The 72,089-nt window shown below is 43.4% G+C and overlaps 3 protein-coding genes across 3 annotated transcripts; 1 reads left to right on the forward strand and 2 right to left on the reverse strand.

Annotated features, from left to right (window-relative positions):
• Positions 1-18,597: 18,597 nt before the first annotated feature.
• Positions 18,598-23,313, forward strand: LOC123440868 (nicotinamide adenine dinucleotide transporter 1, chloroplastic). The gene is made up of 9 exons (XM_045117415.1): positions 18,598-19,071; positions 19,158-19,253; positions 21,193-21,299; positions 21,431-21,479; positions 21,583-21,692; positions 22,040-22,137; positions 22,241-22,329; positions 22,457-22,551; positions 22,674-23,313. The coding sequence occupies exons 1-9, from the start codon at positions 18,936-18,938 to the stop codon at positions 22,923-22,925; spliced, it is 1,032 nt and encodes a 343-aa protein (XP_044973350.1). The 5' UTR covers positions 18,598-18,935; the 3' UTR covers positions 22,926-23,313.
• Positions 22,896-24,817, reverse strand: LOC123440879. Its single transcript, XM_045117422.1, has 3 exons — positions 24,655-24,817; positions 24,485-24,540; positions 22,896-24,395 (listed from the first exon to the last, which is right to left on the reverse strand). Exons 1-3 carry the CDS (start codon positions 24,740-24,742, stop codon positions 23,934-23,936), a joined length of 606 nt encoding a protein of 201 aa, XP_044973357.1. The 5' UTR covers positions 24,743-24,817; the 3' UTR covers positions 22,896-23,933.
• A 974-nt stretch (positions 24,818-25,791) lies between these two features.
• Positions 25,792-29,454, reverse strand: LOC123440886 (pentatricopeptide repeat-containing protein At1g80880, mitochondrial-like). Its single transcript, XM_045117433.1, has 3 exons — positions 28,867-29,454; positions 26,605-27,701; positions 25,792-26,401 (listed from the first exon to the last, which is right to left on the reverse strand). Exons 1-2 carry the CDS (start codon positions 29,391-29,393, stop codon positions 26,672-26,674), a joined length of 1,557 nt encoding a protein of 518 aa, XP_044973368.1. The 5' UTR covers positions 29,394-29,454; the 3' UTR covers positions 25,792-26,401; positions 26,605-26,671.
• Between the last annotated feature and the right edge of the window lie 42,635 nt (positions 29,455-72,089).

The raw sequence follows: 72,089 nt of genomic DNA on the forward strand, positions 1-72,089 counted from the left end.
TTTTTTTCTCTTTGATTTTTTCTATCTCCTGTGCATAGGGCCTCTTGGGCAGTCCCACCAGCCCACTAAGGGCTGGTGCGGCACCCCTAAGGCCTATGGGCTTCCCCCGGGTGGGCTGCCCCCCCCGGTGAACATCCGGAACCCATTCGTCACTCCCGGTACATTCCCGGTAATGCCAAAAACTTTCCGGTAATCAAATGAGGTCATCCTATATATCAATCTTTGTCTCCGGACCATTCCGAAAACCCTCGTGATGTCCGTGATCTCATCCGGGACTCCGAACAACATTCGGTAACCAACCATATAACTCAAATAGGCATAAAACATCGCCGAACCTTAGGTGTGCAGACCCTGCGGGTTCGAGAACTATGTAGACATGACCCGAGGGACTCCTCGGTCAATATCCAACAGCGGGACCTCGATGCCCATATTGGATCCTACATATTCTACGAAGATCTTATCAATTGAACCTCAGTACTAAGGATTCAGATAATCCCGTATGTCATTCCCTTTGTCCTTCGGTATGTGCTACTTCTCAAACAACAGCGCCAGAAATTGACACGTTGACGGAGATTGGGCTTGCGTTGGTTTTTCACTTGAAGAGGAAAGGGTGATGCAGCACAGGAGCAGTAAGTATTTCCCTCAGTTTGAGAACCAAGGTATCGATCCAGAAGGAGGGTCTTGTCAAGTCCAGAGTACCTGCACAAACACAAACAAGCTTGCACCCAACGCTTCAAAGGGGTTGTCAATCCCTTCAAGATTGTTTGCAGAGTGAGATCTGAAGGCGGAAAGTGCAACGAAGTAAAAAGGTGTAAGGCTAAAAATATGGTGTGGAGTAGACCCTGGGGGCCATAATGTTCACTAGAGGCTTCTCTCAAAATAGCAAGTATTACGGTGGGTGAACAAATTACTGTCGAGCAATTGATAGAACCGCGCAAAGTCATGACGATATCTAAGGCAATGATCTAGCATATAGGCATCACGTCCGAGACAAGTAGACCGATACTTTCTGCATCTACTACTATTACTCCACACATCGATCGCTATCCAGCATGCATCTAGTGTATTGAGTTCATGACGAACAGAGTAACGCTTTAAGCAAGATGACATGATGTAGAGGGATAATCTCAAACCAATGATGAAAACCCCATCTTTTTACCCTTGATGGCAACAACATGATACGTGCCTCGCTACCCCTTCTGTCACTGGGTGAGGTCACCGAACGGTATGAACCCAAAACCAAGCACTTCTCTCATTGCAAGAATCATAGATCTAGTTGGCCAAACAAAACCCACAACTCGAAGAAAATTACAAGGATATGAAATCATGCATAAGAGAGATCAGAAGAAACTCAAATAAGATTCATAGATAATCTGATCATAAATCCACAATTCATCGGATCTCGACAAACACACCGCAAAAGAAGATTACATCGGATAGATCTCCATGAAGATCATGGAGAACTTTGTATTGAAGATCCAAGAGAGAGAAGAAGCCATCTAGTTACTAGCTATGGACTCGTAGGTCTATGGTGAACTACTCACGCATCATCGGAGAGGTCATGGTGTTGATGGAGAAGCCTTCCATGTCCGAATCCCCCCTCCGGCAGGGCACCAGGACGTGCCCCAGATGGGATCTTGCGGAGACAGAAGCTTGCGGCGGCGGAAAAGTGATTACGATGCTCCCCTGTTTTTTTTGGGAATATTTGCGAATTTATAGGCGCAAGATCTAGGTCAGGGGACCTCCAGGGGGCCCACAAGCCTGCATGGCGCGGCCCCCTGGGGCTCTTCTGGCTTGGCCCCCAAGCTCTCCGATCTTCTTCCGTTCCAGAAAACATCTTTTCGGGGATTTTCTTCCGTTTGAACTCCGTTTCAAAATCTCCTCTGAAAGGGGTCAAAAACATGGAAAAAACAGGAACTGGCACTTGGCACTGAGTTAATAAGTTAGTCCCAGAAAATAAATAAAAGGCATGCAAAACATCCAAAGTTTGACAAGATAATAGCATGAAACCATCAAAAATTATAGATACGTTGGAGACGTATCACTATGTTACTTGCCCGAGATTCGATCGTCAGTATCCGCATACCTATTTCAATCTCGTTCACCGGCAAGTCTCTTTATTCGTTCCGTAATACAAGATCTCGTGACTTACACTAAGTCACATTGCTTGCAAGGCTTGTGTGTGATGTTGTATTACCGAGTGGGCCCCGAGATACCCCTCCGTCACACGGAGTGACAAATCCCAGTCTTGATCCATACTAACTCAACGGGCACCTTCAGAGATACCTGTAGAGCATCTTTATAGTCACCCAGTTATGTTGTGATGTTTGATACACACAAGGCATTCCTCCGGTGCTAGTGCGTTATATGATCTCATGGTCATAGGAATAAATACTTGACACGCAGAAAAACAGTAGCAACAAAATGACACAATCAACATGCTACATTCATTAGTCTGGGTCTATTCCATCACATGATTCTCCTAATGATGTCATCTCGTTATCAAGTGACAACACTTGCCTATGGTCAGGAAACCTTGACCATATTTGATCAACGAGCTAGTCAACTAGAGGCTTACTAGGGACAGTGTTTTGTCTATGTATCCACACAAGTATTGTGTTTCCAATCAATACAATTATAGCATGGATAATAAACGATTATCATGAACAAAGAAGTATAATAATAACTAATTTATTATTGCCTCTAGGGAATATTTCCAACAGTCTCCCACTTGCACTAGAGTCAATAATCTTGTTCACATCACCATGTGATTTCAACGAATCCAACACCCATATAGTTCTAGGGTGTGATCACGTCTTGCTCGTGAGAGAGGTTTTAGTCAACGGTTCTGAAACTTTCAGATCCGTGTGTTCCTTACAAATCTTTATGTCATCTTATAGATGATGTTACTACGTGCTATTCGGAAATACTCCAAATATCTACTCTACTATACGAATCCGTTATACTACTCATAGGTATTCGGATTAGTGTCAAAGCTTGCATCGACGTAACCCTTTACGGCGAACTCTTTAACCACCTCCATAATCGAGAAAAATTCCTTAGTACATTTAGTTACTAAGGGTAACTTTGACCGCTGATCAGTGATTCAATCCTAGATCACTCTCTGTACCTCTTAACAGACTTGCTGCAAGGCACACATCAGGTGCGGTACTCAGCATGGCATACTTTAGAGTCTACGGCTAAGGCATGGAAGATGACCTTCGTCTATTCTCTTTATTCTGCCATGGTCGGGTTTTGAGTCTTACTCAAATTCACACCTTACAACACAGTTAAGAACTCCTTCTTTGCTGATCTATTTTGAACTCCTTCAAAAACTTGTCAAGGCATGCATCTTGTTGAAACTTCTATTAAGCGTTTCGATCTATCTCCATACATATTGATGCTCAATGTTCGAGTAGCCCAATCCAGGTATTCCTTTGAAAAACTCCTTTCAAACAACCCTTTTATGCTTCACAGAAATTCTACATTACTTAAGATTAACAATATGTCAACCACATATACTTATCAGAAATTCTATAGTGCTCCCACTCACTTCTTTGGAAATACATGTTTCTCATAAACCTTGTATAAACCCAAAAGCTTTGATCAACTCATCAAAGCATATATTCCAACTCCGAGATGCTTGCACCAGTCCATAGAAGGACCGCTGGAGCTTGCATACTTGTTAGTATCCTTAGCATCGACAAAACATTCTGATTGTATCACATACAATCTTTCCTCAAGGAAACCGTTGAGGAAACAATGTTTTGACTTCCTATGTGCAATATTACACAAATAATACAGCAACTACTAACATAATTCCAACAGACTTTTAGCATCGCTACGAGTGAGAAAGTCACATCATAGTCAACTCTTTGATCTTGTCAAAAACATCTTTGTGACAAGTCGAGCTTTTCTTAATAGTGACTTATCACGATCATTGTCTGCATTCCTTTTAAAGATCCATCTTTACTTGATAGTCTTACTACCATAAAGTAGTTCTTCCAAAGTCTATACTTTGTTCTCACATATGGATTCTCTCTCGGATTTCATGGCCTCGAGCCATTTGTCGGAATCCGGGCCCACCATTGCTTCTCCATAACTCGTAGGTTCATTGTTGTTCAACAACATGACCTCAAAGATAGGGTTACCATACCACTCTGTAGTAGTACGCGACCTTTGTCGAACTACGAGGTTTGTAGTAACTTGATCCGAAGCTCTAATGATCACCATCATCAGCTTCCACTTCAATTGGTGTAGGCGCCACAGGAACATCTTCCTGCGCCTGCTACACACTGGTTGAAGTGACGGTTCACTAACCTCATCAAGTTCCACCACCCTCCTACTCAATTCTTTCGAGAGAAACCTTTCCTCAAGAAAGGACCCGTTTATAGAAACGAACACTTTGCTTCCGGATCTGAGATAGGAGATGTATCCAACTGTTTTGGATATCCTATGAAGATGCATTTATCCGCTTTGGGTTTGAGCTTATCAGACTGAAACTTTTTCACATAAGCATCGCAGCCCCAAACTTTCAAGAAACGACAACTTAGGCTTCTCCAAACCGTAGTCTATACTGTGTCATCTCAACAGAAATACGCGGTGCCCTATTTAAAGTGAATGCGGTTGTCTCTAATGTATAACCCATAAACGATAGTGGTAATTCGATAAGAGACATCATAGTATGCACGATATCAAATAGGGCATGGCTATGACGTTCAGACACATCATCACCCTATGGTGTTCCAGGTGGCATGAATTGCGAAACAATTTTCACTTTGTCTTAACTGCGTACCAAAAATTCGTAACTCAGACATTCATCTCTATGATCATATCGTAGATAGTTTATCTTCTTGTCACGACGATCTTCACTCTGAAATTGCCTTGAACTTTTCAATATTTCAGACTTGTGATTCATCAAGTAAATACTCCTGTATCTACTCAAATCGTCAGTGAAGTAAGAACATAACGATATCCACTGCGTGCCTTAGCACTCATTGGACTACACATATCAAAAATGCATTACTCCCAACAAGTTACTCTCTTGTTTCATGTGGCATGTTTTGCGTGTCTCAAGTGATTCAAAATCAAGTGAGTCCAAACGATCCATCTCTATGGAGTTCCTTCATGCATTTTATACCAACATGTATGGTTTGCATGTCCCAAACATTTCAAAAATGAGTGAGTACAAAGATCCACCGGCATGGAGCTTCTTCATGCATTTTATACCAACATGACTCAACTATTGTGCCACAACTAAGTGGTAATATAATTATTACTTTGTATCTTTTGGCACCAACATTATGAACATGTGTAACACTACGATCGAGATTCAATAAACCATTGAAGGTGATTATTCAAGCAAATAGAGTAACCATTATTCTCTTTAAATGAATAATCGTATTGCAATAAACACGATCCAATCATGTTCATGCTTAACGCAAGCACCAAATAACAATTATTTAGGTTTTACACCAATCCCGATGATAGAGGGAGCGTGCGACGTTTGATCATATCAACCTTGGAAACACTTCCAACACGTATCGTCACCTCGCCTTTAGCTAGTCTCCGTTTATTCCGTAGATTTTATTTCGTGTTACTAATCACTTAGCAACTGAACCGGTATCCAATACCCTCGCGCTACTAAGAGTACTAGTAAATTACACATCAACATCATGTATATCAAATACACTTCTTTTGACTTTGCCAGCCTCCTTATCTACCAAGCATCTAGGGTAGCTCCGCCTCAGTAACCGTTCCCCTCATAACAAAAGCACTTAGTCTCGGGTTTGGGTTTAATCTTGGGTCTCTTCATTAGTGAAGCAACTGTTTTGCCATTTCACGAAGTATCCCTTCTAGCCCTTGCCTTTCTTGAAACTTAGTGGTTTTACTAACCATCAACTATTGATGATCCTTCTTGATTTCTACTTTCGCACTGTCTAACATCGCGAATCGCTCAAGGATCATTGTATCTATCCTTGATATGTTATAGTTCATCACGAAGCTCTCACGGCTTGGTGGCAGTGACTTTGGAGAACCATCACTGTCTCATCTAGAAGATTAACTCCCACTTGATTCAAGCGATTGTCGTACTCACACAATCTGAGCACACGCTCAACGATTGAGCTTTTCTCCTTTACTTCGTGGACAAAGAATCTTGTCGGAGGTCTCATACCTCTTAACAAGGGCACAATCATGAAATCACAATTTCATCTCTTTAGAACATCTCTGATGTTCTGTGACGTTTCAAAACGTCTTCGGCGCCTTGCTTCTAAGCCATTAAGTATTTTGCACCGAACTATCGCGTAGTCATCAGAAACGTGTATGTCGAATGTTCACAACATCCACAGACGACGCTTGAGGTGCAGCACACCGAGTGGTGCATTAAGGACATAAGCCTTCTGCGCAGCAACGAGGACAATCCTCAGTTTTACAGACTCAGTCCGCAAAGTTTGCTACTATCAATTTTTAACTGAATTTTCTCTAGGAACATATAAGAACAGTAGAGCTATAGCGCAAGCTACATCGTAACTCGCAAAGACTATCAGACTATGTTCATGATAATTAGTTCAATTAATCATATTACTTAAGAACTCCCGCTCAAAAAGTACATCTCTCTAGTCATTTGAGTGGTACATGATCCAAATCCACTATCTCAAGTCCGATCATCACGTGAGTCGAGAATAGTTTCAATGGTAAGAATCTCTATGCTAATCATATCAACTATACGATTCATGCTCGACCTTTCGGTCTCATGTGTTCCGAGGCCATGTCTGCACATGCTAGGCTCGTCAAGTTTAACCCGAGTGTTCCGCGCGTGCAACTGTTTTGCACCCGTTGTATGTGAACGTTGAGTCTATCACACCCGATCATCACGTGGTGTCTCGAAACGAGGAACTGTCGCAACGGTGCACAGTCGGGGAGAACACAATTTGAGCTTGAAATTTTAGTGAGAGATCACCTCATAATGCTACCATCGTTCTAAGAACAATAAGGTGCATAAAGGATTAACATCACATGCAATTCATAAGTGACATGATATGGCCATCATCAAGTGCTCCTTGATCTCCATCACCAAAGCACCGGTATGATCTTCTTGTCACCGGCGCCACACCATGATCCCCATCATCATGATCTCCATCATCGTGCCGCCATCGAGGTTGTCGTGTATGCTATGCTATTACTACTAAAGCTACGTCCTAGCAATATAGTAAACGCATCTGCAAACACAAACGTTAGTTTAAAGACAACCCTATGGCTCCTGTCGGTTGCCGTAGCATCAACGTGCAAGTCGATATTAACTATTACAACATGATCATCTCATACATCCAATATATCACATCACGTCGTTGGCCATATCACATCACAAGCATACCCTACAAAAACAAGTTAGACGTCCTCTAATTGTTGTTGCATGTTTTACGTGGTTGCCATGGGTATCTAGTAGGGTCGCATCTTACTTACGCAAACACCACAACGGAGATGTATGAATTGCTATTTAACCTCTCTCCAAGGACCTCCTCGGTCAAATCCGATTCAACTAAAGTTGGAGAAATTGACACTCGCCAGTCATCTTTGAGCAACGGGGTTGCTCGTAGCGATGAAACCAGTCTCTCGTAAGCGTACGAGTAATGTCGGTCCGAGCCGCTTCGATCCAACAATACCGCGGAATCAAGAAAATACTAAGGAGGGCAGCAAATCGCACATCACCGCCCACAAAAAATTTTGTGTTCTACTTGAGATAACATCTACGCATGAACCTAGCTCATGATGCCACTGTTGGGGAACGTCGCATGGGAAACAAAAAAATTCCTACGCGCACGAAGACCTATCATGGTGATGTCCATCTACGAGAGGGGATTTCCGATCTACGTACCCTTGTAGATCACACAGTAGGAAGCGTTAAGAAACGCGATTGATGTAGTGGAACATCCTCACGTCCCTTGATCCGCCTCGTGAACCGTCCCGCGATCCGTCCCACGATCCGCTCCGATCTAGTGCTAATACCTGAAATCCTAGTCCTAATACCTGAGTATATATAGGATGGAGGGGGAGGGACCTGCCTTGATGCTCAAGAGAACCCCAAGGGGTCAGCCGAAGCAAGGGGGAGAGTCCTCCCCCTCCAATCCTAGTCCAACTAGGATTGGAAGGTGGAGTCCTTCTCCACTTTCCCACTTCCCCTTTTTTTCTCTTTGATTTTTTCTATCTCCTGCGCATAGGGCCTTTTGGGCTGTCCCACCAGCCCACTAAGGGCTGGTGCGGCACCCCTAAGGCCTACGAGCTTCCCCCGGGTGGGCTGCCCCCCCCCCCCGCCCCGGTGAACATCTGGAACCCATTCGTCACTCCCGGTACATTCCCGGTAATGCCGAAAACTTTCCGGCAATCAAATGAGGTCATCCTATATATCAATCTTCGTCTCCGGGCCATTTCGGAAACCCTCGTGACGTCCGTGATCTCATACGGGACTCCGAACAACATTCGGTAACCAACCATATAACTCAAATACGCATAAAACATCGCCGAACCTTAAGCGTGCAGACCGTGCGGGTTCAAGAACTATGTAGACATGACCCGAGGGACTCGTCTGTCAATATCCAACAGTGGGACCTGGATGCCCATATTGGATCCTACATATTCTATGAAGATCTTATCGATTGAACCTCAGTGCCAAGGATTCATATAATCCCGTATGTCATTCCCTTTGCCCTTCGGTATGTTACTTGCCCGAGATTCGATCGTCAGTATCCGCATACCTATTTCAATCTCGTTCACCGGAAAGTCTCTTTATTCGTTCCGTAATACAAGATCCCGTGACTTACACTAAGTCACATTGCTTGCAAGGCTTGCGTGTGATGTTGTATTACCGAGTGGGCCCCGAGATACCTCTCCGTCACACGGAGTGACAAATCCCAGTCTTGATCCATACTAACTCTACGGGCACCTTCGGAGATACCTATAGAGCATCTTTATAGTCACCCAGGTACGTTGTGACGTTTGATACACACAAGGCATTCTCCAGTGCTAGTGAGTTATATGATCTCATGGTCATAGGAATAAATACTTGACACGCAGAAAAACAGTAGCAACAAAATGACACGATCGACATGCTACGTTCATTAGTCTGGGTCTAGTCCATCACATGATTCTCCTAATGATGTTATCCCGTTATCAAGTGACAACACATGCCTATGGTCAGGAAGCCTTGACCATCTTTGATCAATGAGCTAGCCAACTAGAGGCTTACTAGGGACAGTGTTTTGTCTATGTATCCACACAAGTATTGTGTTTCCAATCAATACAATTATAGCATGGATAATAAACGATTATCATGAACAAAGAAATATAATAATAACTAATTTATTATTGCCTCTAGGGCATATTTCCAACAAAAGTTTCTCTCGAAAGAATTGAGTGGGAGGGTGGTGGAACTTGATGAGGTTATTGAGTCGTCACTTCAACAAGTGTGTAGTAGGGCACACGAAGTTGTTCCTGTGGCGCCTACGCCAATTGAAGTGGAAACTGATGATAGTGATCATTAAGCTTCAGATCAAGTTACTACAAACCTCGTAGGTCGACAAGGTCGCGTACTGCTACAAAGTGGTACGGTAACCCTGTCTTGGAGGTCATGTTGTTGAACAACAATGAACCTACGAGCTATGGAGAAGTGTTGGTGGGTCCGGATTCCGGAAAATGGCTGGAGGCCATGAAATCCGAGAGAGAATCCATGTATAAAAACAAAGTGTAGACTTTAGAAGAACTACTTGATGGTCGTAAGACTATTAAGTACATATGGATCTTTAAAAGGAAGACAGACGATGATGGTGAAAAGTCACCATTAAGAAAAGCTCGACTTGTCGCAAAGATGTTTTCGACAAGTTCAAAGAGTTGACTATGATGAGACTTTCTCACTCATAGCGTTGCTAAAAGTGTGTTGGAATTATGTTAGCAGTTGCTCATTATTTATGAAAAATTGCACATAGGATGTCAAAACATTGTTTCTTCGATGGTTTCCTTGAGGAAAGGTTGTATGTGATACAACCAGAAGGTTTTGTTGATCCTAAGGATGCTAACAAGTATGCAAGCTCCAGCGATCCTTCTATGGATTGGTGGAAGCATCTCGGAGTTGGAATATACGCTTTGATGAGATGATCAAAGCTTTTGGGTTTATACAAGGTTTATGAGAAACTTGTATTTCCAAAGAAGTGAGTGGGAGCACTATAGAATTTATGATAAGTATATGTGGTTGACATATTATTGTTCGGAACTAATGTAGAATTTCTCGAAAGCATAAAGGGTTGTTTGAAAGGAGTTTTTCAAAGGAAAACCTGGATAGAGCTACTTGAACATTGAGCATCAAGATCTATAAAGATAGATCAAAACACTAAATAGAACTTTCAGTGAAATGCATGCCTTGACAAGTTTTTGAAGGAGTTCAAAATAGATCAACAAAGAAGGAGTTCTTGGCTGTGTTGTAAGGTGTAAATTTGAGTAAGACTTAAAGCCCGACCACGGCATAAGAAATAGAAAGGACAAAGGTAGTCCGCTATGCTTTAGTGTAGGCTCTAAAGTATGCCATGTTGTGTACCGCACCTGATGTGTGCCTTGCCATGAGTCTGTCAAGGGGTACAAAGAGTGATCCAAGATTGAATCACTGAACAACAGCCAAAGTTATCCTTAGAAACTAGTGGACTAAGGAATTTTTCTCGATTATGGAGGTGATTAAAGAGTTCGTCGTAAAGGGTTACGTCGATGCAAGCTTTGACACTAATCCGAATAACTCTAAGTAGTACACCGGATTTGTATAGTGGAGCAGTCATTTGGAATAATTCCAAATGGCACGTAGTAGCAGCATCTATAAGATGACATAGAGATTTGTAAAGCACACACAGATCTGAAAGGTTCAGATCCGTTGACTAAAAACCTCTCTCACAAGCAAGACATGATCGAACCCCAGAACTATATGGGTGTTATATTCATTACAATCACACAGTGATGTGAACTAGATTATTGACTCTAGTGCAAGTGGGAGACTATTGGAAATATGCCCTAGAGGCAATAATGAATTGGTTATTATTATATTTCCTTGTTCATGATAATCATTTATTATTCATGCTAGAATTGTATTGATTGGAAACTCAAATACATGTGTGTATACATAGACAACACACTGTCCCTAGTGAGCCTCTAGTTGACTAGCTCGTTGATCAAAGATGGTCAAGGCTTCCTCGCCATAGGCAAGTGTTGTCACTTGATAACGGGATCACATCATTAGGAGAATGATGTGATGGATAAGACCCAAATTATAAACGTAGCATATGATCGTGTCAGTTTATTGCTACTGTTTTTCTGCATGTCAATGTATCTGTTCCTATGACCATGAGATCATGCAACTCCCGGACACCGGAGGAATACCTTGTGTGTATCAAATGTCGCAACGTTACTGGTGGCTATAAAGGTGCTCTACAGGTATCTCCAAAGGTGTGTGTTGGGTTGGCATGGATCAAGACTAGGATTTGTCACTCCATGTGACGGAGAGGTATCTCGGGGCCCACTCGGTAATACAACATCAAAAAATCCTTGCAAGCAGTGTGACTAAGGAGTTAGTTATGGTATCTTGTATTACGAAATGAGTAAAGAGACTTGTCGGTAACGAGATTGAACTAGGTACGGAGATACCTACGACCGAATCCCGGGCAAGTAACATACCGAAGGACAAAGGGAACAACATACAAGATTAACTGAATCCTTGACATAGAGGTTCAACCGATAGAGATCTTCGTAGAATATATAGGAGCCAATATGAACATCCAGGTCCCGATATTGGTTATTGACCAGAGAATGTCTCAAGTCATGTCTGCATAGTTCTCGAACCCGCAGGGCCTGCACACTTAAGGTTCGGTGACGTTTTGGTATATTTGAGTTATAGGTGTTGGTAACCGAAAGTTGTTCGGAGTCCTGGATGAGATCACAGACGTTACGAGGAGCTCCGGAATGATCCGGAGGTAAAAATTGATATATAGGAAGTCCGTGTAAGTGTGTTGAACGCGGAGGTGCCGTCCGTTCGGCACTAGATCGGGATGGATTGTGATGGGATCGCGGGACGCATCGTGATGAGATCGCGGGACGGGCTGCGATTTGAATCGTGAAAATGTTCGACTACATCAACCGCATTATATACGCTTTCGCTTAGCGATCTACAAGGGTATTTAGTTTCAATCTCCCCTCTCGTAGATGATCATCACCATGGATAGGTATTGCATGTGCGTAGGAAATTTTTTATTTCCCATTCTACGTTCCCCAATAGTTCTTTGTCGTCTGCCCCCCGCCCCCCAGGGCAAAGGTTCTTTGCCGTCTGCAAGCCCAAGGTAGACGACAAAGAACCCCTTCACCGAATAATTCTTTACCATCTGCTGACGGACGACAAAGGCTTGCCGTCCGGGGTGCCCCCCTTTGCCGTCTACCATGGCTGACAGCAAAATGTATGATTCCTATAGTGCCCCTTTTAAGAGTATTAACTTTTCTATGGACTCGAATGTGATTTATCACAAAATGCAAAATGTAGAGTCTTGAAGCTTGTTGCCAATTGATGTTCCAAGCATATAGGAGATCTCCTCACAATCCTTTGCCAATCCATTCGTTGAACTTTTCCTAAAATATACTTGATAGAATCATTAGTCCAATGAAATATATGTTGTTATTAACTACTAAAACCACCTAGGGAGAAGTTGTGCTTTCACGCCGCCCCGGGTGTTTGTCGTCCCTAATGACCGCTTCCTAGCCACCACCCCGGATTAGCCGCATCGACGCTGCCACTGGGCGGCCTCCGCCCTGAATTCACGAGTCGCCGCCGCCCCCGGCCCGCCTTCGGTTAGTATTTTTGTGCCCTTTTCTAGTTCGATGTAGTGGTTGATTTGGAGAAGAAAGTTCGTTCATGCGAGCTCGGGTGTGCCATTTTGTAGATGGATTTGAGCCCTTATGAGGAGTTTCTGCTTGAGGATTCGTCCTCGTGAGACGACTCGGACATAGAGTCGCTGCTCGAGAGACATCGACAACAAATGGTGGTGGTGGTGCTCAACGTGAAGGAGCATTAGGACCGGGCGAGGATCGATCGTTGGACGCCTTTGCATCCCTCGCAACCGCCATCTTGGAAATAAGATGCTCGTGCAAGACTAATTAAAAGATATTTATTTGATCTTATGTTTTATTCATAATTTTGTGTTTTGTATGACATATGGGTCAAATTCAGCAAATATCATTTGTTTTGTGGGCTGGCGCGACCGCGGCAAAACAAACCCCGCAGCACGGAACTATAAAAGAGAATATTCTGCAAAACACGTTTTCCGTGAACTGTAAATGCGCGATACGGATGCGTGATATAAGGGGTCTGCTAGAGTTGTTCTTAGAACAACAACAACCGCATCCTCAAATCTTCCTCAAACGTATATGGACGCTATCAATTAGTAACCGAACAAAAGAGAGAAGAAAAAATATGACCTAGTCGAACCGGTCATAGCATTCCTATACATCCGTGCTGCCCACAAACCCTAATATGAAATCCATATGTAAGAAGGATACGAGGGCTCGCGGACGTGTTCAGACAGTCTGCCACGTAGGACACGGCCCACCATACACTTTTTCTTTCTGTATCTTTCGACCGGATGCGTCCACAGAATTTTAAGGGATCATATTTGATATGTGTGGTTGTAGATGACATGTGAAGATCATAGACGGCATCCTCGCTCCACCCCACACATGTCAAGGTACATTATTACTACAACTGACTGATGATGTGTCTCCATGTTGTCACCTCTAAAAGAAAATCACTAAATCCACATAGGATCATGTTTTTTCCTCAGGAAAACATCCGATCTATTCGTCTTCAATTATGACAATAAAACAAATACTAAAAATAATAAAAATGATATCTAGATCCGTAGACCATCTAGCGACAATTAAAAACACTAAAGCAAGCTGAAGGCGCGTCACCATCGTCGTCCTTCCTCACCGAAGTCGGATAAATTTTGTTGTAGTAGACAGTCGAGAAGTCGTCGTGCTAAGGCCCCATGAAACAAGGCACCAGGATATCAACGTTTCCGATGAAGAGTAGCGTAGATCGGAAGGATCCAATCCGAAAACACACTCACATAGACGAATAATGAACAGATTTAAGCAAATCCACAAGAGACAAATCTATCGGAGACATACCGCCACATGCCCATCGAAATGAGGGCCAGGCGGAAAAAGTCTTATTTCGTCTTTAAATAGTTGCCACCGTCTTACTTACTTAAACATGACACGAACACTAACAATTTTTTAAGACACATCTAAAATAAAATCTTTCCATCAGCAAGGATCGGGATTCAACGCGCCTGCATGACCTAAGGCCATCGAAGACGAGACGAACCGATGACGACACCAATGAAAGGCACAGAATCCTAAATTTCGAGGGAAGGAGGCGAATGCGTGTAGGCAAAAGGGACAAGCACCTACAAAATCAAGAAAGATCATGTTAGAGAAAGCTGCGTGATTTATCAGCGGGGAGGTCTCTTTGATATAATAATCTGTAACTGTGTGTCATTTTTTTTTGCTAAACTAGCTGCTAAAAAAATGTCGCTTGTGTGAGTTATGTTTTCGTTTGATTTTATCTTCTGAATGAGAGGCATGAATTTGCTTTGTTTGTTTGGCGGGATGAAATGTGCCGATGATACCAATATACTTCCATTTTGTCTGCTGGAGTTGACGAAAATCATGAAACGTACCTACCATATGGACTTTCTTGGATAAATTATCTATATCTATACCTAATAAAGCGGCTATTGCTTCCGTCGGAAAACCCATCACGGTATTTTTATAAAAAAATCCCTGTAATTTTTGTTATTCAACTCGCGCTCCATCATTTATCTACAACGCAAAGTTAAGAAATTTGAACGGACTAGATTAACACAGCTAGCCGTAGAAAAAAAAGGATCGTACAAAAAAAGAAAACCTTGGCAACGCAGCATATGATTCGTAATTATACCCAAAGCACAAGTCCAATCGAACATGTAATTCGTAATTATGTCCAAAGCACAAGTCCAATCAGACATGTAATCGCAGCATGTCACGTGACACAATTGCACAAGGTCTATTTTTCCGCATGAGCTTAATAAGATGGGTCACATATATGCACGGTGAAAATACAAAATTGTAGTGCATGTTTTTTTAGGATCACAACTTTGGTGCAGACTGGTATTTTCAAGGTCACAACTTCGGTGCAGAGTACCAAACCGTAATGATACAATGATGCAGTTTTTTTAGAAAAATGGTGTAATGGTGCAAATAGCTGGCCTGTGCCCAGGCCGCCGCCGCACCACTCGACGTCGCGGCCGACCTCAACCGCCACCGCTGCCGATCTCAACCCACCAGCCTCCGCGACCGTACCTCTCCCCGCTCACTGCTTCCGTTACGGCGCTCGAGCACATCGCGTCGACCCTGATCCATCTTGGCCTGTGCCCACGCCGCTGCCACACCACTCGCCGCCGCGGCCGACCTCAACCACCACTGTTGTCGATCTCAACCTACCCGCCTTCGCGGACGTACCTCTGCCCGCTTGCTGCCCCCGTTTCGGCGCTTGAGCACAGCTTCTGGATCAAATCAACGCGACAACTACAGTGACTGGGGATGATGTGTCTGCTCGATGCAGAACGGCGACGGCGCGCGGATAAGGCGCGGCGGAACGAAGTACTTGCAGGTGGAGGCGGGCCTCCATGGCTCACACGGGGAACTCCGAGGTTATGGCACGGCAACGACGACTCCTTATGGCCAGGTAGAGGCGCCTAACCCTTGCTCCCCTCATCGTATCCCCTCCTCCGGTAGGAACTCATCATCTGGTGAGATCCCCTCCCCATGCCTTCAACCGTGTGTCAAACACCGGCAAGAAATTCTGTTTTGTGGGGATTTGTTTGCTGATGAATGAATGTATTGAATGTAAGATTGCATTGTTGTAGAGACAAAGAATGGAACACCACCTTCAGTTTGTCATCTGATCCCACATTCTCTACCCCATTAGTGAAATAAGATAACAGTCCATTGATCAATTCACGTAGCTTCTTTGTTTTGCTTTGCTTGTCTCGCTCAATTTTTCATCATGGTGGAAATTAACAATGGACGGGTTGATTTCTCAACAAAATAGTATAAGACTGACTACATTAGTTAGTTAGCTTATTATTTTAATAAATTAAAATGATTATAAAAGAATTAAAAACGTGTGGTATTTTTTTTCATTGCAACGCACGGATCCTTTTGGCAGTAGCGATCATACGCAGATCGACAAGCATGAATATACCCGAAAGAAAAAAGATAAGCATCAAGATGGTGTGCCTCTTTTCTTCCCTGGCTCCTATCGATGGGCACCAAACAAAAAGACGAAGCGCAGAACCACAAACTACAAGAGTTTCCTTTTTTTTTTTTAGAGGCAGAACCAAAATGTTTGTGTGGCTCGAGGGAGGCGGCGCCGTGGCCCCGCGATTGCATGTGGGCCGTTCGATCAGTTCCGGCTCGCCGCAACGGATGGCCAGCTTTGCGCCACGCCACCAGTAAGCGGCGACCGGACATCGCCGTGGACCCAGCCGCCGGGAAAAACGGTAAGCTACCACATGCGTGTCTGCCTGTCCATGGTACGGGGCCATAAGACAGTGACGTGGCAGCGGATGGGCTGGAGCAGGAGACGTGGGTTTGTCTCGCGAAGAGCCGAAGGAGCAGCACAGGACTGAACCAACAAGTTCTCTTCTCTGAAAAGAAAAATACTCTACTGAGCGAACAAGCTTTTTTCATTAAAAAATGGTTAAACGAACAAGTGCTACACGGGACGTAATGAATGTTCCCAAATAAAGGGGGCTAGGGCCCAATGACACCCGGTCCTACCTTGTGAGCCAGTCTAAGACTTCTCGTAATGAAAATATCATAAATGGTATGATACATGTCATGTAAACTTTATTGACACAAAATGATACCGTCTCATATTAAATGTTATACTATTTTATACACCCTTCGTTTTTAAATACAAGTCTTTTAAGATATTTCACTAGGAGTCTACATACGGAGCAAAATGAATGAATCTACACTTTAAATTATGTCTATATACATTCATATGTAGTCCATTAATGACATTTCTTTGAAGACTTATATTTAGAAACGGAGGAAGTAGTACATAATAATTTATAAGGCACTCTAGGATACTACTTCCTTCGTTTATAAATATATGTCTTTTAGATGTTTCATTAGAAAATTATGTACGATTGTATATAAACATATTTTAGAATGTAGATTTATTCATTTTGCTCAGTGTGTAGTCTACTAGTGAAATCTTAAAAAGACTTGTACGAAATATTTAGGAACGGAGGTAGCAGTAACTTATGATATTATGCATTACGAAAGTAATATCATACACTAATACTATATACATGATACTAGTATATGTCATCCTGGGCGTTTGGGTACCCTAACCCGCTAGCTTAATCGAATTACCTGAATTGTCACATAATTTGGTTATCGGGTTAGGGTTCAATTTTTATTTTTTTGCTATTCAGTTTTAGGGTTAGGGTTCAGGTTCTAGTCTAGAAACCCCAAAATGCCCATGCTACATGAATTATTCATACTAACCAAATTATCCATGCTATTATCACATTGTCATCTCATCCATATAAACTAAAATATCCATACTATTCAAAATATCCACACTACCCTGATTATTTATATCAAAAATTGATGTGTGCTTTGAATATTTCGGGATTTCAGGGTACCCGAATTACCCAAGCTAAAATTTTAGATAATTTAGGTTCGGATTCTTTGGCAGAAAAAATTACGATTCTCATTTTTAACTAGCCAAATTATCCATAAACCGAGCTATCCGAATCGAGATAATCAAAATACCGAAACGCCATGGTGAACTATATGATACTTCCGATTACACGCAACCTAAGAGCATCTATAGCCAGAACTTGCAAATCCGATTTCTCAAACATCCACGGACGAGCCTGGTTGCATTCGATTTGAACCCTACCTTTTCATCTGTGCAGTCACACCTCTTATTTTTTTTCATATGTTCTATCACTTGCACATGATTATTGACGAAAAAAAAGAAAAAAAATGAATAAAGAAAGAAAAAATTGTGGTCCGTGAGGGTGTGTCCTACGTGGCAGACTGCCCGGACATGATCGGGCGCGTCCGCGAGCCCTCGTATCATTCCCATATTTAAAATAAATATGAGGGATCTTGGTCAATCTAAACGTTTGAGATGAATATGAGGGATCCCACTGAATCATTTTTTATGAACAATCATTGATCGGACGCGTCCGCCGGGGTCGAGGGGCAGATTTGCAAGGTAGGGATGTAGGTGCTCTAAGGCCACGCAGGCAGCCATTTGAGTCCATCCGGGCCCGCAGGCCAGCCACAGAGCCACACGTGGCCGCCGGCGCCGAGAACGCGCAACGTGATCATGCAAGGAAAGAATCAACCCCGTCCACACGAGTACATGACAGGCGGGCCCAACCAAATAACCTAGGTCCACTCGTCAGTGCGGGAGGACCTCGCGCACGGGCCCCGCTCCACCCAACCGGGGCATGTTCACCTCCGCCTCGCCTCGCCTCGCCTGCAAGAGCGAGGGAGGAGGATATCACAGGACAGAAGCGCAAGCGAACGAGCTGCAGAGAGGAAGGAAGGAATAGAGCAGCTCGCTTTACGAATTCCCCGTCCCTCCCCTCGCCCATCCCGCTCCCGCTCCCCCAGATCCCAAACCACAACCCTAGGCGCCACCCCCGCCCCCGCTCGCCCCGCCCGCCCCACGCCAGCGACCCGCCGCCGATGTGATCAGGCCGTCGTTGACGCCTCCGTTGCCCGAGGGGGAGGCCTCGGCCGTAGGGCGCGTACCTCTGGCGCAGATCGGGGAGGCGCGCGACATGCCGGTCGACGTGGGGACCTCGCCGGCGACCGCGTCCGTGCCGCCGCCGGCCGCGTCCTCTTCGCCGCACCACCACCATCCCGCCACCCCCGCCCGCAGCGCCCTCTCCCACGCCGTCGCGGGCGCCTCCGCCGGTAATTTGGGCCTATCCATTTCGGTGTGATGGTTTCCTCGGTTTGCGGGTATGGGAGTAATTGCTGGATTTGGGGCTTGCGCGCAGGTGTGATAGCGGCGACCTTCGTGTGCCCGCTCGATGTCATCAAGACGAGGTTCCAGGTGCACGGCTGGCCTAAGCTAGCCCCTGGCACAATCGGAGGTGAGCATTTCTTCAGAAAAAAACTATTGCCGATTCTGCTAAACTTTGTTGCTATAGTGTTAGCAAAACACTACATGAACCTGCTTATATTAGATAGTACAGTACAAAGTTTTTATGCTGGGCTTGCATGTATCCACTGGTGAGGATGGAGTATCTGCATGGAGGGGGGATGTCGTGTAGTGTTAGTTTGTGGTGTCTCTTGACAGTCCAATAGTCAGGGATTTGAGAGGGAATCCTTTTTAGTCATGGGATAACATCTGATTGCAAACGTTATAATGGTTTCAATCGCTTGTCCGTCCAGTTATGCCATCCTCACTCCTTCTTAGAGATTCGTGTGTTGTGTAATAGTCGCTTATTACTTGAATCATATGAGAGGAATCTCGTGGTGAAATGGGATTGCCCAACCTTATGAAATCCTGCATGTCGAGTGGAAAGAGACAAGCATAATGCATGTGAAAAGAATGGAGAACACACATGAACACTGCAACCAGCTGCACGTGTGGGCACCATCTGCTGATAGGTTGCTTTAGTGCTGAATATGTTTGTGTTGGTATTCAGCAATGGGAGTGTATATTGTAACTAGGTGGGAGGGGCATCCCGATTGCCAGGTAAAAAAATGCTTGGGAGATCAATCTATGCTTACCTGTCCTACCGCGTTCTCTTTTCCTATCTTCCATGATTTTGTTGCACAATCCTTCAATGTCATCTCGTTTCTTTTTTGTCTTATGAGTCACAAATCTACTGCCAATCTGGTTGTGTTTTGCCCCGTTAATAGGTGTTCTCATTAGTGATTAAGCAATATCTCACTAGCAAACAAGTTCAAATTCTAGTGCTACTTTGATTTTGAACAATACTGAAGAACACAACAATTTCTGCTGTCCTGTAAGCAGTGGGCTCTGAAGTCTTTCTGAGAAAAATGGAACGATTTGTTCTAGGCGCCATTTGCCAAAAAAAAAAGTTGTTCGCTATAAGGGAAACAAAGAAAGAATGTAAATAATAGCAATTGCAGAGACCACACTACCATCTGCCCTCTTCAGTAGAATCGTTCCAAAAAAATGTCTCCTCTGAGGGGTGGTTTGGATGAGCAGAAGGTTCTGTATATGCAGCTAACTACAGCGGAATATCGTGGAAGAAGAATGGTGAAGGCTGCATTATCAGAGAACATCTGGACATGCAAGAACATGAAAGAGGGTCTGCTGGGTGGCTGAGTCGGTGATATTGATCTCATCTACGTGTTTTTGTCTAATGTGTGGAGTTCCTTTGCACCTAGTTACATCGTATGCTCCCATTCCACACCCAATATGTATTGGCTATTTTTCCTGGCAGCACTTATGCTTTTGTACTGAATTGCTTGTATTGCTGGTAACCCATGGGTCTGTTTTGGCTTTCAATATAAGCCGGGCTCAGCCTACCATCTAAAAATATGTATTAGCTGTTTTATATGGGAACCAATTATCTATGAAGTTTAGTTGTGCACAGAACACTAGAGCATGCTAATATTTCTAAGCCTGATGTTCCAGGGATAATTAGAGGTGTGTTCAGCTTACAATTACATTTTAGAACTTATGTTCATGCATGTGGTCAATGCTAAAAGAAAATTGTTTTTCACTTCAAGTACACTACGGTGATGCTTTTGGGCATAGCTCTGCCCAATGATGCTCCAGGGGAAAGCCGTCAGCAAATCCCATACATGCGGAGAACGTCATGTGTGCATGGATGATGTCCATTCTTAATACATATTACTATTGACTTTGCATCTAGAAATTTGATTCTTAGCACACATTATGTGCATATATAAATGTGTGCTGGACCTCCATTACTTCTCTGTTGTACCAACATATTGTTCTTGCTTATCTCTTAGGATGGCTTAGAAAGCTGAGGTTTATTACATCACATCAGTTCTCTGTTCTATCTTGATTCTCTGTTATATCTTGACTAGGTAGTGTCATTGTTGGGAGCTTACAACAGATTGCTAGACGGGAAGGCTTTCGGGGATTGTATCGTGGTCTTTCCCCGACTATTCTGGCGCTTTTGCCTAACTGGGCAGTGAGTATTTGCCCCTACTTTTGCCAACAGAAAACGCTGTTATGTTTCTTCCGTATGTATGATATTGTTACTACTATCACACATATGGTATATTCTGTTGCAGAGCTGACCGTTCCTGTATGAATGGGCAGGTCTACTTTACTGTATACGAGCAGCTTAAAAGCATGCTTGCTTCCAACGGTTAGTGCTTTAACCTTCCAATGGTATTGTTTTGGGATGTTGTAACTTTCCATGGGATCATGTCATATCAGTTGTCAAATCTTTCCTTACATTAATATTGTAGAAGGAAGCCATCAACTCTCTCTAGGGGCAAATGTTATTGCTGCATCATGTGCTGGAGCTGCAACTACAATAGCAACAAATCCACTTTGGGTTGTCAAGACAAGATTTCAGGTATGATATGCTTCATGCCTTGTCCTGAGCACAGTAGTAGACATGATACATCATAACTTTACTTAGAAAAATTCTTTTTCTGAAATACTTCAATCGCCAATAAGTATGCAATTATTAAAAATGCCTGGCCAATTTTTAGTTGCTTCATAAAGTTAAAGTAGGAGCTGTTGTACATAAAATAAATACACCCAGTTGTAAGGGAACCATCTTTAGCTAGCATGCTTTTAAATGTGGTAAACTTTTTGGGTCTCCTTGTATTTAGTGGTCATACCTTTTGTTCCAAGAAATATTATCCCAATATGATACCAGGACTCCTGTCAACAACAGCTATATGTTTTGTTTTGTAGACCCAAGGAGTAAGAGCTGGTGCGACGATCCCATACAAAGGTACAGTTGCTGCATTGACAAGAATAGCACACGAGGAAGGTATCCGTGGACTATACAGGTAACTTTCGATGGAATGATGGAAACCTATTGACAATATTTAATCATGCTGATACTAGATTTCTATGTTTTGATATGTTTGCTGGTTTTTTATATTCCAAAAGTGGACTCGTCCCTGCATTGGCTGGTATCACTCATGTTGCCATTCAGTTTCCTGTATACGAGAAGATAAAAGCTTACCTGGCTGAGCGAGGTATTACTCTCAGCAAATGTTTTTTCACATAGAAATGTTTCTGGATGATCATGGCTGCTAATTTGTAGAGGCCATATTGGATGGCCTGTCTTGTAATTCTGAGTATGACAGCATCATGTTTTCACAGATAACACTACTGTTGAAGCATTAAGCTTTGGTGATGTCGCTGTTGCTTCATCTCTGGCAAAACTAGCTGCCTCAACCTTAACATATCCTCATGAGGTATTAAGTGAATCCTCTGCAATTATGATCTACTCTACTCTTTTACTCTATTAAATGAATATTCTCACAGAGTTCTTAGCTTGGTTATATATCTCAGACTATTTTCACTCCTGATAATACAGGTTGTTCGATCAAGGTTGCAAGATCAGGGAGCACACTCCGAGGCAAGATACCGAGGGGTAATAGACTGTGTTAGAAAGGTTTATCACGCAGAGGGTGTAGCTGGGTTCTACCGTGGATGCGCCACAAATCTGTTGCGGACAACTCCTGCTGCAGTTATTACATTCACCAGCTTCGAGATGATTCACAGGTTCCTTCTCAATCTAGGCCCTCCTGAACCTGAACAACATCATCCCCAGCCGCTGAAGCATTGACTGTACCATTCCTGTGTCCTATCCCTGCTGTCATCTGACAACTTGAAATCCAGTAACTATCAAGCGGCGCCATTTACCTTGAGAGGCTCTCACAACAGAGATTTTGGTATCGCAACAAGTAGCTGTCTGAAGCTCAAACCATAGTGTAGGACATGAATTAGCACTTGTGTATGAATTAGTCTTGATAGCACGCAGTGTGTAGGTATACGGGTTGTGGGGGAACAGTGATATTGGTCGGTGAGTTGACTGATGATGATGATGAAAAGAAAAGAGTTTTATTGTAGGTACGTGAATAATGGCCCTAACCTTTTCTACTTGGGGAGATTTGTGATCTTGTACATTATCTTGGAGCACTTAACTGGATTGGTGCTACTTATGGTTTTTGAAATTTCGAGCTCGACCAGGACAGAAGGTTTAAACTGGTTGGCATATCTGGTGCATGTGTGGAGTTAGTGTAAATTTTTCCTTTTCACCAACTTAGAAGTATCCAAATGACTAAACAGAAATGGGTGGGTATGTTTTATGTCTTATGACAATACTTGCTGAAATAGTATATCATTTGGGCACCATCTCAGCAAGTGCCTGTCTCTTTTTGGTCTCTGAAAATCAGATTTAATTGATCTTGACAGTTTTGCGGATATTTAGATCATCTCGCCTGCATCTGTTAACTGTTTTGAAAAAATTTAGAAACTGGTTAGGTGGAAATAGTACATCTCCATATAAGCTGCCTCACAGTCAAGTGCACCTTACAGAGTTTTGCAGTTCTGTTTGGTAGTTTTCTGTTCTGGTGGGGGAATAAAATGGTGTCTGGTACTACATTTTATCAGAATTTTGCTGTTCTATAAAATGGGGGAACGGGAAAACAATCTATACGAATTTGGTAGCACCATCTCTACTCGTCGTCCAAAAATAAGAAGGGAAAATTACGATATATGGAGTACATCGTGAGATAAGTGGACCCGGAACACTAGAATCGTTACAAATGGTACATGGTGAAATCGCTACCGCTCAGACGGCAAGAAGCAGTGCTACCGACGCGGAGGCAAGGAAGGAGGCGAGGAGGAGCATCCGCACCGGGCCGCCGCCGGTGGCGCCGGAGCAGTAGTTGCCGAACGCGCCGTCCGGGTACTCGTACTGCCGGTCGTCGCCCTCTTCACCGTAGCCGAGCTGCTCGTGCGTGCCGTGGTAGCCGTATCCATACTCGTCGCCGCACTCCCTGCGCTCACGTATGTCGAAGGTTCCTCTTTCGGGCGTGTAGCTGCAGCCGGTGCCGAGCGCCTGCTTCACGGCGAATAGCGAGGCGCCGTTGGAGAACCTGAAGCCGTCGTGGGCGATCTCCTCCACGCACCGGAGCGCCAACTCCGTCTCGGCGAAGCAGGCCCCGCCGCAGTACTCGTCCACGCTCTCCCGCCCCACGTGGAACGCCCCCTCCACGCCCATCCGAAGCTCCGCCGCACACTCGTTGTACACCTTCATGTTTTTTTTTCGATCCACAAACAACATCAGACACCATATATGCCGCATGCATGTGCGCAGCGGAGTGATAGATCATGGCTTACATTGTGGTCATCGAAGCAGTGGCACGCCCTCTCGAAGATCTCCAGGGCAATTTTGCCTGCAACCGTGGGGGAAAGGAGCTCCAGATCAAGCCCAACTCCCCGAGACCGTTTTTCATAAAATTTGATACAAGTGAAAATAAAACAAGAAAATTAGATAGACATGTACTCACTGGAGAAGCAGCCTGGGAGGAAGACGCAAATGGCAACGGCCAGGGCCAAGCAGACACTGGTTCGAGAGGGGTGACAAGACATTGCCATTGCCTTGCGTTGCCTGCGGAAGGTCTGCTGGGCAGATCAGATACGTTTTACGCCGGTGCCGCGTCGTCTCTGGTCGTTTTACATCAGGGTGTGGGTTGATTGACTATATATGCTACGGGGTTAATTTCTTGTCCGTATGAGCAGAGAAAGTTCACTCACTTGCCCTACCATTACTCCAAAGGATTAGCGAATTCTTCACTCTTTTCTGAGTTTGCCCACAAGAAATGTCGCATGGTCTAACTTTTTGCCATGATTTATTTTGTTGTTGTTGCAAAGACTTTTTTTAAATAATATCTGACACTTGAATGTCTTTACGCGCCTCTCTCACTCTCTCACTGGCCTGGCCGGCACTGTTATAACACGTACTAGCATCAACAAATAACCGTTAAATTATCTTAATTATGGGCAGGGGGAGTACACGTGAAGAGTCTGAGAATATTTCGACTCCTCTAGATGCACTTTCGCAAGGTGTGCACCACCAACAGTTTCTATCAGAAAAGCATCTCAGAGACACTAGGCTTCATCTCAGCTTTTGATATGCGCCAACAACAGGAACAAGTCTGCATTTGCTACTCTAATTAATGTGACCTCTCTTTTGCAGCACTTCCAACTTTTTGCCAATTTCTCCCGCCGGGCACACCAATCTTTGTCCAAGTGTTATCTTGCACGATAACATTTTATCACTTGTTACGCGAACTGGAACTCTGTAACCTTTGCTGGTACTGTAGCCAACCGCTGCCAACATCCAAAGATTAATTACTTGCTCATCTCATAAAATCGTACCCTCTGTGTAAACTAATATAAAAGCGTTTAGATTACTAAAATAGTGTTCTAAATGTTCTTATATTAATTTACTGAAGGAGTATATGATACTCCTTCGATGCCACAATATAAGACGTTTTTACCAGCTAACATAACAATATAAGACGTTTTTACCAGCTAACATAGCTTGCAAGACGTAGGGGGTACTTTTGAACTGCTGTTCTCACGCCCCAGTCTATGTGTTACTAAAGACGTTTAATCCTACGAAATAAAAAAAATGCATTGAATCACTAAATGGATCCAGTACCTATTTTCATTCAGTTAGTTGGTCACTGGTATAATCACAGGCCTTCTTCTAAGAGGATTTCTTACATAGAAAGAAAATCCCAGTTCCTCTGCCTACTGTCTTTTTTCTGTTGTTGTTGAAGAAATCACGAGGGAGAGGATTAAAAAGTAGCCAGAGGGCTAAGAGTTACAGAGGCACTGCAAGCCATAAGGGGAGGTAGTCGCGCCAAGATCAGGCGGCTGAATTACTAACCAGATCTTTAAACCTAAAAGGCCACAATTCAAAGTCAGAACAAATGTTCCCAATAGTAGTAGCAGAGGAGTGGTCTTCGTTTCTGAAGGCAGTTACATTCCTCTGATTTCCATATTTTCTTCCAAAGGATGGAAAGCACCACTTCTGGCCACGCACAGTTATTGAGGTGAGCTGGGATGGGAGTACAGTACACCATAGATCCTGGAAGCAGTCAGAAGGAGTGATCCCGAGGTGATGCCAAATCCGAGTGGCCTTGTGGCAACTGATGAGGAGTTGTTCAGCATCTTCAGAGGTGTGAAAACATCTTGGGCAGCATGGAGAAGCGGCAATATTTAGTTTCTCCTCTGCCTACTGCAATTCTGGGAAGGCAAAGATATGAAATAATTACACATCATAACCATGTTTAGAACACAAAACAATAAGAACCATGACCCATGACTACAATAGGACTTCTCAAAACTACACCATGTACATGGGACATGGAAACAGCCCTCAAAGGTAAATCATTTCGGATTTATGTTCATTGTTTAGGATTCAAGAGCAACTTGTTGATTGAACATACCTCACAATCACATGTGTTCGCATTTACTTTTGCCGTACAAAGAAGCCCCTTAACAGTGACACGTGTGTTATGGAATTCTTGTCCTGCTTGTAAAATGTTTGGTACGCTGTGGAATTAGATTGTATTTGCCTGCTCCTCTCCAATGGTCTCTGTTGGCCAATAGAAAGGTTTTGAATTCCTTTTCAAGTATTGGGTCAGAAGCAAAACCATTTGCCTTCATTTCATCATAATACTCCAAAGCTCGTGGTATACATCCATGTTTAACCAAACCTTGGACCACTGCCATGTAGTGTGCGTAACCAGGACTAATGTCGTATCTTCGCATTTCAGTCCACACCCTCAGAGCATTTCCAGACTCATTCAGTTGGATAAACTTATCAATGAGCATGAGAAATGTGTCACCGTTAGGGCCACAGCCATCTTCTTTCATTTTCTTCAGTAGCTGCAGTGTTTCGTCAATGCCTTCCTGTTTCAAAAATGCATGGTACGTCGAAATGGTTGGAACAATGCCCTTCATTTTCATATCTTCCATTATCTTCCGCGCTTCGTCAAGCTTGCAACTTTCACAAAGTGGAACTATAATACTGTTGTATGTTTCAACATCCGGTTGGAAACCTTCATCTACCATTTTACTGAGAACATTTTTTGCATCCTTCACGCAATTCTCTCTTGTCAGAACATAAATAAGTTGGTTATAGACATCAATACCAGGACTCCAACCCCTCTTCTTCATCTCATCATAAACCCTCAGAGTATCAAAAAGGTTCCCTACCTTAGAGAAACAACAGACCATGAGAGCATAAGATGTACCATCAGGAGTAATGCAGCAATTTGACATTTCTCTCCAAATTCTCTTTACTTCGGCCACATCGGTGAATATATTACACCAACCATCAAGTATTATATTGAAACCTTCTGCTGTGAGTGGGAAAAATTTCCTTCTTGCAAGAAGCAACTCCTCAGCATCTTCTATGTTTTTACTTCTGCAAAGAGCACGAAGAAGGGAATAAAATACAGTTTGGTCCACTTCCACTTTAAACCTCTCCATCACATCAAAGGTCTTGACTGCTTTCTTCACTTCATTGGCAGCTGCATACCTGAAATTTCATCAACAAATCCTTACAATAAAAGAAGCATGGTGCACAAATAGTAACAGTACTACAATGGCAACGACTGCTTTTCACGGTCTTCACATTACAAAAACAAAATACAGTTATGATGTCAAAAGTGATCCGATAGTGTAAGAGGAGACCCATAGCGGTGCTAGTAAATAGATTCAGATGTAAGGAATTGTATGTTCCATCCAACACCTCAATTACACTAAAAGCGCGAAAGGTGCCGACTGATAGAATTTATGACAACAACAACACCATACTCAATAATCAAGATGCTAAGTTTAACATAATAAGTAACTGAACCAAGCACTCACACAATACATGCCAATCATCACTCACTATACTACCACCATCACATGGCTAGAAGATTAGAACATCCTATGAAGATGAGTCATGAAGCTTCTCATGTCAACAACATTTTTACAAGCAGACGCTCACTTTTTCAGTTCTCAAAATAACTTAAGCACCTATAGCTCAAGCATCCACCTCCCCTTCTATGACCACAATAGAAGCAATGCACATTGTATAACAAAAGCAGACGAATGCCACAAAAGTTATTCAGCAGAATATTGTGTTCACTCCTACAGTCGTACCTTTCCCCTGTTTACCTGAAACCCAATCTAAAGCACCGGACCATCGCAGAAAACTCACCAGTGTGACCATCATCCTTCTCTGGTTCTCATAATTGTGTGTCCACTTCACTAACACACCAGTTTTGCATCGGTGGCGATGCAATTTTACTATGATGCATTTTATTGCAATCTACTGAGATTTCTAGTATGCCATAAGTAAGCACCTCCTTTACTCAGATGCTGGTTTTGTACCTAGTCCCTTGAGGCTCACATTCACTGTAATACCACTCCAAGAAACTAAAACCAACTAAAACCAACAAACTTAAAATGAGTTTACAAATATTATTGTTAGGGCGTTTTATGTTTTGTAATAATATGAGTCACTTACATTTGGCCTGGACCCAGAAGTCGATCAGACATCGAGTGGCAAATCCTTAAACCGCAATGCATGGAGACAAATTCTAAATTTTGCCTACATTCTAGAGCCATAGCCAATGGACCAGAGTTCTACAAGAGCACTATCATAAAGTACTACGAGTGCTATGCTGGCCAAATGCTTGAGCATACGGCCTTACCTCTCCATCAAGATGACCATGGCACGGCGGGTCAGCACCCCACGGCGCTGCATCCGCCGCACGGCCGCCCACGCGAGGTCGAATCGCCCAGCCCTCCCCGCAGACCATATGGCCAGGTGCCACGCCTCGGCCGGCAGGGCCCCCGCCCCCTCAGCCCCGGACGCGGCGGTGCACTCGTCGCCCCAGCGAAGCGCGAGCGCCACTGCCTCCGGGTCGCGGCGCAGTTCCCACAGCGCGCGGACGAGCGAGGGAGAGGCCGGCGATGGGCCGGAGGAGGAGGAAAGAAGGAGGGAGAGGGCGTCCTTTGGGGAAGACGCGACGGAGGAGGCGTGGGAGATTTGACGGAGGAAGGAGGTGAGCTCGCCGTCGTCACCGGGGGCAGGGGGGATAGGGTGGCCGTACTCGATGTCGCTTTGGTCGGAGGAGGAGTGGCTGGTGGAGAGGCTAAGGTGGCGGGAGGGAAGGAGGGGCAAACGGCGGAGGAGGAGGAGGCGGCGGCGGAGGGCGGCGGCGAGGGGCGGCGCCATGGGAGAGGCCTGTGAACGCTACGGGCGAGTCGCTTCCAGGCGCGCCAACATAGGCCGGCGGCCCAGTACGGTTTTCCTTGCGTTTTGTGTAATTCGTGACTCGTCCGGTCTTCGTTGGTTACGGTAACCATGTTTTTTTTTCTGGTTCTTTTTGCTTTACCGGCTTCTTTTTAAACGATCTTTTATTTTTCTGGTTTTTATGGTAATCACTTTATCATGTTTATAATCTTTACCATTTTGGGTTCTTTTTAAATGAGCTCTTGTAGTATTTTTTATTTTATTTTATTTTTTTGTCAATTTTTTCGAGGATGTGCTTTGGAAAGTAGTTGGAATACTAAGGAGGGAATGTTATGAAAAAGTGAAAAAATCATGTCAACTGATGTGCTTTCGAAAGTAATTGGAATACTAAGAAGTTGGGGGTTGCGTAAACCCACAAGAGCGCTCGACGACGTATGGTACGAGCGCGGTCGCCACCTCCTCCTGGTGAACTACTTTCACCTTGTAGAATTGGATTGGAGATCAAGCACATACATACACTAGAAACCCTTCCCGAACACAAAAACCTAGCTTCCGGAAGGCATACGGAGGGAGAATTGGCAAGGAGGAGATCGCCATGTTCACCATCACGGACAAGGGGACGTCGACATCAACCATCTCCATCAACCACCTTCATCACCATTCATCCTCATCTCCTTATAATATCAAACCCTTCGTGGATCACTACACGTACTACTCGTTTGTTCGTTCATCTTTACCACCGTTATTCATATGATGTTTAACATTCCCATGTGCGAGTAGACCCCCGATTTTTAGGAGATGGATGAACCTTAGTATGTATAGGTGCTAAAAATGTTAATAAAGATATGAGAGTCGTTGTTGAATATTTGGTTTAATAGCCTTCATGAATGTTGTCAACGTACCCCACTAAGCATTTTCGTCGTGAGGCCACAAAGCATATTACTTTTGTTGTAAAAGGCTAGGATGTTGAGGTAATTACAACTCATAATAAAAGTATCAATTCCTCGCCATTGCAATTGATAGGGGAATTATGGAGAACCCTTGGTGAAGTCCACACGGAAATTGTTAATTACCTACTGATAACCGGCGGCGGGGGGGGGGGGGGGGGGGCTATGGTAGTGATATCCGTGGTACGAAGTCTACCTCGAGCAGAACGTGTTATGTATTCGGATCCTCCCAACTAAAATGTCAAGAGTGACTCAAGTATACGCTTAGTACTATGTTGCGACATATGTCACGATAGACACATATTAATGGAAATTCCAGACTCCATGAAAACTCTTTAATCATGTGCTAGTTCCGATATTTTACTCGTTTCATTGCGCTCATATACATTCTTTGTTTATTTACTTATAGTTTGCAACCTACTCAAAAATAGTATTCATTTCCACCCTCACTTTTCTTTAAGTTTACAATTACATGCATCCACAATTCCCTAAGTCTCTATAAGGGTCAAAATCCAATTTATGTGATCCTTGTGGGATCAATACTCTCACTTTGAAAAGATTACAACTAAACCATATGCACTTGCACGCCATCAGGAAGTTGGCCCGCCACATGGGTTTCGGGCCGAGTAGGCGAAGGCGTTGTCTAGGCCTCTTATCACATGGGTGTCCCTCCATTTGAACGACCACCAACTCGACGGACAGAGTAAGGGCCCTCGGATCAAGCCGGACACTAGGTCAGTAGTAGCCGACTACGAATCATGTAAACCCTAGGCCTCGTCCTCCTTTATAAGGCGAGGCTTGGGGTAGCTAGAGACACCTTACAATCTTCAACAATAGTCCCGCTAGAATCTACATCAACTCCAGTGTAACCCCCTCATATGAGACGACCCATCCATCATTCAAATTCAACCAGGAGTAGGTTATTACCTCAATCATAAGGACTCGAACCTGGACACATGTTTTGTTCGCAGTCCTTTACGATACTTTGAATCACACATCGCCCTATCGAGACCATTGTCGGTTTCTAGTACCGATGAATATATTTTTTGGTGAGAGGGGCCACATGTCCCCCATTTTCAATAAGAACATGGAGTCTCTTACAAAAGAAGAGCAACACCAGTTTTCATCCCTAGTATTAAACCCCATCAAGATGCTAAAGAAACACTAGCAATCATACCAACATCTAACAAACTGATGTAGATAGTATTGGGCCAAATTGAAAACCAAGAAGCCAACATATCATGCTATCATGCAAATATAGAGGCAACAGACCAAAACAAAAGCTAAACATACGCATGAGCAGAAAACATCCACTTGGGGCGGCCAGAAGCAATCCAACTCTTCGAAACTAACACCTTTAGCAATGGATTTCATCTGATTCTTCTACATGTGGCACCCAACCATGTCCTCTCCTGAAAACATCGTGATTCATTTGGGCATCTGTTTAGTGGCTACCTGCATCATGTTTTCTAAAAAAAATCTACAAAATTTCCCACAAGTACAAAAGGGAAAAACAGGCATAAAACATTAGTATGATCCTTAGGCATGACACCTTCAAAGCATGATTTGTTTCTTGTTTCCTAAATAGACCATAACAAAGCAGCAACACCCAACATAACAAATAGTCTATCTTTGGCAGTATATCTAGGCAACAAATTCTGGCACAAATCAAGTAAAGTCACAAGGGGTCTATGGTTACCCAAGGAGCACCCCACAATACTCCTTAAGAGCATCTACATCCGAACTTTGCAAATTCGGTCCATCAAACGTCCGTGGAAGTGCCTAGGCGCGTCTGCGGATACTGATCGATCAAGCCTCAAATTTTCCTTTGGGACGTCCATTTTGCATCATGATTTCTTATTGATACTTGTGTCATTCTCATCCATTATTCCCTATTATCATACAATTCTTATGCCCTTTATCTGTGAACATGCAAGGTACATCATAAAAACAGAAATATCTGAAAATTGGAATTCTGGATCGGGCAACAAAGAAAAAGGCAAAAAATCATCACACTACAAATGACCTGACACTTCACGGAGAATTTTTATGGAATATTTCAGAATTATTGGTCCAAAAATATACCAGAAGGGAGGGGGCACCTGCTGGCCACAAGCCAACAGGGTGCGCCCACGCCCACCCCTCGTGGGCGCGCCCTAATGGCTTGTGGGGCCCCTGCAGGCCTCCCGATGCCCCTCTTCTCCTATATGGTCTGTTTTACCCTAGAAAAATCATAAGCAACCTAGGTAGAAACCTGGGCAGAGGCCCTTTTGCTCTCCTGCGGAGAGATTCTCCCACGGAAACTTCCCTCCGGGAGGGGAAATTGAAGACATCGTCATCACCGGCGCTTCCTCCTTCATGGGAGGAACAATATTCATCAATATCTTAGGCAACACCATCTCATGTCCAAACCTAGTTCATCTCTTGTATTCAATCTTAGTCTCAAAACCTCAGATTAGTACCTGTGGGTTACTAGTTGTGTTGATTACATCTTGTAGTTGATGTTTGTTGGATTACTTGGTGGAAGACATTATGTTCAGATCCTTAATCATTATTATTATACCTATGATCTTGAGCATGTTGATGAAGTGTGAGTAGTTACTATTGTTCCCGAGGACATTAAAGAAGTCTTGTTATAAGTAATCATGTAAACTTGGTATTCGTTCGATATTTTGATGATATGTATGTTGTTACTTCTCTTAGTGGTGTCATGTGAACGTCGACCACATGACACTTCACCATGGCATGGGCCTAAGGGAAGTCATTGTGTGGATGATGGGTTGCGAGAGTGACAGAAGCTTAAACCCCAGTTTATGTGTTGCTTCATGAGGGGCTGATGTGGATCCACACATTTAATGCTATGGTTAGATTTATCTTAATTCTTCTTTCGTAGTCGTGGATGCTTGCGAAAGAGGGTAATCATAAGTTGGTTGGTTGCTAAAGTAAGAACAACACCTTAGAACCGGTCCACCCACATATGAAATTATCAAAGTAGCAAACGCGAATCAACTCAACATAATGAACATGACTACACAAAAATTCCAATGTGTCCTTGGGAGCACTTGCTTAATATAAGAGTACTTTCAGGCCTATCCTTTGCTACAAAAAGGATTGTGCTACCTTTCTGCACCTTTGCTACTATTGTTACTTGTCACTTGTTACGAATTATCTTGCTACAAAACTATCTATCAGTATTACTTACAACACTTGCAGAGAATACCTTGTTGAAAACCGCTTGTCATTTCCTTCTGCTCCTCGTTGGGTTCGACACTCTTACTTATCGAAATGACTACGGTTGATCCCCTATACTTGTGGGTCAACAAGACTCTTTTCTGGCGCCGTTGTCGGGGAGTCAAGCACCTTTGATAAGTGGAAATTGGTAAGGAAACATTTTCGGTACGTGTTAAATTTACTGTTGCTTGTCACTATGAAGGGTCACCCTTTGAGTGGTTTGTTCGGGGCATCTTTTCCTCGAGGGAAAGTTGAGAAAGTTGTTGCTGAACCTACTGAAAATATTTATTATGAGATTCCTTTTTATATGGTAGAGAAACTGTTGGCTAATCCTTATAACGGTTCAACTCATCCTGATTACCACTGATATATGTCGATGGGATTTGTGGATTGCTTAAGATTTCAGGTCTGCCCGGAGATAAAGTTAAGAAGAAAGTTTTCCGTTTATCTTTGGAAGGAAAAACATTAATGTGGTATAGGCTATTGTATGATATTGTATCAGGGGATTGGAATCACTTGAAGGTGGAATTTCATCAAAAGTTTTATCCTATGCATCTAGTCCACCGTGATCAGAACTTTATTTATAATTGTTGGCCTAGTGAAGGAGAAAGTATTGCTAAAGCTTGGTGAAGGCTTAAATCTATGATGCACACTTGCCCCAACCACGAGCTCTCGAGATAAATGATTATACAAATTTTCTTGCTCGACTTTCTCATGATGATCAAGCATTACTCGATTCTTATGCTACTCGTTCCTATATGAAGGATACTATTGAATTCAAGTGGGATCTTATGAAAATGATTAAATGCAACTCTGAAGATTGGGAAGTTGACGAAGGTAAAGAGTTAGGTATAAAGCTTAAATCTTTATTGTGTTAAATATTTTATGAAAACTAATGCTTCCCATGAGTTTAGCAATAAATATGGTCTTGACCGTGAGATAGTATCTACTTTCTTTGAATCTTTTGCTACCCATGTTGATCTTCGCAAGGAGAAGTGTATTAAATATCATCGTCCCATTGAAAAATTATCCGAGGAACCTATTAAAATTAAGAAGGAAGAAATAATTGTTAGCCATGTTGATCCAATTGTTCCTAGTGTTATTGAGAAACCTACCTTTTCCCAATAGGATTAGGGAACATGCTAAGGCTACTACTATGGTTAATAAAAGTCATGTTAGGACACCTAAACCTCATGAGCAGATAAATATTGAGCCTAAAGTTTCTATGGTTAAAGATCTCCTAGTTGATAATATTTATGGTCACGTTATTTACTTGTGTGATGAAGCTCCTAGAATTGCCAAACCTGTTAGAAAGAAGCGAGATGAGCTTGATAAAAATAAATCAGTTGTAGGCATCGCTTGTCATTTCAGTTAAAATTGGAGATCATTGCTATCATGGCTTGTGTGATATTGGTGCTAGTGTTAGAGCTATATCTTGTACATTATACCAAGAATTTTTGCATGATATAGCACCTTATGAGATTGAAGGTATTGACGTCGCTATTGAACTTGCAAACCGTGATACTGTTTCACCACTTGGGATTGTTAGAGATTTGAAGTCTTGTGTGGAAAAGTCAAGTATCCCACTAATTTCCTAGTGCTTGTTTCATAACAAGATATTTTTTGTCCCATTATATTTGGTAGTACTTTCTTGAATACTGTTTATGCTAAAATTAATTATGCTACTCAGAAGGTCAAAGTAAGCTTTGGTGATGTCTCGTGAATTTAATTTCTCCAAGTTTAGGAGACAACCACATGAAAATGGATTGCCTAATAAGGATGAAATAATTGGTCTTGCTTCTATTGTCGTACCTCCTACTGATCCACCGAAATGATATTTGTTAGACCATGAAAATGATATGCATATGTGAAAAGGATCGAGATGGACCTAGAGGGGGGGGGGTGAATAGGTACAGTTCCAAATTTTAATAATTACTTAGCAATTTTAGGCAAAAGTGTGGAATATGAGTGTAGGCCTAATAATTGCTATGACAAGGAGTATGCTATTTAGAGTGGAGTAAGGCAAGCGGTAAACAATAATCAAATACAAGTACGTAATAAGGATTAACACAAGTAGAGAGTTAGGGTTAGGAATAACCAAAAATCCAAGAGAGACAAGGATGTATCCCGATGTTCACTTCCTTCGAGGGAAGCTACATCACCGTTAGAGGGGCGGATGTTACCACGAAGGCACACCAACGCCACGAAGTCTCACCCTATTCTCCCTTTGAGATAACTCCACGAAGGCATTTATCAACCAGTAGTAGTAAGCCTTGAGGTGGCTTCCAAACCTTCACAAACTTTCCGGGGGAAATCACAATGGTTTGATTCCTATCCGAAGACTCCTACCGCCTAGGAGTCTCCAACCTCCAAGAGTAAAAAGATCACGGGGATTGCTCAAATCACAAATCACTTTGGTGGGAAGAAGGAGAAGGAGACGATCTATCTTTTGATTGGAACAACACTCAAAGGGACTCACAAATGCTCTTGGGATCTAAGATTTGGTGTAGACAAGAGTGAGTGAGTAGAAAGGTGTTCTTGGATGTGTTCTAGCTGTGTTGGACACCCTCTCACGAAGTGGAAGGGGGTATATATAGTGGGGAGTGTAAAACAGCCGTTGGGGACACTTTAAGTCACACAGGGTTCAGACGTCCGGCAGTTTACGGAAGTCCAGGCGTCCACAAGGGGTCGGACGTCCGAGAGCTGTAGATATGTCTAGGAACACTGTGAGTTGAACAGGGACCGGACGTCCGGAGAAGGCCGGAAATCTGAGTTATTCGACTCAACTTCTTCTGGTGCAAGGTTCCGGATTTCCGAAGGGGTCGGACGTCCGGCCCTCGGACGTCCGGAGGGAGCCAGAAATCCGAGTTATAGAGCTCACATTCTTCTGGTGCAGGGCTCCGGATTTCCGAAGCTGGTCGGTCGACCGGCCCTCGGATGTCCGGAGGGAGCCGGAAATCCGAGTTATAGGGCTCAAGTTCTTCTCGTGCAGAGCTCCGGATTTCTGAAGCCCGTCGGTCGTCCGACCCTTGACCGGCCCTCGGACGTCCGGAGGGAGCCGGAAGTCCGAGGCATTAGACCTATTTTGAGATAGGAGCAGAGTAGAGAATATGTGGTATTGAGCAGAATAGTGAAGATGTGGTATGAGCAAGTTCATCGCAAAACCTGTGATCCCCTCTTAATAGTGCGGGATCCCTATACTCAAGAATTAGTAAACTTAAAAGGATAGTCTGCATCATCTTTTCTCAATCCCGAGCCTTCTTGACATATAAATCCCGATCTTCTCAGACCACCTTTGGCACATAATTCTCAATCTACTAAAGTACTTGCCATCCTGAGATACACTCAACTAGTTTCCTATGTATGTGTTGTCATTAATACCAAAAGTTGATTAGGGGCATAGCATGCACTTTCAATCTCCCCCTTTTTGGTAGTTGATGACAACATATACATAGGTCTCAAAAAGATTTAACATACATTATAGCCTTGGAGAGATTTAGTACGGAGCTCCCCCTTAGTATGTGCATGATAAAATATCGGAGCTCCCTTTTAATGTGTGTATCGAACATATAATGGATCATCATGTAAAGATAATAGATCATCATAGAAAGACAATAGATCATCATAGAAGTAGTGGAGCAAGAACATAATAGCCTATGATGATATCATAGCAATCACAACATTCATAAGTAGCCATACATGAGTTTATCCATTACATTTCTCAACCATGCAAATTTAGACTAAATCTCCAAAGACTAAAAACTACGATACATTACTCCCCCTTTGGCACCAAGTACCAAAAAGGGAGGCACCAATAGCATCAACCAGGCTCAGATCTCATCAGCATCATCCTCATCGTCAGGCAAGCCACTTCCACCAGCCTCGTCAAGGAAATCAGCCCACTCAGGACCAGATGGGAAGCCAAAGTCAGAAGGAGGAGCAGCAGGAAGGGCCTCATCATCACTCACATCAAGAGCGCCCGAGTCTCTCAAACGAGCCTTGAGGGCATTCTTGGAGGAGACTAGGCGAGAAACCACATCATGGGTTTGACCACACTGGAAAGAGATGGCCTTCATCATAGCAGAATGTGCCTTGCCAATGAAGTTGGCAAAGCGACCGAGAGGAGCGGAGCTAGATGAGGGGGTTGCTGACCGGGCCGCAGTGCGGCGAGTGGATGTGGAGGATGGGGTTTTCTTGGGAGCATAGTTATCCGCCATGTGAGCGGGAATGACCCACTTGCGATGTGTGTGAGTGACAGCAACACAGAAATCAGCAACATGATTAATAAGAGCCTGGATGAAGGGGGCATGAGGGAAAGCTCGCTTGTATTGAAAACTAGCAAGCCGAATCTCATGCCAGAGAAAGTGAGGCACAATAATTTTGCTCTTGGGGTGCTCGTACAAGTGTGACATGATGTCAATACAGTAGCCACTACAAGAGCCCTTATCACCCATCTTGGGATAGATGGTGCGCATAAGACACTGAAAGATGATAAAGTAAGGTGAACGCCAGATGGATACCTGGTTAAGATCCTTCATGCGTTCATCCGCATCAAGCTCACAGAGTGGTTTGAGGAGATACCCACACGCCTCAATGGACTTAGGTGCATGGTTAGGATCATTCCTATGTATTTTGAAGCCGGAGTTGGGGAAACCAAGTGCGGCAACAAACGTATCATAAGAAGCTGTGAAGCGAACGTCAGAGGTGATCCAGCTAACAGTGTGGTTTGGAGCAAAGAAGCATGTGGCATAGAACTGGTGAATGGCAGCAGCGTTAAAATCACGATGAAAAGCAAACGGGGCAGCAAGCCCCGATGCCTCAATAAGCTCAATGGCACCCGGGTATTTCGCCGGGTGCATGCGAATATGCTCAAGATCTATGAAGTGATGAACAGAGAGACCCTTAGGAACTATGACTGTAGTAAAAATGTCCGCCTGGACGTGTGTGCGGAAACGTGAGTCCGTAGAGTCACGTACGACAGAGAATTGATCAACGTTGCGGCAGAAAGTGAGGTATGAAGACTTGGCAAGCGTGGTGAAGTTCGTGACTTCACGACCTAAGGTAGCAGGGGGTTCAAGTGAGATGCGACGAGCTTCACCTGCGGGCTGAGCAGGAGGAGGTGGTGGCATATAGGATGCCCTGCGAGTCCCGGGCTTTGGCATGGACCTCCGATCGGCGGGCTGGTCAGCACGGTCCTCGGCGGCAAGCTCATCCTCGAAGTCAGACCCATCACCATCAGACGACAAGGGGGGCTGTTGTTAGAGCATATATCTCCATATGTGGTTTTGGTAATTGATGACAATTCCTATGGACTAATGGTTGCCTTAAGTTATATTTATAGGATTTGTCCATAGGCACTTCTTGAAGTCCATCTGTTGGGTTCAAGGAGTTTATATGATGACCAAGATGTTATTCAAGGTATTATCCAAAGAATGGTCATAGAAACACTAGGTTGGTCAAGATCTCAGACAAAGAGTAAATCAAGATGATCAACACACAAAGCGTATAAGATGTACCGAGAGGGATCAAGTGATCCCATGGTAAGGTAAGCATTGTCCATTACGTGTTTGTGTACTAACCCATGGTCTTTGTGAGACTCCTATGTGGGGGTTAGTTGTGTTTCCATTGGGCTTGAGTCAAAAGGAAGATCTCATACAACCCATGAAGGATGACGTCAAGTGGTGATCGTCATCAAGATTGTGGTGTGCAAGTTCAAGTGGATCAGCACGAATATATCATTGAAACTATTGTCAATGATCATGTGCTAACAAGGATAAGATCAAGATAAGCATTCCTGAGCACTACATGCTTGATTCTTGTGGATGTTCACATGGTGGATAGGACAAGATCAAGATAAGCATTCTTGAGCACTACATGCTTGATTCTTGTGGATGTTCACACATGGTGGACAAATGAAGATAAATACATAAGCTAGGCTTTCCGCATTGTGTATGGGAAAGCTACTTGAAGACTTCATCATGTCTTGCTTTCAACTTGAGCCAAGAAGGAACAACAACATCAAGCTCAGGTGAAAGGGCTAACTCAAAGGTATCAGTTCCTTTGACGTTAGTTGTGCGGAGTGATGATCAGCGAATAAAAGTATAGACTCAAGTATGGATCATCAGTACTCTTTTATGATTCTTGAGTCCTTAGGGATCCCGCACTATTAAGAGGGGATCACAGGTTTTGCGATGAACTTGCTCAAACTACATCATCACTTTCTGCTCAGACCACATCTCCACTGTTTTGTTGTTATCCGAAAACAGAACCAGTGCCTCGGACATCCGGCTTTCTCCGGACGTCCGAGGACCGGACGACTGACTAGTTCGGAAATCCGGAACCCTATACCAGAGAAATCAAAGCCATATAAGTCGGACTTCCGGCTACCTCCGGACGTCCGAGGCCCGGATGTCTGGCCAAGTCCCGGAAATCCGGAAGCCTGCACCAGTAGAAGTTGAGTTCTATATCTCGGAAATCCGGCTCCCTCCGGACGACCGAGCGCCGGACGTCCGACACCCGTCGGAAATCCAGAACCTACCACCATTAGAAGTTGAGCTGTATAACTCGGATTTCCGGTCCTCTCCGGATGTCCATATGCTGATAAATTCAAATATGTTCAGGCACATCTACAGGCCTCGGACGACCGACCCCTGTCGGACGTCCGGCCGCTGCTGAATTCAGAAGAGTTCCAGTCATGCCTAAAGGTCTCGGACGTCCGGACCCTCGCGGACGCCCGGACTTCCGACAACTGTCGGACGTCCGGACCGTGTGTGACTTAAAGTGTCCCCAACGGCTCTTTTTCTCTCCCCACTATAAATAACCCCCTCCCACTTCGTGAGAGGGTCGCCCAACACAGCCTTATCCTCATAAGAACACACTTCCACCTCACACACATTTTCTGACTCCAAATCTTAGATCCCAAGAGCATTTGTGAGCCCCTTTGATAGTTGTTCCAATCAAAAGATAGATCGTCTCCCTCTCCTTCTCTCAACCCAAGATATTTGTGATTTGAGCAAGTTTTGAGCATTCCCCGTGATCTTGTTACTCTTGGAGGTTGGAGACTCCTAGGCGGTAGGAGTTCTTCGGAGAGGAATCAATCCGTGTGATTTCCCCCGGAAAAGTTTGTGAGGGTTTGGAAGCCACCTCAAAGGCTTACCACTAGTGGTTGAGAAACGCCTTCGTGGTGTTATCTCAAAGGGAGAATAGGGTGAGCCTTCGTGGCGTTGGTGTGCCTTCGTGGTAACATCCACCTCTCTAACGGTGACTAGCTTCCCTCCAAGGAAGTGAACATCGGGATACATCTTCGTCTCAGTGACCTTGGTTATCCCTAACCCTAACTCCTTACTTGTGGTTTACTTGTGTTACTTGAGCATACATACATTGCATATTGTTTGTGCTCATTATATTGTGTTGGCTATTTCTTGTACAAGATTAATCATTCAAGCATACCCTCTATATCCACACGTACATACTTGCAGCCCATGATATATCGTGTGATATAGTGTGATCTAGTATCTTGTGTTGTTCACCTACTTGTTGTGTGATATAGCTCAAGTAAGTTTGTGTAACTTACTTGTGCTTGTTAGTAACTGCATTGTGTCCATCTTGGTAGATTGTGTTGTTGATACACGTTGCAGTGCCTAGTGCATTTAGGATTTGTGCTTGACAAGTACCCTCTTAGTTTATTTCCGCATTAGGTTCAAGCCAAATCTGAAGAAGTTTTTAAATAGCCTATTCACCCCCCCTCTAGGCGTCATCGAGGTCTTTTCAATTGGTATCAGAGCTAGGTCTCTCTTTAATTAGGTTTCACGGCCTAGAGAGTATCGATGTCGACTATTGGATTAGTGCACAATGGCATCTTTGACTTTGATGGGACAAATTATACCCTATGGAGAATTCGTATGCTTCATCACTTTCGGGCCATGGGCCCAAATACTTTACGAATTGTTCTTGTATGGATTGCCGACAAAAAGGATGATGCATCTTCATCTACTAATGAAATGTATCTTGATTGTGAGGCCTTTCTTGCCATTCATCGAACCATAAGTCCTGAAGTGTTCAAGTCTATCTCGACTTGCAAGTCAGCCCATGAAGTTTGGACTAAACTTGAAGATATATATGGTGGGTCCAATCTTGATGAAGACGGTATTATGATGAAGGAGTTGGTGCATGAGCTCTTCACTCTTTTCGATCTTAAAGAGTCCACCACTACTCCCATATCCGATTGCTTGCACACCTCAGCATCTTCAATCTCACAAGGTAATGACATGGTGAGTGAATAAATATATGTTGATGAAAATGGCATAACCTCTATGGACACGAGCATATCTAGCACCACACATAGTGTAAATTATTGTGCTGATAGGTCATGCATTTCACCTAAAGATTCCTTGACAAATGTCTGTGGTGATACGCCTGCTTCCTCGTGTCCTCTTGATCAAAATATCTTGTTTCTCCCTAGTTGCTCTATGACTAACCATTTAGGGGAAATCAAGAAATATGAAGTACTTTTGACTAATGAAGAATCTGATTCACCAAAAGAATCATCATCAACTCCTCCAGTTCACATGTGCCTCATGGCAAGAGGTAATAATGAGGTATCATCTTCCCTGTGCAATAACGATGATATTTGCGATGAGGATGATGATGATGACTTGACTGAAAATATCTATGTGATCAGTAAAATTCTTCATAAAGCTAAAAATAACTCTCTTCAAAGGTTCCAAGATGTTCTTGCTTACTTTGAAAACTGTAATGATTCACTTAATCATGAACAAGCTAAAAGTGAACAACTTGAACATGAACTTGAGAAGAGTCATCAAGCATGTAGAGACTTAAGATCTTCAAAAGAAGAGATTGAAGTTGCTCATGATAAACTTAAAAGGGATTTTGAGGTCCTTCTCCTTGAATGCAATAATGTCAAGGGAGAGCTCATCAAAACCTCTAAGATCTATGAGGAGCTTCAATCTACTCATGAGAAGTCTCTATTTGCTACTTACTCCTCTCATATTGTTGATGATATTTGTACATCTAACTCTACCTCTCTTGAATTATCAACATTGAAGGAGAATGTTGAGCTACGTGCTCAACTTGATTTACTAACTAGAAATTATGGGAAGTTGGAAGAAAACCATGTAATGCTCACAAGCTCTCATGCCGATCTTCTAACATCCCATAATGTGCAAAAGTTAGCTCATGAGGCTATCATCACCAAGGTAACATCAAGCGAGCCTCATGTGGACAATGGCACTACTTCTAGTCAAAGTACTATATTTCCATGTGCTAGTCCTCGTAATTCGTCTACTCATAATGTTGCTACCTCGTGTGATGAATTACTTTCCTTGCCTTGTTGCTCTAACATTGAAGCTTACACTTCCTCTAGTACTTGCATTGATACTAACCGTGCAGAGGAAATCAAAGAGCTCAAGGCCCAAGTCACTTCTTTGAAGAAAGACTTGGAACAGTGTCATGAAGGGATGCCCACACTCAACAACGTCCTGTGTGAGCAAACATCTCCGAATGACAAAAATGAGTTTGGAGTAAACTCAAAAAAGAACAAGAGGGGCCTAGAACAAGTCAAGAATTCGGCCAAAATCATTTGCTTCAAGTGCAAAGTTAAAGGGCACCATGTTAGATCTTGCCCTCTGAAGACGAAGTCTCAAAGTCACAAGCAACAAGGGAAGCGGCCACAAACTCAATCACATATTCAACTACAAGTTGAAGGAAGGCCTCTTCCCAATAAGACCCAAGCCAACACTCCCCAAGGTGAGAAATCAACTGGGAAGAAAACAAAGGGTAGATGTTGCTACTTATGTCGTGAGAAGGGTCAATGTCGCTTCGTCTTGCACGAAAGGTAACTTATCCAACCTAATCACTATTGATGATACATATTCCCTTGGGAAGGATAAGGTTGGCAATGTGTTTGCCAAGTTTGTTGGTACTCAAAATGGTGTCAAGAAAAGAACCATTTGGGTTGCCAAGCCTATTGTGATTAACCTCTTAGGACCCAACGTAGTTGGGGACCAACAAGCTCAAACTTGATCAATAGGTGACCTTGGAGGACATTAGAGACTTGGATACATAATGAAGAATTAAGGGGTCTTCATCATTCATATTATCTCAAGCCAAGTCATTTGGATTATCGAGTTCCTATCTTATATCCAATGTGCCTCCTTACGGTAACTTATACTTAAACTGTTTACATTGTTAGGTGCTTGCCCCTTTGCATGTTGTGGTTTTGTACCTTGCATGCGTTTGTATATGTTGTGCTTCCAACTTGCTTATCTTGAGTAATCGAGTATGTGTATGTTGTTTTGCACATCATGTACATGTGAGTCCTGCATTGAGCCTATTTGCATCTTGTCTGTATTTTTGTTGGCTCTTGTGAGATATTAATGGACTAACCCATTGTGGGGGAGTGATGTGCTTTGCACACCTCACAATCCTATAAATGTGTATACATGGGGAATACCACTTAGTTTTGATGCTTCAAGATTATCTAGTGTCTATGTGGTATGTCTTACTCATGAGAAATTCAAATTCTATATGGTCCATTAAGTATCTCTTGTTGGTTTTAACTTGCCACTTGTTAATGTTATTGGTTTATCACATTATGGGGGAGTAATATGCTATGTGCATATTACAAACCTAGAAAATGTGTACATTTGACGTATTGCCACTTAGTGTTGATATTGTAAATTATCTTGTTCCTAGGTGGCATGATAGCTCTACAAGTTTCATTTGCTTGCATTTTATGAGTAAAGATGATCTTGGATATATTTTTGATCTACCAATGAGTATCATTTCAAAAATACTTCTTGTCCTTGACAATTGGTATTCCCATCATGTGATTGGAATTGATAATCATATTTACATTGAATTTTGTGTTTCGTTTGTCTTTCTTGCCTCTTATGAATCTATTTTTAACATGTCTAGTGTGGTTATAGATATAGAGAAAGTGATGATCCCATCGTGTGTGTGTTGTATTCAAATGCAAATTCTATATAATGAACGTCCCTTGGGGGAGCTATCCTATTCTCTTTAAAACACTCTCTTTATTCACCCATCATAAAATCATTTGATCCACATCAAGTGTGTGTTGATGGGAGGCAAGTTTTGCTCTTTATGATGCTTTGTGCCATCATGAAAATTTGTAGAGGGCTTTGTTTGTTGGAACCTAGCTCTCTCTTGGAAACTAGATACTTTGTGTTTGTTTTCCTTCAATTGGTTTCTTGTTGCCTTCTATTTGGCATATGTCAATGGATATCTCATTCCTTGAGGTATCATTTAATTGATATCCTTCAAGTGATAGTTCTTTTTTGTTTTAGGATCTTATTATCACTTGATACCTTGTCTTTTGGTGACCTATGAACTTTGTGTTGAGTTGATTCTTAAGAGTCTTGAGCATGCGTATCATATCTACTATATACAACTTCTTTTGCTTGCTTTCCTTCTTTGACCCAATATATAGGGGAAATTCCACCTTGTCATAAATTGGCTAAAGTGTGCATGAAATTCAAATTCATATCTATATGCACATATGTATGTGGAGTTTGTCCTATGTATTGCTGGTTTTCTAACTCTTTGGTCCCAATGAGTTTGGGCACCATTTTGTTTGTTTTGTTGTTCCAGGAACAACTGGAGATGCATTGGATGCTCGACTCACCTATAAGGGAGATGTTGAGACCATGTGATTATTGGAGCCAAGTTAGGATGATCAAAGAGCAACCATCTACTACATCAATCCAATGTTGTCTCGGTAACAAGTATCCACATCATGCATTCTTTTCTTGCAAAGGACCCAACCTGTCTTTTCTTTTCCGGGTTGCATCATGGCATGAATCTCTTGATTCGTTCTTGTAGTACTTGTTTGCTTTCTCAAAGCATCCGAACGATGATGTCTTACTACTAGTTGGGATGTCTTTGATGTTCGTATGTTGGAAGTTCATATTATACAATAAGAAAATATTAGGCCATGTGCTATGCTTCCAAGCAAAAGATTTCATTGATATATTTATGACTTCCTTTGGATATCTAGTTTGCTCCTTCTTGTAACCATTTTGTGTGTATATCCTTCTTTGTGGACAAATATCATCATGATTGTCTTCCACTTAGAATCTTTTACACATGAGAGAAGTTACATCTCTAATTGATATCCTCTTTTCTTTCACGTCCATCGTTGCATTTCCTCTTTCAAGTTTTTTTGATGGCTTCGTGAAAGGATTTGTTTTGAGTGCGTATCTTATTTTCCTACATCTATGTGCACTCTTTGGCCGTGAAGATTTTTTTTTGCCTCATGCTTGTCTTGATGAGGGTTTTGCCATTTTCAATTAGTATCCCTCCTCTTGACAAGGTTCTTACTTCCTATCTTCACAATGGGGTGTCACAAGCGTTGGTACTTATTTTGTTTATTAGTAAGCTTGTGAACCCATTTTCTAGTATGTGTGTGTGGGAATGATATGTCTTGCACTTTGTATCTCATTTCATCAAGACTATGTTGATGAGAAATGCTCATCCCTATCTTAGTCTTCTCAAGTGCTTTGCCATGACTCATACACATTACTCTGTTTGAGTCTATTCTTAAGTTGCTTCTATTACATGTTGCTCAAACATTTGTTTTGTGCAATTGATATGCTTATTGTCCCATCTATCCTCTTGCACTCGTTGTGTGTTTTATAAATTCTGGGGGAGCAACGATCCTATTTTGTGCACCTGTGTCAAATACAATAATATCATATTAGTGCACAAATCATGGGGAGCTTCTCTAGTTTTTGATAAAGCACTATGTTGCCTTTATCATAATATCTTTTATTCATGTGGTTCGAAGGACCATATGATTGTTTGTTCCATCTGGAATCCTTTGATTGCCTGCCTCTATCTTTGTATGTCTTTGTGGCATACGATTCTTTTTGCAATTTTTGGGTCCTTAATATAGTTTGTTTTCCTCCAACTACTTATCATTGTATTTGTATATTTTTCTGCACTCATTAGCTGAGAAGTACACACTTTTTGGAGGACCACCTACTATATTTGCCTTCTAAACTGTTCGTCCATTTTGGCAATCGATGCCAATGGGGGAGAAGTTTAGAGAGTTTACTTCGGATATGTTTAGAGGGTTTTGCTTTTATTGCGTAAGCATTTACATCTTGCACGCATGCATTATTACCTTGTATGTGTGCGCTTGGTTATGCTTATTTCTTTACATAAACTCTCTTGAAGTGGTTGTCTTCAATTACCAAAATGGGGGAGATTGTTAGAGCATATATCTCCATATGTGGTTTTGGTAATTGATGACAATTCCTATGGACTAATGGTTGCCTTAAGTTATATTTATAGGATTTGTCCATAGGCACTTCTTGAAGTCCATCTGTTGGGTTCAAGGAGTTTATATGATGACCAAGATGTTATTCAAGGTATTATCCAAAGAATGGTCATAGAAACACTAGGTTGGTCAAGATCTCAGACAAAGAGTAAATCAAGATGATCAACACACAAAGCGTATAAGATGTACCGAGAGGGATCAAGTGATCCCATGGTAAGGTAAGCATTGTCCATTACGTGTTTGTGTACTAACCCATGGTCTTTGTGAGACTCCTATGTGGGGGTTAGGTGTGTTTCCATTGGGCTTGAGTCAAAAGGAAGATCTCATACAACCCATGAAGGATGACGTCAAGTGGTGATCGTCATCAATATTGTGGTGTGCAAGTTCAAGTGGATCAACACGAATATATCATTGAAAATATTGTCAATGATCATGTGCTAACAAGGATAAGATCAAGATAAGCATTCCTGAGCACTACATGCTTGATTCTTGTGGATGTTCACATGGTGGATAGGACAAGATCAAGATAAGCATTCTTGAGCACTACATGCTTGATTCTTGTGGATGTTCACACATGGTGGACAAATGAAGATAAATACATAAGCTAGGCTTTCCGCATTGTGTATGGGAAAGCTACTTGAAGACTTCATCATGTCTTGCTTTCAACTTGAGCCAAGAAGGAACAACAACATCAAGCTCAGGTGAAAGGGCTAACTCAAAGGTATCAGTTCCTTTGACGTTAGTTGTGCGGAGTGATGATCAGCGAATAAAAGTATAGACTCAAGTATGGATCATCAGTACTCTTTTATGATTCTTGAGTCCTTAGGGATCCCGCACTATTAAGAGGGGATCACAGGTTTTGCGATGAACTTGCTCAAACTACATCATCACTTTCTGCTCAGACCACATCTCCACTGTTTTGTTGTTATCCGAAAACAGAACCAGTGCCTCGGACATCCGGCTTTCTCCGGACGTCCGAGGACCGGACGACTGACTAGTTCGGAAATCCGGAACCCTATACCAGAGAAATCAAAGCCATATAAGTCGGACTTCCGGCTACCTCCGGACGTCCGAGGCCCGGATGTCTGGCCAAGTCCCGGAAATCCGGAAGCCTGCACCAGTAGAAGTTGAGTTCTATATCTCGGAAATCCGGCTCCCTCCGGACGACCGAGCGCCGGACGTCCGACACCCGTCGGAAATCCGGAACCTACCACCAGTAGAAGTTGAGCTGTATAACTCGGATTTCCGGTCCTCTCCGGACGTCCGTATGCTGATAAATTCAAATATGTTCAGGCACATCTACAGGCCTCGGACGACCGAGCCCTGTCGGACATCCGGCCGCTGATGAATTCAGAAGAGTTCAAGTCATGCCTAAAGGTCTCGGACGTCCGACCCTGGTCGGACGTCCGGACCCTCGCGGACGCCCGGACTTCCGACAACTGTTGGACGTCCGGACCCTGTGTGACTTAAAGTGTCCCCAACGGCTCTTTTTCTCTCCCCACTATAAATAACCCCCTCCCACTTCGTGAGAGGGTCGCCCAACACAGCCTTATCCTCATAAGAACACACTTCCACCTCACACACATTTGCTCACTCCAAATCTTAGATCCCAAGAGCATTTGTGAGCCCCTTTGAGAGTTGTTCCAATCAAAAGATAGATCGTCTCCCTCTCCTTCTCTCAACCCACGATATTTGTGATTTGAGCAAGTTTTGAGCATTCCCCATGATCTTGTTACTCTTGGAGATTGGAGACTCCTAGGCGGTAGGAGTTCTTCGGAGAGGAATCAATCCGTGTGATTTCCCCCGGAAAAGTTTGTGAGGGTTTGGAAGCCACCTCAAAGGCTTACCACTAGTGGTTGAGAAACGCCTTCGTGGTGTTATCTCAAAGGGAGAATAGGGTGAGCCTTCATGGCGTTGGTGTGCCTTCGTGGTAACATCCACCTCTCTAACGGTGACTAGCTTCCCTCCAAGGAAGTGAACATCGGGATACATCTTCGTCTCAGTGACCTTGGTTATCCCTAACCCTAACTCCTTACTTGTGGTTTACTTGTGTTACTTGAGCATACATACATTGCATATTGTTTGTGCTCATTATATTGTGTTGGCTATTTCTTGTACAAGATTAATCATTAAAGCATACCCTCTATATCCACACGTACATACTTGCAGCCCTTGATATATCATGTGATATAGTGTGATCTAGTATCTTGTGTTGTTCACCTACTTGTTGTGTGATATAGCTCAAGTAAGTTTGTGTAACTTACTTGTGCTTGTTAGTAACTGCATTGTGTCCATCTTGGTAGATCGTGTTGTTGATACACGTTGCAGTGCCTAGTGCATTTAGGATTTGTGCTTGACAAGTACCCTCTTAGTTTATTTCCGCATTAGGTTCAAGCCAAATCTGAATAAGTTTTTAAATAGCCTATTCACCCCCCTCTAGGCATCATCGAGGTCTTTTCAGCTGTGGAGACGGACGATGCCGGGCAGTCCATTTGAAGGGACGACGTTGCCCTTCCGAGTCCGACCCCGTGCCAGTAGGGGCACGAGCGGATGAGCCAGCAACGTCCTTCCGGGTGGCGTGCTTAACCCTGGGCATGGTGCACAACAACCTACACGGATGAAAACCCCAAATGAGGAACGAACATGGTCAAACCATATGAACGAACACGTGGACTTGGGAGAGAGGGAACCAAACGCGAGGGGAACGGAGGAGATACCTGCAGATGGATACCGCGGAGGAAGAAGAGGAAGAAGAGAAGGATCCGCGGAGGAGATCAGGCAGATCTCGGGAGTGGCGGCTGCAGGGGAAAAAGGGAGCGCGTGAGGGCTAGGGCAAAGCCCAGCCCCGCGCCCATCTATTTATAGGCCCCGATGTGTCGAACGTCCGGAGAGGATTTTGCCGTCGGACGACCGACACTGGTCGGACGTCCGTAATGAGGTTAGCCGCCGGACGTCCGAGACACGTCGGACGACCGAGAGAGAGGAGGAGGCAGAGGCTGATTCTGGAATCTTTGATGATAAGATGATGATTTGTCATGGTTTCTCACAAAGAGCACGAACATAGTTGCCTACAAGCATTACATATACTACTTGTGGACAGAAGTTGATTTATGCATACTTTGTAAGCTCAAAATACAAAATTATGACCCACTCCCCCTAAATGCATGCCCACATCAAGACACAAACATAATGTGAGTGTGTGCATGTGTGCAGGATTTCAAGTTATGTTATCAAGCTCCAAGATACCAAGTTCACGCCTAAGTTGACAGAACCTAGCTACGCTAAGTGGCTTGGTGAAAATGTCGGCGAGCTGCATATCGGTACCCACATGGGTAATATCAATGTCACCCTTTTGCACATGGTCTCTCAAGAAATGATACCTAATATCAATATGTTTTGTGCGAGGGTGATCAATGGGGTTCTCGGAGATCTTTATGGCACTTTCATTATCACAGAGAAGAGGAACGTGTCGATACGTGATACCATAATCCTTTAGGGTTTGCCTCATCCATAGCAGTTGGGTTGCACAGCTTGCGGCTGCAATATATTCGGCCTCGGCCGTGGAGAGAGAAACACAATTCTGCTTTTTCGAGGACCAACTTACCAAGGAGCGTCCAAGAAACTGACACGCACCGGAAGTGGATTTCTGTCCCACTTTGTCACCAGCCCAATCCGCATCGGAGTACCCAATAAGATCGAACTTTGCATCCTTAGGGTACCATAAGCCTAACTTTGGGGGTGTGAACAAGGTATCTAAGAATGTGCTTAACCGCCGTATGATGGCTTTCCCTAGGGGAAGCTTGAAATCTAGCACATATGCCTACACTTAACATGATGTCCGGTCTAGATGCGCAAAGATAAAGTAACGAACCAATCATGGAGCGGTAAGTAGATGGGTCAAAAGGAATACCGTTGGTGTCTTCATTTAAAAGTACATCCGTGGCCATGGGTGTCTTCATTGGTTTAGCATTTGTCATATCAAATTTTTCAAGAATATCCTTGAGGTACTTAGTTTGAGACAAGAAAATCCCTTCTTGAAATTGTTGTATTTGAAACCCAAGAAAGAACTTCAAGTCCGTGTTGAGTGACATCTTAAAGGTCTTGGTCATGGAGGCCGCAAACTTCTTGCATAAATGGATGTTAGGAGAACCAAAAATGATGTCATCTACATAGATTTGGCATAAGATCAAGTCACCATTTTCCCTCTTAGTAAAAAGAGTGGGATCGATCACCCCCACCACAAAGCCATCATCGAGTAGGAACTTCTTAAGATGATTGTACCAAGCACGGGGTGCTTGTTTGAGTCCATACAGAGCCTTGTGAAGTTTGTATACATGGTCTTTGTGGTGAGGGTCAACAAACCCAGGTGGTTGTGATACATATACCTCTTCTTGTAGAGGACCGTTAAGAAAAGCACTTTTCACATCCATTTGGTGCAAAGTAAAACCATTGAAAGCAGCATAGGCCAATAAAATGTGAATGGATTCAAGACGAGCAATAGGGGCGAAAGTCTCACCAAAGTCCAAACCTTCAACTTGGGAGTACCCCTGTGCTACTAACCTTGCCTTGTTACGTAGGACAGTCCCATTCTCATCTTCCTTGTTCTTGAAAATCCATTTAGTTCCAATGACATTATGTTCCTCAGTTGGTCGTTCTACCAATGACCATACTTCATTGCATGTAAAACTGTTTAACTCTTCTTGCATAGCAAGGAGCCAATCATTGTCACACAATGCATCCTGAACCCTGTGTGGCATGGTACTAGAGACAAACAAAAAGTGAGCACAAAAGTTTGTTAATTGTTTGAGAGTCACTCTACCTTCCGACACGCCGGTGAGGATTTGGTCAATATCAACACGACCGGCCACACGTGGCATGATGGAGGTCAGGGTTTCACGAGGTTCGACTTCGTTTCCATCATCAACGTCCTCAACATATGGACCATTTATGTGCGGAGGAAGATATTCCTCTTCGCGTTGCACCTGTTGAGGTTCATCATCAAGCATATCCATACTTTGGTCTAGCTCTTGAAGATCAACTTGTTCTTGAGTGTGATCAGAGTGAGAGACATGTTCTCCCACTTGATCCTCAACAACTGGCATGATATGTGTGCTAGTATCTTGTGGAGGTACGGGCAGTGAACTGTCTTGAGGATGTGAAATACTCTCATCATCTTCATCATCATCATGGGGTCTTTGTTCCATGGGAAGAAGTGCACCTACACCCATGTTCAAGATATCTTGTGAGGAGTCTTCTTCACCTGCATCACTTAGATCAACTTGCTCCCCATGGGAACGGTTAAATTCATCAAACGTCATGTCACAGGTTTCTATAACACATCCAGTGGATTTGTTGTAGACTCTGTAGGCGTGAGAGTTTGATCCATAGCCAACAAAAATCCCTTCAGTTGTTTTGGATTGAAATTTTCCTAACCGTTCCCGTTTGTTGAGGATGAAACACTTGCATCCAAACACACGAAAGTACTTAACATTGGGCTTGTTCCCAGTTAGGAGCTCATATGGAGTCTTCTCAAATATTGATCGAAAGAAGAACCGGTTTGATGCATGACATGCTGTGTTGACGGCCTCAACCCAAAAACTATGTGGTGACTTGTATTCGTCTAACATGGACCTTGCCATTTCCACAAGTGTACGGTTCTTCCTCTCTGCCACACCATTTTGCTGAGGGGTGTAAGGTGCGGAGTACTGATGTTCAATTCCCTCATCACTAAGAAATTCTTCTAGGGTGTAGTTCTTGAACTCAGAGCCATTATCACTTCTTATTGCCTTGATGTCCTTGTCAAACTTCCGCTGGGCTTGTTTGGCAAAATCAATGAAGGTGATCTTCGTCTCGTCCTTGGACTTGAGAAAGAACACCCATGTATATCTTGAGTAATCATCAACAATGACTAGGCCATACTTTTTCCCTCCAAGACTTGCCCATGAAGGAGGCCCAAACAGATCCACATGAAGGAGCTCTAACGGCCTCGAAGTGGATACAATGTTCTTGGGTGGATGTTTTGATTGATGTTGTTTCCCAGCTATGCATGCACTGCACACACGATCTTTCTTAAAAGATCCATTTGTTAGTCCAAGGATGTGATTGTCGTTTAAGAGATTTTAAAGATTTCTCATGCCGACATGGGCGAGCCGGCGATGCCACAACCATCCCATGTCGGCCTTGGCCATTAGACAAGTTGTATGGAAGGTGCTCTCTTTCGAGAAATCAACCGTGTAAAGGTTTCCATCCAACTCTCCAACAAAGGCCACTTCGAGAGTGTCTCTCTTAAATACGTTCACATCCGTTAGTCCGAATAATGTGTCATAACCAACGGAAGCCAATTGGCGAACTGAAAGTAAATGATATTGAAGAGATTGGACAAGCATGACATTTGCAATAGACATGTCATTAGTGATTGCCACCTCGCCCAACCCAATTACCTGCCCTTTCGACCCTCCAACAAATACAATGCTCATGTATGGTCGAATGGCTTGCATGAAGTCATAGAGCAAGTTACTATCTCCGGTCATATGATTGGTGCATCCACTGTCGATCACCCATTTGGCTCCTCCGGAGAAAACAACCTGTAACGAATTAAGACTTGGTTTGAGGTACCCATTTCGTCATGGGGCCTTTCACATTAGTTACAAGAGTCTCAGGGACCCAAATAGCATAAAATCGGAATGCATTACAGGGACCAACGAATTTAGCATAAACCTCTCCTTCCTTTGATTTGCGAAGTACATAGGATGGAGGCATGAATTCAGTTGTCTTGTTGAGAGTAGGCGAACCCCTAGTGGCCGACCCACTCACAACCTTACCTTTCTCCTTGTGTCCCTCTCGTACAAATATTTCTTTAAGCGGGGTGGTAAACTTGAGATGAGATGCACTTTTCTTGGCGGTGCTTGGGTTGAACCCAAGCCCTTCCTTGGCAAGGCCTCCATTGTGTCGACTTAAGATCTCATTGAGAGTCTTTTGTCCTTGTGCACATGTCATGAGACCTCTATCTAGCTGTGCCTTTAGCGAACAGTTTTCCTCAAGGATAGATGTCAGTTCACTACTAGAGTTAGTAGTGCAGGTATCAACATTAATAATAGGTGAGGAGTAAGCCTTAGCTAAAGTGTCAAGATAAGTAACCTTGAGTGCCTCAAAGCTCTTTGTAAGAACAGTAAGTTTCTCTTCCTTGTCTTTAGAAAGGGAAGCATGAGAGTTCATTAGTCCTTAGAAAGGGAAGCATGAGAGTTCACTAGTCGTTTTTTATCATTTAGTAACTCTTTGCACACAGATTCAGCCTTTTTCAAGGAGGCAAGATCATTAGCATGTTTATCAAGGTCTTCACCTACTTTTGAGCATAATGCATCATTTTGTGCTTCCTCATTCAGGACTTTCTGCTCAAGGATTTCATTTCTTTCCTTCTCCTCAGTGACGAGGGTTTCGAGTTCCTTGATGGTATTGGTGTGCTTACTCACCATTTCCATAAGTATGCGAAACATAGTGAGCTTCTTTCCTTTAAGAGATCACATAAATTTGTTTATTTTAGCAAACATGGGATGATCTAAGTCATTATCCTCATAGTGATCTTCCGCATCAAGATACTCATCAGATGGGGTAGAAGTTAGACTGAAGGAGTTTAACCGTGGAGTTACCTTAACCTTATCATGGGAGCTTTGGTCTTCCTCATCTCCCATGGTAGTCTTTGCCATCAAACACTTGTGGGTGTTGCCCTTGTAGTCTTTCATATAGTTGTAATGAACAACATCACCACTTTTGTTGACTAGCCTCAAGGTGTTTTGTGTATCCTGAGCTACTCCGGCAACCCCACCAACGTCTTCTGGATCTGATTCTTCTTGTGCAACCATTGCTCTTCCATCTGTCCTCTTGAGCTTGGAGTTCATAGGGTTTGGCAACTTCTTCTTTACAAAGGTCTTTGGAAACCTTGGTTTGTCTTCTCTCTTCTCATAAGGGCAGTCATTGGAGAAGTGGTTGGTTTCCTCACAGTTGTAGCATTTCCTTACATTCTTCTTTGGGAATCTTCCCTTGAATTTTCCTGCACCGAACTTCTTTACAAAGAGAGCAATGTCCTCATAAGATGGGCTTTCATCATAGTCAACATCATCACCATCTTCGCAGTCATCATCACCCTCTTCTTCTTCACTTTCTTCTTCGTCACATTCATGCTTGTCTTTCAAAGCAAGATTGATCTTTGATATTGAAGTGCCATGCATGGCAAGGTGCTTTGTTGCATTTGCCTTTGACTCTTCAAATAATTGGAAAGTGGATATGATGTCATATGGAGTCATTTCTTTGAAACCATGGTGCTGCCTCATGTCCCATACCATTTGATGGTTATACGGAGCAAGAGCATGAAGTAACTTGTCCACGAGAAATCTCTTGGTCAGATTGAAACCATCTTGCGTCTTGTCACAGTCACATGACTTAATGTCTGCGGCGAGAGTCATGAGCCGTTCTAGGAGTTGCTTGGGAGATTCACCCTTTTCCATACAGAAATTCTGTAATTGCCCCTTGGCAATTTCATACTGAGCAAGCCGAAGAGTGGAGGTACCGGTCTTGGTCCTTATAATGATATCCCACAGTTCCTTGGCACTTGTGATGTGAATGTAAGGTCTCCGTTGCTTGTCATTCATTCCTTTTCTTATGCACATGATCGCAGTTTCATTGAGATGCTTGTCATAAGTTTCTCTGGGAGTGAGGCACCTTGGATCTACAGGATTGTACCCATGCTCGAGGATGTCCAACATCTCATCATTGGCGTACCTAAGATGATCCTGCATACCAACTCTCCACAAAGCAAAATCAGAATTGTCATCAAGCAAGGGAGGTTTTCCTCCAAGATTGTACTTAGGTTTCTCAATTTGAGATCTAGCATAAAGCCATGGAACACTGGTTTGGTTCCTTTCCGGAGGTTGTTGGCCAAATGAAGAACCGTGCACATGTGGCCCTGAGGCCCTCGGGGACGTGGCTGTCCCCGTGGTTAATGATGCCAGTCTTATTTGGACCAAGGCCTCAAGAGAATCATCATGCTCCTCTTTTTGCTTGTCAAGGGCCCGTTCCAGGTCCTCAGAGGTGAAAGACTTGACTTCCGTGGAAGTCCCGTCCCTCTCCACTGGAGCTACCGTAGTTGGAATCCCGTCCATCTCGCTCTAGGGCGGTTAAGCCACAAGAATAGAGCATGAGGCTATGATACCAATTGAAAAGGATCGAGATGGACCTAGAGGGGGGTGAATAGGTACTGTTCCAAATTTTAATAATTACTTAGCAATTTTAGGCAAAAGTGCGGAATATGAGTGTAGGCCTAATAATTGCTATGACAAGGAGTATGCTATTTAGAGTGGAGTAAGGCAAGTAGTAAACAATAATCAAATACAAGTACGTAATAAGGATTAACACAAGTAGAGAGTTAGGGTTAGGAATAACCGAAACTCCAAGAGATACAAGGATGTATCGCGATGTTCACTTCCTTGGAGGGAAGCTACATCACCGTTAGAGCGGCGGATGTTACCACGAAGGCACACCAACGCCACGAAGGCTCACCCTATTCTCCCTTTGAGATAACTCCACGAAGGCGTTTCTCAACCACTAGTGGTAAGCCTTGAGGTGGCTTCCAAACCTTCACAAACTTTCCGGGGGAAATCACAATGGTTTGATTCCTCTCCAAAGACTCCTACCGCCTAGGAGTCTCCAACCTCCAAGAGTAACAAGATCACGGGGATTGCTCAAAACTTGCCCAAATCACAAATCACTTTGGTAGGAAGAAGGAGAAGGAGACAATCTATCTTTTGATTGGAACAACACTCAAAGGGACTCACAAATGCTCTTGGGATCTAAGATTTGGTGTAGACAAGAGTGAGTGAGTAGAAAGGTGTTCTTGGATGTGTTCTAGCTGTGTTGGACACCCTCTCACGAAGTGGGAGGGGGAATATATAGTGGGGAGTGTAAAACAGCCGTTGGTGACACTTTAAGTCACACACGGTTCGGACGTCCGGCAGTTTACGGAAGTCCGGGCGTCCACAAGGGGTCGGACGTCCGACAGGGGTCGGTCGTCCGAGAGGTGTAGATATGTCTGGGAACACTGTGAGTTGAACAGGGACCAGACGTCCGGAGAAGGCCGGAAATCCGAGTAATTCGACTCAACTTCTTCTGGTGCAAGGTTCCGGATTTCCGAAGGGGTCGGACGTCCGACCCTCGGATGTCCGGAGGGAGCCGGAAATCCGAGTTATAGATCTCACGTTCTTCTGGTGCAGGGCTCCGGATTTCCGAAGCTGGTCGGTCGACCGGCCCTCGGATGTCCGGAGGGAGCCGGAAATCCGAGTTATAGGGCTCAAGTTCTTCTCGTGCAGAGCTCCGGATTTCCGAAGCCTGTCGGTCGTCCGACCCTTGACCGGCCCTCGGACGTCCGGAGGGAGCCGGAAGTCCAAGGCATTAGACCTGTTTTGAGATAGGAGCAGAGTAGAGAATATGTGGTATTGAGAAGAATAGTGAAGATGTGGTATGAGCAAGTTCATCGCAAAACCTGTGATCCCCTCTTAATAGTGCGGGATCCCTATACTCAAGAATAGTAAACTCAAAAGGATAGTCTGCATCATCTTTTCTCAATCCCGAGCCTTCTTGACATATAAATCCCGATCTCCTCAGACCACCTTTGGCACATAATTCTCAATCTACTAAAGTACTTGCCATCCTGAGATACACTCAACAAATAGGATTAGTTTCCTATATATCTGTTGTCATTAACACCAAAAGTCGATTAGGGGCATAGCATGCACTTTCAATATGAATGAAATAAAGGAAATATATGATATATTTCTTAGACACACACATATTCTTAAACACAACTTACTAGTTGATATTTTAGGGGATCCTCCTCCAGCCAAGGGAGATCCCGTGTTTGAGCTAAAGACATTACCACATACTTTGAAACATGCTTATCTAGATGAAGAGAAGATATATTATGTTATTATAAGTGTTGAGTATGAAGAAAAGAGATTACTTAAAACTCTAAAGAAGCATATGCTGCCATTGGATATAGATCTTAAGGGCATAAGCCCCACTCTATGTGATCACAAGATTAATATGGAACCAAGTGCTAAACCTGTAGTTGATCATCAACGCCTCTCAATCCTAAGATGAAGGAGGTGGTAAGGACTGAAATGTTAAAGCTTCTCGAGGCAGGTATAATTTATCCTATTGCTGATAGTAGATGGGTAAGTCCTGTTCATTGTGTTCCTAAGAAAGGAGTAATAACTGTTGTTCCTAATGATAAAAATTAACTTATTCCACAAAGAATCGTAACTAGTTATAGGATGGTAATTGATTTCAGGAAATTAAATAAAGCTACTAGAAAAGATCATTACCCCTTGACTTTTATTGACCAAATGTTAGAAATATTATCCAAACACACACACACTTTTGCTTTCTTGATGGATATTTTTTTTCTCAAATACTTGTGTCAAAAGAGGACCAAGAGAAAACTACTTTCACCTGCCCTTTTGGAACTTATGCTTATAGGCGTATGCCTTTTGGTCTATGCAATGCACCTGCTACCTTTCAAAGATGTATGGATGCCATATTATTTGACTTTTGTGAAAATATTGTTGAGTTTTTCATGGATGATTTTTCCGTTTACGGGATTCTTTTGATGATTGCTTGAGAAACCTTGATCAACATTTGCAGAGATGTGAAGAAACTAATCTTGTCTTGAATTGGGAGAAGTGCCACTTTACGGTGAATGAAGATATAGTACTTAGGCATAAAATTTATGAACGGGGCATTTAGGTGTATAAAGACAAATTTGATGCAATAGAGAAAATGCCATGCCCAAGAGATATCAAAGGTATAAGAAGTTTCCTCGGTCATGTTGGTTTCTATAGGCGTTTCATTAAAGATTTCTCAATGATTTCCAGGCCATTAACTAATCTCATTCAAAAAGACACCCCTTTCATTTTTATGATGATTGTGTAGAAGCCTTTGAAATACTTAAAAAAGCTTAATTTCGGCACCTATTGTTCAATCACCTGATTGGAATTTACCACTTGAAACCATGTGTGATGCCAGTGATTATGGTGTTGGTGCTGTTCTAGGGAAAGAGTAGACAAGAAATTGAATGTTATTCATTATACTAGTAAGACCCTAGCTAGTGCCCGAAGAAATTATGCTACTACTAAAAAAAAAATTAGCACTTGTGTTCACATGTGATAAGTTTAGACCTTACATCGTCGATTCCAAAGTAACTATTCACACTGATCATACTGCTTTTAAATACCTTATAGAAAAGAAAGATGCTAAACCTAGACTTATTAGGTGGGTGCTTTTACTCCAAGAATTAAACTTGCATATCATTGATAAGAAGGGAGCTGAAAACCTTGTAGTAGATAACTTGTCTAGGATGGAAATGTTCTTGATGACCCACTGCCTATTGATGATAGTTTTCGTGATGAGCAACTTGCTGTAATAAATACTTCACGTAGTACTCCTTGGAATGCAGATTATGCTAATTATATTTTTGCTAAATACACCCCGTCTAGCTTCACCTATTAGCAAAAGGAAAAATTCTTTTATGATTTACAACATTACTTTTGGGATAACCCACATCTTTATAAATGAATAGATGGTGTTATTGGACGTTGTGTACCTGAGCATGAACATGAAAAAATCCTAAGGTAGTGTCACTCGTAGGCCTATGGAGGACACCATGCTGGTGACATAATTGCACACAAGGTATTACAATCCGGTTTATATTGGCCTACTCTTTTTAAAGATGCTCGTAAGTATGTCCTTCCATGTGATGAATGTCAAAGAATTGGTAACATTGGTGGACGTTAGGAAATGCCTATGAATTTTCACTCACTATTGAACCATTTAATGTCAAGGGCTTTGATTTTATGGGACCTTTTCCTTCCTCTAATGGGTATACTCATATTTTAGTTGTTGTTGATTACGTTACTCCCTAGATATTTAAAGACTGATGGTGGTTCACATTTTATTCATGGCGCTTTCCGTAAACTTCTAGCTAAATATGATGTTAACCATAGAATTGCATCACCTTGTCATCCTCAGTCTAGTGGCCAAGTTGAATTGAGCAACAGAGAAATAAAAATAATATTGCAAAAGACTATCAATAGATCTACAAAGAATTGGTCTAAGAAAGTAGATGATGCTTTATGGGCTTATAGAACAACTTATAAAAATCCCATGTGAATGTCCCCATATAAAATGGTCTATGGAAAAGCTTGCCATTTACCTCTTGAGTTAGAACATAAAGCTTATTGGAAAATTAAAGAACTTAATTATGATTTTAAACTTGACGGTTAAAAGAGATTATTTGATATTAGCTCATTAGATGAATGGAGTACACAAGCCTATGAAAATGCCCAAGTTATTTAAAGAAAATGTTAAAAGATGTGATGACACGAGGATCCAAAAACAAGAATTCAATGTAGCAAACCTAGTCCTTTTATACAATTCTCGTTTCAGATTCTTCGCACATAAACTCCTCTCCAAATGGGAAGGCCCATATGTTATTGAGGAGGTCTATCGCTCCGGTGCTATAAAGATCAATAACTTTGAAGGCAAAAATCCAAGAGTGTTAAATTGGCAAAGAATTAAGCATTACATCTCAAGTACGCCCATTAATGTTGAAACTAATATTATTCAAGTGATGATACCGGAGGAACACATAAGAGAGACCTCTCGGATCACTCCAGAAACCTGAAAAAGGAGTAGGTATGTGATACAGTAAGAAAACCGACTCCAAAAATTCCAAAAAAATATGTTCTCTTGGTTTTGGTATTTTAGAAAAAATCCAAAAATAAAAAGGAGTCAGGGGGACCCACGAGGGAGGCACAAGCTAACAGGGCGCGCCCACCCCTTGGGTGCGCCTTGATTGCTTGTGGGACCCTCGTGTGCCTCTCGAACTCTGTTTTCTTCCCGAGTGAGGGAGTCCGGGATTAAGGGGTCCTCAGGTAGTTGGCTTACTATAAAGAGGTCAGCCTCATGGATCGTACCTATTGGAGGCCGGGCTGTGCGGTCATCTCGTACTCAAAGAGGAAAACACCGAAGACCAGCGTGATGTCCAAGTAAAGTAGACTAGGTCGGTTGTGTGTAACCCTAGATTCCCGGTGACTATATAAACCGGGGGTCCTCGTCCGTGTAGACAGGTTGATTCGCCTAGGGTTTAGTATACATGATCTCGAGGTGGACTCTATAATCATCATCCACATCAGTATAATCAAGCATGACGTAGGGTTTTACCTCCTCAAGAGGGCCGAAACCTGGGTAAAGACTGTCTCCTCCTCTTTCCTGCAATCCATCGATCTAAGGTCCACAGTTTGGGACCCCCTACCCGAGATCTTCCGGTTTTGCCACCGACATTGGTGCTTTCATTGACAGTTCCACTGATTGGATCACTGGAAGGATCAATGGCACGCCTAGTCATCAGCGAGGAGATCATCAACATGGATGTATTCGTCCCCGGACATATCTTTGCTTTTGGAAGCGTTGTTGTGCACGCCAATTCGACCGGCCACCTCAGCTTGGTCGACAACTTTACCCCTGGTCAGGAGGTCGGTTTTAGGAACCTAGAGTTCACCACTCACCCCTAGAGAGATCTTGCATTAACAAGACTCTTAGCTCCTCTCGAGGAACCCGCGGGTCCTGATACTTCGGCATCGGAAACCGTGTATCTCGCCACTGGGAAGACCTGCGTCCCCACCCCTACCTCGGTTGATAACACTCTAGAAGCGGCTTTGAGAGCCACTAGGGCATCTGTGACATGGGTTAACCCCGAAATCATAGGCGGCGTGAGCTCCGCCAAAACCCCGATGCTACACGAACTACTCGATCACATACAAGTCATGGGCATGACGAATGACCAGGTTATGGTCTACGATTAGATCAGGCTTGGACCCGATGATAGGGAAATTTACATCCCGCCCATCATAGACGTGACCAAGATCGTAGAGTGCGTGGTTACGAGCTCCCCGCACCAGTCACATAAGTTGAGGATGGTTTACGTCCCGATCAATGATCATTTGGACTTACCTGATAGTCGGGAGAATCTATCTCGCCCAGCAATGTTTTGGGGCCAGCGACAGGTCTAGGGCGTGACCCAGCTGGGAACGCGACCACCAAGGTCTCTTGCCCACAAATCACGGGAACTCAAAATCTTTTCCCACCCACCACCCAACTTGAGCATAAGGCGGAAGAGTACGGTTCTTCAGCCACACGTCAAGTCACGCGAAGGCTAGGGGAATCAGTACACCACTTTTGGGCCAGATTCCTCCTTAACAATAGGACCGAAGGCCACAACGAATAGGAGCTTATTCGTGCTTTCCAGCATCATTGCCATGATGAGGGTATCCTCAACGCCCTCTCCCATCGCCGGATCAAACCCTCACCGAGTTGTCAAGCCTAGTGCTTAAATATAGAGCCATGGAAAGCACTTTGCAAATACAACAAATGTGCAACAACCCTAGCCTCGCCAAACAAATTCAGACAAGAAGTTCACCCTTACTCACGGGGTCGGTCACCACCGGACACTCAACAAAGAGAACACGGACGCGGGTTAGCTTGGTCCTTGTCATACTACTGGACAGGCCATGCCCCATACATTCTGCCCCGCCTGAATCAAGCTCCACCCATGTTGGGTCGTCAGGCTGCACATAATCGTCGGTTTCAAACCCGTTAAACAAGCCTTGCGCCGATTTTTCGAACCTAAGCGTTAAGCCATGGGCGAGGAGCTCGCCAAGATATTGTAAGCCGGGTTTATCAGAGACATTAAACACCTCGATTGGTTGGCAAACCTATTCATGGTACCAAAGAAGGATAAATCTTGGCGCCTATGTGTCGATTTTAAAGACCTAAACAAAGCGTGCCGTAAGGATCCTTTTCCGTTGCCCCAAATAGACCAAATTTTGACGTTGCAACTGGACACGATTCCTTGTGTTTCCTTGATGCCTACTCCGGATACCATCAGATCAATATGAAGGAATCCGATCAGGCAGCAACCGCTTTTATAACACCCTAGAGGCCATTCTGCTTTAACACAATGCCATTCGGGTTAAAAAATGTGGGCGCCACTTACGAGCGCATGATCCAAACATGCTTGGGGAAACAAATCAGCAAAACAATAGAGGCGTACGTGGAAGATGTGGTCATTAAGACCAGACATGTCAACCAGTTGGTGGATAACCTCAGGGAGACCTTTGCCAACTTACGGGCATACGATATTCGACTTAATCCTGATAAATCCGTCTTCGGAGTCCCAACTGGCAAGCTCCTCGGATTGTCGTGCCGCAAAGAGGAATCGAAGCCAATTCGGCCAAAATACGAGCAGTGTCACAGCTCGCGATACCAACAGAGCTACAACACGTCCAAAAGTTGGCAGGCTGCATGGCAGCCTTAAGCCAATTTATATCTCGTCTAGGCGAGAAGGCCCTCCCGCTCTATAGGTTGCTGAAGAAAACCAAAGACTTCAAGTGGACTGACGAGGCCACAATGTCCCTGGAGGACATCAAGGCAATATTAGCCAGCAACCCCATACTAGCAGCACCCTTCACAGGGGAGCCGATGCTGCTATACATCTCAGCCACCAATCAAGTCGTCAACGCGATAATCGTCGTAGAACGAGAAACTGATGGCCAACAACTACGGATTCAAAGGCCGGTTTATTACGTATCCGAAGTACTCACCCCATGCAAAACCAAGTACCTGCACTAAGAAAATATCGCCTACACGGTGTTTATGGCATCATGGAAGCTTCAACACTATTTCCAGGAATGGGCGATCACTGATACTTCGGAAGTTCCGTTGAATGATATCATCAACAATAAGGATGCCACTGGCCGAATAGCCAAATGGTCCATCGAGCTCCTTCCATTCGAGATCACTTATAAACCACGACGAGCCATCAAATCTCAGGTCTTGCCCGACTTCGTGGCTGAATGGACCGAGGTCGAACTTCCAAGAGAGTATATGTGATAGCCTGGCTTATTAGGAATGATAGACTACTCATATCAATAAGGAATTCCTTCTTTTTCAGGAGCCCATTCAAATAGAACCCTCATGTTAAGCGTGCTCGGCTTGGAGTAGTTCTAGGATGGGTGACCGACCGGGAAGTTCATCCCGGGTGCGCATGAGTGAGGACAAAGTGCGCAGAAAAGACTAGTATTGATATGTGGGGCTAGTCTAGATCCCGCCAGGAGTAACGACCACCGGCGGGTGTGTTCGGGATGTTACAAGTTTGGTATCAGAGCCGACCCTCGCGGTTACACGGATGTTTGCGGATAGGTGCGTAGTCATGTTGTTCATGACGTTTGTGACCCGTCGTGGCACACGGCATGGCACATGTACTGGACTGGATGCACAGACGTTTGTGCCAAGAGGGAATGCTCCCGTGGCCCGATGAGGACTTCAGTTCCTCTGAGTGGTGGTGTATGTGATAGCCTGGCTTATTAGGGACGATAGACTACTCATATCAATAAGGAATTCCTTCTTTTCCGGGAGCCCATTCAAACAGAACTCTCAGCTTAAGCGTGCTTGGCTTGGAGTAGTTCTAGGATGGGTGACTTGGCTTGGAGTAGTTCTAGGATGGGTGACCGACCGGGAAGTTCATCCCGGGTGCGCATGAGTGAGGAGAAAGTGCGCAAAAAAGACTAGTATTGATATGTGGGGCTAGTCTAGATCTCGCCAGGAGTAACGACCACCGGCGGGTGTGTCCGGGGCGTTACAGTATAACACTTATGCTCGTTGAACCATGTATTTTGATGGGTCCAAAACTCTCGTCGGTCTGGGGGACGAACTGATTCTCACATCTCCTACCTGGGATAATGTGCGGTACGTGCTACATATCATGTATGCCGACTCAAACAACGTAGCGGAATATGAAGCACTATTACACGTTCTTCGGATGGCAGCCTCAATGGGCATACAACGGCTCGAGGTACGAGGAGACTCTAATCTCGACATCTCACAAATCAACGGCGAATTTGTTGCAAAGAATTCAAAGATGGCGGCTTATAGAAATGTCGTCCTCAAAATATCAGCTGATTTGAAGGGTTAGCGTGCCACCACGTCTCAAGAGACAATAACCAAGCAGCGGACATTCTCGCCCGCTTAGGCATAAAGCGCGACCCCGTCCCCAACAACATATTTCTAGAATGTGTGTTCAAGAAATTCGTAGTATGGCAGGAAGAGATGGTCCGCATAGGAGCCGATGTCGAAGTGCAGGTGGTACCCCCAATAACCGAGCAAGACGATCAAGTCATCGATGGAAATTTAATTGAAGAAACACCCTCGGCCCATGAGGTCATGACCATAATCACGCCATGGACCGAACCCATCCTTGCTTATCTACTACACAAGGAACTCCCACACGACCAGGCCGAGGCGTGACGTATCATCTGCCAATCAAAGCCTTACAAGATCGACAACGGCGAGCTATATAAAAAAAGCACCACATGAGTATTCCAGCGGTGCTTATCCTAGGAGGAGGGAAGGTAGCTTTTGACCTAAGTACACGCCTGTATGGGCGGTCACCACGCAGTAGCCCGGGCCCTGGTGAGCAAGGATTTTCGAGCTGGTTTCTTTTAGCTGACAGCTCGAGAGGACACCTAAGCGCTCGTTCAACATTGTACGGGGTGGCAACTCTTTGCAAATCAAAGCCACATGCCCCCAACAGCTCTTCGGACAATTCCGATCAGATGGCCCTTTGCGGTGTGGAGTCTGGATATGGCTGGCCCACTTAAAGGGGGGACTAAGAAAAAGAAATACCTCCTGGTTATGGTTGACAAATTCACCAAATGGATTGAAGCAAAGCCGGACAACTCCGCCAAAGCTAAGCCAGTAATAAAATTCATCTCCGATGTCGTACACCGTTATGGTGTTCCGCATAGCATAATAACACAATGGATCCAATTTCACCGTCTAGGTGGTAAAAGACTAGTGTGCAAACTTGGGCATCAAGCTCGATTATGCCTCCGTATACCACCCGCAGACCAATGGACAAGTCGAAAGAGCCAATGGGCTCAATATGAGCAGTATTAAACCTCGGTAGGTTCGCTCCCTTCAAGAATCCGATAGCTAATGGGTGGAGGAGCTCGACTCCGTGCTATTGGGCTTGCGCACCACCCGAATCGTTCCATAGGGTACACCCCCTTTTTTATGGTGTACGGGGCTGAAGCAGTCCTCCCCTGCGACATTATACATGATGCACCTCAAGTGCGTATGTACGAGGAAAAATAAGCCGAGCTAGATCGGCAAGATGACTTAGACACACGGGAAGGCGAATGCGACAAAGCTTTGACTCAATCTGCTTTCTATATGCAGCAAGCTCGATGTTATCAGAGTAGGGAAGTTCGGGCAAAGGCATACAACATGGGAGAACTCGTCCTATGCCTCCCCGAGAAGCAGAAGCATAAGCTTCACCCAAAGTGGGAGGGCCCTTTTATAATCGATGAAATTTTAACAGGAGGAGCTTATCGCCCGCGCAATTCTGAGGACAACCGCCTCGGGCCAAACCCGTGGAATGCAACTCATCTTCGGTGTTTTTACGGCTAGACCAACGTCATCACCCTTTTTCCGTCATTTCATTTTTTAGTTTTCGCCCAATTTTTTATCTTTACTTTGTATGGCTTATTAGTTGCTCTCGAGGCATGTTCGGCTCAACCGAACATCCTCGAGCAGTTATCAAAGCATCCGTGTTAAACGGAATGATCAAGTAGCACCTCGGGGCTTCCTTAAGAAGTCGTTCAATGTATTCATCATACCTACTTGTTTATATATACACCTCAACTTCAAACATTGATTTCTGCCATTTTATGCATTAATTGGACTTATTATTTTAGCAATGTCGGGTTTACCTCGCTCATGTGCTTACTCTCTACATTCCTGATATGTTTGGCTAGAAGGTAAAGGGAGCACCGCTACGATTGTTACGACCGGTTCACCCGGATACGTACCTCATCCGGGTAAAGACAAAAGCTAGCGTTTCTTGATATACAACTTGATAGGCTAGAACGATGCCCATCTACTCAGCAATTTTACGTCATAAAATGGGTGTCCGCATTGCACGGAGAAACGACCACACCTACTACAAACCATGTAGCAACCCAGAAAAAGGAACCCATTAAGGAACTATTTTTCCGGAAGATGTTTCTTACGTCTCGTCGTAATATAACATAACTCCCCCATATAATCTTTGTCTGTTAGTACCACATGGCCGGATTGCCTGGTTATCAGAAATTAATTCCTAATTTCATTGAATACCAAGTACGAAACACTGCCCGGTTGATAACAAGGGAGGTAGAAGCTGATGGCCGGTTAAGGACAGAATTTTCAAAACATGGAGAGAAGTGCCTTAACACAGAAATATTACATTACATATGATTACACGCTTGGCGACTCGTACGTCCCAAACGTATCTATAATTTATGTTTGTTCCATGATCTTTTGGGTGACATTGTTATATGTTTTGCTACACTTTTATATCTTTTTATACATATTTGAACTAACCTACTAAATCAGTGCACTCAGTGCGAGTTTCTATCTGTTGATGTATTTTATGTAGGGACTTTTACCCCAATTTACACAGCCCCAAAAATCTCGAGAACAAAATATAAAAATCAGCGTGACGGAAGCTTCACGAGCACCAAAGGTGGGCCAGAGGGGAGCCAGGGCCTGCCCAGGCGGCCTCCCTACGCGGCCCCCTCCTGGCCACGCCACCATGTCGCCTGGGTGGGCCCTACCTCCTCTGGTGCCCTCCTTCAACATATATTTACCTCTGTGAGAGAAAACCCTACCATAATATCCAGAATTGCAATATTCTCCATCGTTCCGTGATGTCTACTATGCAACCTTCTCCTTGTAGATGTTGTTGGGCCTCCAAGTGCAGAGAGTTGTAGGACAGTAGCAATTTTCCCTCAAGTGGGTGACCTAAGGTTTATCAATCCGCAGGAGGCGTAGGATGAAGATGGTCTCGCTCAAGCAACCCTGCAACCAAATAATAAAGAGTCTCTTGTGTCCCCAACACACCTAATACAATGGTAAGTTGTATAGGTGCACTAGTTCGGCGAAGAGATGGTGATACAAGTGCAATATGGATGGTAGATATAGGTTTTTGTAATCTGAAATAACAAAAACAGCAAGGTAACAAATGGTAAAAGTGAGCACGAACGGTATTGCAATGAGTGGAAACAAGGCCTAGGGTTCATACTTTCACTAGTGAAGTTCTCTGAACAATGATAGCATAATTGGATCATATAACTAGCCCTCAACATGCAACAAAGAGTCACTCCAAAGTCACTAATAGCGGAGAACAAACGAAGAGATTATTGTCGGGTACGAAACCACCACAAAGTTATTCTTTCTGATCGATCTATTCAAGAGTTCGTACTAGAATAACACCTTAAGATACATATGAACCAAGACCCTAATGTCACCTAGATACTCCATTGTCACCTCAAGTATCCGCGGGTATGATTATATGATATGCATCACATAATCTCAGAATCATCTATTCAACCAACACATAGAACTTCAAAGAGTGCCCTAAAGTTTCTACCAGAGAGTCAAAACGTGTGCCAACCCCTGCGCATAGGTTCCCAATGTCACGAACCTGCAAGTTGATCACCAAAACATAAATCAAGTACTCACATGAATCCAACGTGTGCCAACCCATATGCATAGGTTCCCAATGTCACAAGCCCGCAAGTTGATCACAACAGATAGACACATGCAAGACATACATCAAGTGTTCTCAAAGACTCAATCCGGTAAGATAACTCCAAAGTGGAAACTCAATTCATTACAAGAGGGAGAGGGGAAGAACATCATAAGATCCAACTATAGTAGCAAAGCCCATGGTACATCGAGATCAAGACATCTCAAGAACACGAGAGAGAGAGATCAAACACATAGCTACTGGTACATACCCTCAGCCCCGAGGGAGAACTACTCCCTCCTCGTCATGGAGATCGACGGGATGATGAAGATGGCCACCGGAGATGGATTCCCCCTCCGGCAGGGTGCCAGAACGGGCTCCAGATTGGTTTTTGGTGGCTAAAGAGGCTTGCGGCGGCGGAACTCCCGATCTAGGTTTCTTTCTGGGGGTTTCTGAATTTATAGGAATTGATGGCGGTGGAATTGCGTCAGTTGGGTCCACGAGGAGGTCACAAGCCTGCTCGCCACCACGGGGGGGGGGGGGGGTGGTGGTGGTGGTGGCGGCGTGAGGGCTTGTGACTCCCTCGTGGCCCATCTGGCCTTCTCCCAAAGCTTCGGGGGTCTCTTTTGGTCCAAAAAAAATCATCGTAAAGTTTCATTCCATTTGGACTCCGTCTGAAAATGGGCCAAAAACACGAAAAAAACAGAAACTGGCACTTGGCATTGAGTTAATAGGTTAGTCACAAAAAGATATAAAATAGCATATTCATGCATATAAAACATCCAAAGTTGACAATATAATAGCATGGAACCATAAAAAATTATAGATACGTTGGAGACGTATCAAGCATCCCCAAGCTTAACTCCTGCTCGTCCTCGAGTAGGGAAGTGATAAAGAATGAATTTTTGATGGTTTCATGCTACCTAGCATAGATGTCCTTTGTAACTCCTCTTATGTGACATGAATGTTCAGATCCGTTAGATTCAAAACAATAGTTTGCTATTGATGTGGAGACAATAATACTTCAAGCAAACTAGCAAGGTAATCATGAACTTTCAAAATAACAAGGCCAAAAGAAAGTTATCCCTACAAAATCATATAGTCTGGCTATGCTCTATCATCCTTGCACAACAAATTTAAATCATGCACAACCTCGGTATTGGCCAAGTAATTGTTTTCACACCTTTACTTTCTCAAACTTTTTCAACTATCACGCAATACATGAGCGTGAGCCATGGTTATAGCACTATAGGTGGAATGGAGTGGTGGAGGTTGTGAGACAAGAAAGGAGAAGATGGTCACATTGACTAGGCATATCAATGAGCTATGGAGATGCTCATCAATAGATATCAACGTGAATGAGTAGGGACTGCCATACAAATGATGCACTAGAGCTAGGAGTATGTGAAAGCTCTTAAAGAAAACTAGTGGGTGTGCATCCAACTTGCTTGCTCACGAAGACCTAAGGCAATTTTGAGGAAGCCCATCATAGGAATATACAAGCCAAGTTATATAATGAAAATTTCCCACTAGCTATATGGTGGTGACAAAACGAGAGACTCTCAATCATGAAGATCATGGTGCTTAATATGCACAAGTGTGGAAAGGTGGTAGCATTGTCCCTTCTCTCTTTCTCTCTCTCATATATATATATATATATATATATATATATATATTTGGGTGGGCTCTTTGGCCTTTTTTTGGTGGGCATCTTTGGCCTCTTTTATTTCCTCACATGGGACAATGCTCCATCAATGATGATCATCACACTTTCAACTCAAAACTTAGAGCAATGATGACTCTATCTGAAATGCCTTCGGTAGTGTACCATGACAATGATCTAGCATGGCATAGACATTAATGGAAACATCATGCTAGCTATCTTACGATCATTCAATGGTAATGTAGACGTGGTGGCACATGTCATGGTGGTAGTTGCATGGAAATATATCTTGGAATGACTTTGAAAAAGCCATAGTAGGTAGGTATGGCGGCTGTTTTGAGGGAGGCTAATGGTGGGTTTTGTGCACCGGCGAAAGTTGCACGGCACTAAGAAGATAGTGATGGTGGAAGGTGAAAGTGCATCTAAACCATGGACTCAACATTAGTCATGAAGAACTCATATACTTGTTGCAAAAGTTTTATTAGTAATCGAAGCAAAGCATTCAACGCATACTCCTAGGGGAAGGGTTGGTAGGTATAAACCATCGCGCGATCCCGACCGCCACACAAAGGATGACAATCAATAGACTAATCATGCTCAGATTTCATCACATAGCGGTTCACCATACGTGCATGCTACGGGAATCACTAACTTCAACACAAGTATTTCTAGATCCACAACACCTTACTGGCAGGACTTCAATACTACCAAAACCACAACTCAAAACTAATTGAGATGAGTCAAACTTCTCTAACTATTCAATGCACATGAAGGTGGAAGTTTTCGTATCCCTTTGGATAACTACCCCTTTTGAGACTACTTTCAAAGAATAGATCAACTACCAAGCCACGCACCGTTGTGCTCTAAAATATATAAGTGAAGCACATAGAGCAAAAGTATCTAGCTCAAAAGATATAAGTGAAGCACATGTGAGCTGAATTGGCTACCAAAGGATATAAGTAAAGCTCGACAAAATCACGGTGAGTGCATGTCTCTCTCTCTAGGTGTGCAGCAAGGATGATTGTGACACAACAAAAATAAAAGACTCCTACGATACAGGACGCTCCAAGCAAAACACATATCATGTGGTGAATAAAAATATAGCTCCAAGTAACATTACCGAGGGATTGAAGACGAAAGAGGGGATGCCTTCCCGGGGCATCCCCAAGCTTAGGCTTTTTCAGCATCATTGAATCAACTTGGAGTGCCTTGGGCATCCCCAAGCTTGAGATCTTGCCACTCTTTATCTCTTTGTCCATAAGAACTTCACCCAGAACTTGAAAACTTCACAACACAAAACTTAAACAGAAACTTGTGATATCATTAGTATAAGAAAGCAAATCACCACTTCCTTATGTACTGTAGCAAACTTAAATTCTACTTATGTTGGTGTTGGGTTGCTGTATTTTCACTTTTTCATGGCTAGTACCCTCCGATACTATCCATAGTTTCATCAAAATAAGCAACCAACTCAACAAAAACAGAATCTATTAACAGCAGACAAGTCTGTAGCAATCTGTATACTTCGTATACTTCTGGTACTTCAAAAAATCTGAAACATTAGGACAGTCTGAATGAATTGCATAGAAATCATCAGTAAAAATAATCAACTCAAAAGCTCTTACGGAATAAAAATGAAAATTCTTTTCGTGAGCATAAAGTTTCTGTCTTTTTCCAGCATGATCAAAATATCATCACCAAGACTAGTCATAACGGTTTTGCTTGGCACAAACACAAAAAGAAACACAAAATACACAATCATAACATAATTATGATGGTGTGTAGAAAACAAAACAGGAAGCAAAAAAACAAATAAAAATTTATTCATTGGGTTGCCTCCCAA

The sequence above is a fragment of the Hordeum vulgare genome, chromosome 1H (assembly GCF_904849725.1).
Source record: "Hordeum vulgare subsp. vulgare chromosome 1H, MorexV3_pseudomolecules_assembly, whole genome shotgun sequence".
Classification (NCBI taxonomy): Eukaryota; Viridiplantae; Streptophyta; class Magnoliopsida; order Poales; family Poaceae; genus Hordeum; species Hordeum vulgare.

Bases quoted from the DNA above. Each gene is read 5' to 3' on its own strand.
- LOC123440879 (XM_045117422.1), bottom strand. From the start codon at position 24,742: ATGGCAATGTCTTGTCACCCCTCTCGAACCAGTGTCTGCTTGGCCCTG. The intron at 24,541-24,654 runs GTGAGTACATGT...CCACGGTTGCAG, and splicing joins CCTCCCAGGCTGCTTCTCCA to GCAAAATTGCCCTGGAGATC. The intron at 24,396-24,484 runs GTAAGCCATGAT...AAAAACATGAAG, and splicing joins ACTGCTTCGATGACCACAAT to GTGTACAACGAGTGTGCGGC.
- LOC123440886 (XM_045117433.1), bottom strand. From the start codon at position 29,393: ATGGCGCCGCCCCTCGCCGCCGCCCTCCGCCGCCGCCTCCTCCTCCTC. The intron at 27,702-28,866 runs GTAAGGCCGTAT...ATGAAATTTCAG, and splicing joins ATGGTCATCTTGATGGAGAG to GTATGCAGCTGCCAATGAAG.
- LOC123440868 (XM_045117415.1), top strand. From the start codon at position 18,936: ATGCCGGTCGACGTGGGGACCTCGCCGGCGACCGCGTCCGTGCCGCCG. The intron at 21,480-21,582 runs GTTAGTGCTTTA...TTAATATTGTAG, and splicing joins AAGCATGCTTGCTTCCAACG to AAGGAAGCCATCAACTCTCT. The intron at 22,138-22,240 runs GTAACTTTCGAT...ATATTCCAAAAG, and splicing joins GGTATCCGTGGACTATACAG to TGGACTCGTCCCTGCATTGG.